Source organism: Thermobia domestica, chromosome 1 (genome assembly GCF_964235325.1).
Source record: "Thermobia domestica chromosome 1, izTheDome1.hap1.1, whole genome shotgun sequence".
NCBI lineage: Eukaryota > Metazoa > Arthropoda > Insecta > Zygentoma > Lepismatidae > Thermobia > Thermobia domestica.
The window spans coordinates 295,496,044-295,568,132 of record NC_137454.1 but is presented as its reverse complement, the minus strand read 5'-3'; the positions used below and the strand labels follow the sequence as shown (position 1 = coordinate 295,568,132).

Sequence of the window (72,089 nt, the reverse complement as noted above, 5' to 3'; positions counted from 1 at the left end):
AGTTGTATGAATTTGGTTGGTCGGCATGACGTCAGCAACTGTGATGAAATCATGAATTCAAACGTCAGCACATTCCTTACCAATGACGTCAGCAATAACTATAAACCAGCAAATACAGTGTCATCCCACGAAATCATTTGAGCAAGTGCTTTTCAGGAGGAAAGATGTGTACTTCTAACGATAAAGAGTTCATCTTCGCAAGCTATTATCCAATAAATATATTTCAAACAAAACATGTGATGATTGGTATCAGTGCTAGAACATTTGAACCTGTGATTCGATTGGGCAAAGCAGAACAATTTGGTGTACAACTGACCTGTGAAGAATGGCAAATATTATGTTCACGAATCGACCAAATGAACGATTATTTTCATGATGAACTAAATGTGACCATAGTCAAATCATTAGGCTCAAATCATGAAGTGGTGCTGCGTACAGTCCTCGAAGAGAAGATGGTGCTGTTACGTAAAAAAGAGTACATTCCATGTCCCTCGCAACATGGTGTATCTAACGCAAACTGAATGGAACAAATTCATCAGCGTATTTCAGTGTGTGAAACATGCAGTGGAAGTGTGCAACAAAACTAGTATATTCCTGAAAAAGTACTATTTTGAAAAATGTGTTATGCATATTGTACAACATGTATCTAGATATTGTGATGGTTGTCAACATCGTTCGTGGGTGCATACCTGTATTGATAAACAGTTTATTTGTGATCAAATGGACATTGAGTTTCCACCAATTGATATCGCAATAGACCTTAAAAGACTTCAATTGGAATTAAAATTATACGCTAAAGACAAACTAGTGCAAGAAGTTCAAAATACATTGTATCGACAATATCCAGATAATTTATCTGGTATGGATGTATGTGGAGTGTAATAAAATGATCCATTTCAATGAATTGTGTTTTTTTTCATTTCAAGTACAACCCCAGGTTCTGACGTGTACTATTGCACCACATGTTGTCAAAGGTTTTTGCTCTAAACAGTTCCGGTTCTTTACTAATGAGTGCACAAACTTTTAAAAATGTCAAACCAAACTTTGAAACAAAAATTTAGAACAAAAAATCTTTGAAACAAAATTTTGAAACGAAAAAAAATTCAAACAAAAAATTTCAAACGAAAAAATTTTGAAACAAAAAATTTCAAACAAAAAATTTGGAAACGAAAAATTTTAAACAAAAAAAATTTGAAACAAAATTTTCGAACAAAAATTTTCAAACAAAAAATTTCAAACGAGAAAAAATTTCAAACAAAAATTTTAAACAAAATTTTCAAGCAAAAAATTTCAAACTAAAAAAATTTTACGTTTCACGGTTAACCGTCAAACTTTATCCGGTTTTTAACTATTCGATTAACAAATAAACGGTTTTGATCATATTTATCAGTGAGTGTAAAATGTTGAACGAAACCAAGATTTTTAAATGTTAAACAAAACTTAAAACTGAATACAGCAAAGATTTGAAAATCATCAACCAATCAGATTGCACGAAAGATAGTGATCAACCAATCAGATTGCACGACAGATAGTGATCAACCAATCAAATTGCATTAACAATAACTTTGCCAGTGTTGTAGCATGTATTGCCTTTCGTCTATGAGTCATAAGATTCAATAAGGTTAGCTATCAGATTTCAAATCAATCACCACCAATGATCTTAGACTATGAGCTGTGACTAAAGTTCAATGTATTGTTTCAAATTTCGCACCTTATGTTAAAATTCTGTTTATCACCATTCCCAAATTTAAAGAATACTTCTCTTGATATACCTAAGTCTTAGAGTTAATCATATCATTATATGTTCAATAATGTCAATAATGTCCGTCAATTGTTTACCTGAGTAAAACCAACTGTTTTCTAGAAGTGTGTGTGTACTCAAACTTAAGAAGTACCACAACAAAGGAAATGAATCCCTGTACACTACCTCATCAAGGACAATCACGTGGTACAACGTCTTGCTTACGTTTATATTTGACGGGAATAATCAAAACCAATGACGCATTATCAAATTATCCTACAAAGTTTCAATGTACCAATGTCCTGAACTCCTAATCCCATCATAGGTCAATAACCGATCACGTGATCATAATGATTTAACCAATGAATGAGATACTATCCAATTACCAATTATTGATACGACAATAAGAAATGTATCCCTTCCAAAATTTAAGATTGGTACACAAATACACCTGTGTCTTATGAAAAAAGTAATAAATCCTGTACTTATTCAATAATAAAGCCGGTCAATAACATTTAAATTTTGAATATTTGGCCATAAGAGGAACATCAACATCTACCATGGGCCCTAAAAAACGTTTACCGAATTTTGTTATTTGATAATTCCCAAATTTAAAAGGGAACATAAACATATAAAGGTAATAAACCATATAACATGCTAAATTGGGGTCAATAACCTCCGAAATTTGATTTTTGGTAGTTCTTTACCTATGAAAAGGGAACGATGTGGACCATCCAAATTTATAGTGGTGCATATTGGAGACCTGTACTATGATACCAAATGCTTACATTAAACAATTTCTAAAACCGAGTGGATGAGCCAAGATACCCCTCCCAAATTTTTAAAGGATGCATCAATGTACTCATGTCTTATGATATGAAATGAACCTATATACATGACCATATAAGGTAATAAAACCTCATCAAAGGGAAGAAATTGGGCCAAAAACCAAACACATGGTACAACATATTGCTTATGTTTATATTTTAGCAATTTTGTACTCCTAAAAGAGAACGATGTGGACCACCCAAATTTATCATGATACATGTTGAGTCATGTACTATGATACCGAATCCCCTCCCGGGGTGCATCAATGTACCTATGTCTTATGATAGGGAATAAACACCTATACATTACCATATAAGGTAATAGGACCTCATCCAAAGGAATAAATTAGGTCAAAAACCAAACACGTGGTACAACGTAATGCTTACGTTTATATTTTTGGCAATTTTGTACCCTAAAAGGGAACGATGTGAACCACCCAAATTTATCATAATACATATTAGGGTCTTGTACTATAATACCAAATGTTTAAATTGGGCAATTTCCAAAATTTAAGGGGTGGGCCAAAGTACCCTTCCCAAATTTTTAAAGGAGTGCACAAATATACCCATGTCTTATGAAAGGTAATGGACCCCTATACATGACCATATAACTAAATAGGATAATAACACCTCATCAAAGGGGATAAAATCGACCAAAAACCAAACACATGGTATAACGTATTGCTTACGTTTATATTTTGGCAATTTTGTACCCCTAGAAGGAAATGAGGTGGACCACCCAAATTTATCATAATACATGTTAGGGTCCAGTACTATAATACCAAATATATAAAATGATCAATTTCCAAAATTTAAGGGGTGGGCCAAGGTACCCCTCCCGGGGTGCACAAATGTACCTATGTCTTATGATAGGGAATAGACCCCTATACATAACCATATAAGGTAATAGGACTTCATCCAAGGAAATAAATTGGGCCAAAATACCAAACACGTGGTACAACGTATTGCTTACGTTTATATTTTTGACAATTTTGTATCCCTAGAAGGGAACAAGGTGGACCACCCAAATTTATCATAATACATGTTAGGGTGCAGTACTATAATACCAAATGTTTAAATTGGTCAATTTCCAAAATTTAAGGGGTGGGCCAAAGTACCCCTCCCAAATTTTTAAAGGAGTGTACAAATATACCGATATCTTATGAAAGGTAATGGACCCCTATACATGACCATATAACCATATAAGGTAATAACATCTCATCAAAGGGGATAAAATCGACCAAAAATCAAACACGTGGTATAACGTATTGCTTACGTTTATATTTGGCAATTTTGTGCCCCTGGAAGGAAACGAGGTGGACCGCCCAAATTTATCATGATACATATTAGGGTCCTGTACTATAATACCCAATGTTTAAATTGGTCAATTTCCAAAATTTAAGGGGTGGGCCAAGGTACCCCTCCCAAATTTTTCAAGGGGTGCATTAATATACCCATATGTTATGAAAAGTAATGGACCCCTGTATACGTCCATATAACTATATAGGGTAATAATACCTCATCAAAAGGGGATAAATTAGGTCAAAAAACCCCGAAATTTAAATTTTTGGCAATTTTTTACCCATGAAAGGGAACGACATAGACACCCAATACTGATAGAGGTACATACTATGGTCCTAGGCTACCACACCAAATTTTTAGATTTGGCAATTTCCAAAATTTAAGGGGGGTGGTCCTATGTACCCCTAAAAAGGGAATGAGGTGGACCACCCAAATTTATCATAGTACATATTAGGGTCCTGTACTATAATACCCAATGTTGAAATTGGGCAATTTCCAAAATTGAAGGGGTGGGCCAAGGTACCCCTCCCAAAAATTTCAAGGGGTGCATTAATATACCCATGTCTTATAAAAGGTAATGGACCCCTGTATACGCCCATATAACTATATAGGGTAATAACACCTCATCCAAGGGGATAAATTAGGTCAAAAACCTCCGAAATTTGAATTTTTGGCAATTTTTTACCCATGAAAGGGAACGACATAGACACCCAATACTAATAGAGGTACATACTATGGTCCTAGGCTACCATACCAAATTTTTAGATTTGGCAATTTCCAAAATTTAAGGGGTGTGGTCCTATGTACCCCTGCCAAAATTTAGGGGGTGGGCCAAGGTACCCCTGCCAAAATTTAGAGGGGGTGGTCCTATGTACCCCTAGGTCATTGACCCAGGCCAGGGACCATGGGTCCTGAGGCAGGGACCCAGGGGCCAAAAAGTGAGGCCAAGTCATGCGATTACTACTGACTCAGATTTCTAAAAATACGCTTTCTTTTTCGAAAACTGTATCCAACCTTTCACTAAGAACGAAGATCACTAAATAACGAACGAACAAACAAATGTCTTACTTTTAGCTTTGCTGTTTTAACCAAAACCAGTGCATATTATTCCAATCACACAGCTTGCGATACGTCGAAGTCAAAACACAGCTGTTGAACAAAGTGTTGTTCTGTCATTCACGTGCGAATGAGTGTTCTACGAACGTTCACTTGACGCGTACCGTACAAGTGCTTCCATTTCTCGGTGTTAGTATGACTCAATTGAAACGTAATATAGCAGCTAACCGTGGAAATGTGTACGAGCCGAAATACTGTCTGCTACACAGTAATAGATGTAGAATAATATATTACAATTACAGTATTTTTTTCCATGGTAGAAATTCATAGTAATGTGAAATACAAAAATATACATTTTTTTCCTATGTCTTGCAATTTGATTGCTATAGAATTAATAGTTTTGTTTCGATTTCCTCGCGGCACACCGGTTGGGAAACGCTGATTTAGAGCAATGGAACAAAAACAATAAGTGATAGCGAGTAATGGCTTTCTGATATGGATTCAGTGACCAAGGAACAGATTCTATCTCTCATCTTATTAATCTGTTACAACCATTATTTATAAATATTCATGCTGTAAGCGTAGTGGACCACCAATGGGCAACTAGCGACATTTTGCCAAAAATTGGCGGCCCCGCAGCAACGATCCGCGGTGGCCCCACTTCCGTTTTGAAAATTATACCACTAGCGGCCCACCAGCGGCAGAGACGCGACGAAACGCCGATCAACCACAAGATTATTTCGTGAAAATATGTTCAATCGCCTGAATGCGTGATTTTGTTATATGAAGGTGAGTCTAAAAACACTAAAGGAGAAACAAACACTACCCTTGGGTGGGGGCGAACAACAAACTTTATGGTTACTAGTCGTGAGTTCTTCCGATTTGGCACGTAGGCGATGCAGAAAACCTGGCTTGTAGAAGGATAAATTATTGAGGTCATTTAATTTTGCTAATAAGTGTGCTTCCTTCACCTTGAATATTCGACGATAATTGTTTAGGATCATATAAAATGCGTTCGTCATGTAATTTTATAACAAAATGACGCTCGTACATTTACTTTATTTCAGAGCTCTCCCATGTGCATTTTCTAATGATCGGGAAGAGATTCATTTGAGAAATATGTGGAAGACTTATTTAAACCTCCTTCCTCCCCGTAGAAAGGGGTATTTCAATTCAAGTGAACTGATGAAGACTAATAAGGGGAAAGCAGATTTTGGTGAACGAACTTCGAGGCCATCTTTCGCGAGGTAGTAGTGCTCATTTAAAGTGTTAATATTACAACCTAGGAGAGCGCAATAGCCAGTGATAGCAGATAAAAAGCGTCTTTAAGTTTTGACTCGCAGCATATACAATACAACGTGTTAAGTTATCAAGTGACTCCGAGAACCCCGAGAAAACCTACACACGCCGTGTCCACCACAAAGTTCACTTGGCGCGAGGTAGGATCAAACCAGGGACTCTATGCATCAAAGGTGACCGCTATAAATTTTTAACTTCCTGACTTATTCTCTATTTCAATTACATTTCAGGACTCCTAGAATGAATTGAGAAACATCTAGGACAATTAAAATTCTTCCATTCCTGCTACACAGGGACTCGAAAACCTCACGATTGTCAGTCTATTAATGATGTCAACCCGCTCAGCTCGGTTCTACAGAGCCTACACCTCGAGCCGAATCGGTTGGGCTCAGCTTAAGTGAGCCTCCAGCTCGAGACGGGTCTGTGACTACGAGCCACCGGCTCTGTTCGGCTCGACTCAGGTGAACCATTGGCTCTGTTCGGCTCGGCTCAGGTGAGCGATTGGCTTGAGCCGGCTCGATTGGAATAAGCTATCGGCACGATTCTGTTCGGCTCAGGTGAGCCGTTGGCTCGAGGCAGCTACGTTCGGGTGAATCATTGGTTCGGCTCGGTTTGGTCCAACTGAGTCGAGGACTCAAGCCAGCTCGGTAGGGTGAGGTGTAGGATCGGCTCATTTCTCGGTTCGGATCGGTAGTGACTGAGCTGTGAGCCAAGGCTCTCGAGCCGTTGAGAACACTACAGTCTAACACCTCAGGCTGTTCAGCTACACCCACTGGCTTGCACTGGGCCACTGCGGCCCCTAGCTTTGTAACAGTTTGTAGTAATATTCATTATCATCATCCTCGTAATCAGATATCGAGTCACGGTGATTAAATTATTCATAATATGTATTTTATTTATTATTTAAAAGATTTACGATACAGCCAAAAGATCATTATTTTTGTAAAATGTTTATTATTTTTATGAAGCAAAGAGTGAATATTCTACTTGGGATTAGAGCTATCGTTACTACACTTTTGTTTGACAACTAATAGTTTATGTTCATTATTACTGTCCATTTTCTAGAAATTACTTGCAGAGACTATTCGGAGTAAATGTTTTATTTTAGAAATGCTTTATTAAAGTTTACTCATATGTTAATTACTATTTCAAATATTTATAAATTTCCCCTTCCGGTTAGGATAATGATTAGGAATGAAGTTTCCTCTTTTTATGAAATTCTTCATAATCGTAATACTTTATTTAAAGAACGTAATTCTGAACTATTTGAAAATATTCAAATAAACTAGAATAAAGACGATAATATAAGCAACATTATTAGAACAAAACATTGCTGTTCAAGAAATTGACAGAATCAAGCTTTTCTTTTTTAAAAAAAGGACAGCGTAGGGAATGGGGTTCAAATTGACGATCATGGATAAAAACAAAATATTCGGAGAGCGTGCGATAACCGTCTACTCTACGAAGGTATGTTAAGGTTCATTCTCTTAGTAAACGCATATTAGAAAATCACTACCACAAACTGCCGGATCGCTTCGCATATTTTGTGGCTTATTTCCTTTTGTTGTTTGTTTACTTATAAAATATTTATATCTAATATTATTATTAGAGCTGTGTAATATGTATAGTAACTAACATTATGAAAGATTTACGTTGTATTTCTAATAAAGCATAAAATTCCCTCTCTCTCTCTGTAAATTTCGCCGCGCGTTTGCCACACATACGAAAATGGAACTTAGAATTTGCCGACGAGTTTCGGAGATTTCTTTTATTAATTATAACTTCTTTATTACTTAATTTTTTACAGAACACTTTTTTTGGAAGTGGTTTCCTTTTTCTGCATATTTTTAAGACATTTAAGACATTTAACATTTTCTATCATAAGAAAGAGAGTAATTTCTATTTATATAATTTCGAAAGAAATGCGACAGAAATTCTGGGCAGAAGTGTAGTTTCTTCTTTTGTTCATACTCCATTCCTAGACACAGAAAAAACAACTTTCCTCCATTTTATTGTTCTTAACCTTTGTCCGGGTAAGCTAGTTTTGTAACGTGAAGCTATGTGATATGAAGCTACTGGGCCTGGGAGGCCCCGTTTGCCCGGATAAGGGTTAAACAAATCACGTAATGACCCTTACCTTTAGTACGGTCTTACTTGTTAGCTCCAAATTTCATGCGTCTCGATTCGTTTGTTTTTTTCTTTTTTGCCTTTTCTACTTGTGCTTAAGAATTAAAAAGGGTACTGTGTGGGAATCGATCCGTGGATTACAAGTTCTTCAGACCACCTTGCTATCGAATACCCTACGAGGGAGAATGGCCAGAGCAGAGAAACTGATTTCTTTGTTCAAGAGAATACGCACATTACTCTGGCTTCGTTACCTTGTTCTGTGTGCGAATTTGCACAACTAACTCGGTCTTCGAATTTTACACGTGATTTTGCCAACAAGTTATTATTAAATTTAACACTACATGCAACGTTGATAAAGTATTAAAGGAATAACACAAATTACAAATAGTGATCGAACTTACAACTCTGATCACAAGAACGATTCTATTCAAGGTGTCACCTCAACTTCCTATCTGGAAAAAGACCCGTAATTTCTTAGGAGCCAAAACTTTTCTGTTCCTGAAAAAAGAGAAAAGCACCTGTCAAAAGCAAGTGCTTCGAACTTTGACCTAGAATTTATCATAAGAAAGTTCATGTGTCTCAGATTCCATGTTAAACAGTAGGTCCCGTCTCATATAGCTTTGCTGCTGAAAGGGACGTTAAACTCAAAATCAACTCAACCTATCTAGAAGAAGGGCGAAACAAAATTCATTTCTGTTTCAGCTAACAAATATTTATTCTCCATTTCTTGATCTCATAAAATAATAATTCTATCTGTCAATCCATAAATGTAATAATAAGATATTATTACGTTCATGTGTTAACCTAAAAAGAATCTGACACAAAGTATATCTCTTCTGTTCCTATCAATAGCTTCGACTCTGTCTTTTTCTTTCCTTCTTCTGTCATAATAATAATAATAATAATAATAATAATAATAATAATAATAATAATAATAATAATAATAATAATAATAATAATAATAATAATAAATGGACACTGTTTTTCTCAGAAACTTGCGACTTTAAGGTCTACAATGTAGAGTTCTGGCGACGACAACACATTGGACATTGTTTATAAAAAGAGCGGAAAACATTATTTACTAACTTATTGTCTACGGTTTGAACTACAAGAAATGATCATATTTCTTAGCAATAATGTGAATACAAAAGTGAAATGTGTTTCTACACAATTTCCTTTTCTGGTATGACTGGATATTTAAAAAAAAAAAACTTCTATTGTTGTAAAGAAAATAAGAAGTATGCCTTCAGGGGAATCGATCTTAGGACCACATGAACTTGAGCCCACGGTGTTACTGGTTGCATCATCAGGACCTGCGTACAAGGAAAGCACTACACTAAGTGATTTGTCGAAAGAGTCCAAGCACTTTACATCGCATTATATTTTTTCCCTTGTTTCGTTTTTATTGCCTTCACTATGTGTTTTTCGTACAATCCACGAAAAAGCAAATACATTTTTCGCCACGATGCTCAGGAATACTGTTTTAACTGATCAGCAAATAGAAAGCTACTGGCGAAATGATATGGGATAATGTTAGTATTTTATTTTCATAGCAGCAAGGGGAAGATACTATCCTGCATGCATTTATTTGTTTGACAGACAATACAGTCGCAGATTTCTAATGACAGTCAGAAACAGAGGTAAAAGATAAATTACAGTAATAATTTTCTATTGAGGGGAAGTATAGCTACTTTTATTTTAACAAACTTTTTTGGCTTAATATGTTTGTTCGGTCTCACCCCCTTCCCCCTCAACCTTAGGTACGGAAATGGAAGAACATATTTAGATTTTGATTGTTGATTCCAGTATATTCCATATCCTAAATTTTCAATATCGATCTTCGTTGGAGGAGGGTTGAGCGAGGTATAGGGGGACCATAAGACTTTCGATAGATCAAGTAATAAAACTTTATTTTGCAACAATGTATTCTAATGACAATTTCTTTATTACCACAAATTGCAATGTAATAGGCCCACTTTCAAATTTTCAATATTATATACTGTAATTTCTTAGGAGCCAAAACTTTTCTGTTCCTGAAAAAAAGAGAAAAGCACCTGTCAAAAGCAAGGGCTTCGAACTTTGACCTAGAATTTATCATAAGAAAGTTCATTGTTTCTCTCTCTCGGAGATTTCCATCCCTTTTGGCCTTTGGGACCACTCATTGAAAAAAAATCTGCACAGATGACAGCTATATGCAAACATGCTCTTGGGCAGTGTCAGAGATTTTCAAAGGGAACTAGTTTTCAATAATAATAATAATAATAATAATAATAATAATAATAATAATAATAATAATAATAATAATAATAATAATAATAGGGCTTACAACTAGGGTCCCATCTCTTCATCTTGCATGCGAGGCCCGAAAGTCTGCTACGCCAATGATGTCCCTTAGTCTGTGTTTGTCTGTCTTTCTGTTCTTTGAATTAGTTATAACTAACCAAGTAATATCTTAAGTTATTTTGCAGAGGGCAGAGCCCATCCGGAAATTTCCGGGCATCCGGGCGGGCCAGTTCACCTCTGAAAGAAGAGTATGATTTATTAGGGCTGGAATGTGGGTCTGTTCTTTCTATCTGCACAAAATTGAAAATTAATTCGTAAATACAGATTCCAATACAACTCCCAGTTACTTTTACAATGTTTCGAGAACATATGTTTCTATGCTCTTGGGTAGTATAGGAGAGGTTCTACTAAGGAATCTTTCATCTGCTCGTAACCGATTGAAGAAAGGCAATTCATCAACTTCGTTGTACATGTTTTAGTTACGTCAATATCTTGTTCAATATGTTGAATACGAAATTAGACGCTATGATTGTTTTGATGCTGAGGCTCTGTTTGACATAAGACAAAAGTGCGTTAAATGAGATTGAAATACTCATAATTGAGTTCAGTGTATTCCAACTAATTTTCTTATAATATGCAGATATAACTTATGCTTATAAATGTTTATTTTACTTTATTGTAAGGTATCTAACAGTCAATATTTTAAACTATTAATGATCTATTTTTCTGTCACTCAATATATACCACTTATATAGATATCACTTCGAATGAACTCAGAATTAAATTGTGACGTTTCGAGCGTGTATATTTCCATAATCTTGGTTAGAATTGGACAGACTCCAGAATAAGATACGTTATGTATATAAATGGAAAGCAATTTCGGTTTCTACGTTTGAATGTTGTTTAGAAATGCATTTTACTTATGGAAGAGAATTTGAAATTCAATTATTAAGTTTTTTTTTTTTTTTTTTTTTTTTTTTTTTTTTTTTTTTTACCTCGTAAATTTTGAGTCTAAATTTTACAAAGGTCTCTAGACATCTCAACTTTGGAAACTGTACCGCATATAAGAATTCTGATATGGAAAAGCTCAATATATTATGAAATGAATATATTATATTGTTCCCGTTTTGTTCACTTAAGAACTGAAATTCATGCATTTCAAATCAAATCATTATAAATGATGAGTGGAAAGAGTGATTCCATTGATTACCTCTGTAAGATTTTTACTGGATGGTTTCGGTCACTTAAGCTGTGGCCTTGTTCACTAAGGTAAGTTACTCACTTAAAGATCGAACCATTTTGTAAATACATTTTGGAACGAGATCTTTGTTAAACTGGTTGTTTATGAAGATAATCCTTTTGCTACAATATCATTGTGACAGAAATGATAATTTAACACTAATACCATGAGAGACTTGTAGACACTAACCAAACATGAGAATCTGTCTTGGATTATGCATCTTTTTTTTCGTTTAACCAATTCACATTACATTAAACTTACTTGAAAATATTTAATAATAACTGGCAATATAACAAGTTATTGAAACTTCTGTCGTGGATATATGGTTAGCGCACGTGTTTTTGGTGCAAGAGACCCAGGTTTAATTCCCGGTATAAATTAATGTAATTCGGATTTCACTTCAAGTTATAGGTATACCTCTCATATAACCTCTCTGTTGAAAAGAATGCTAAACTCAAATTCAACAATCATCGGTCAAAAAATAGTTGACTGTGATCAGTAGGAAACATTAAAATTCAAGTTCTCTTACTATTAACCTAAACAGTTTAAATGTGGCAGCTGAACTATTGAAAAGAATATTTTGTCGTATTCGTTTATTTATTTTTTCTAATCAGTTCGCCACGATCAGCAAACGTAGGGCGCTAATTAACTCTAAAGTAGACCTCATTTGGGATTCAACGTGAAGTAATCGATTATAGCTCCTGCGCCTTCAGTTTGTTCAATTACAAAGTCATCGTCATTAAGTGTTGAACGTAACAACAACTCATCTTTAAAAAAAAAAAAAAAAAAAATCAAAAATCACATTCTAAAACTTACTTTGCATTCTCTAGGAAACTCTCAATGATGATAAAATGAATTATATATAGGAAGTGAAAGTTTTCCAAACCTTATTGAACATAACCGCAACATTAAGTTTGACTAAGACGATTACAAGCCTACAATGGCATAAATTTTTGATAAGGGCGCCAAGTCAAGCAATCATGGTTCCCTAATATTTCACTGAACGCCAAATCGCACTTAGACTGTGAAAAAAAAAGTTACTACACGGCTCCAAACCAATTACTATAAAGAATTAATAAGAGCAATGAGTTAGATAAAAGTATTGTATGTACTCAAATCCGCTAACTAAGGTTTTAGACTATAACAGTGATACTACCATCAGGGCTAAAAAAAAAAAAAAAAAAAAAAAAAAAAATCTTCCTTCCCGTATACCCTTTCATAGCAGACAAAATTACACAAAAGGAAAGAGGTGTCTATAATACTGATTTTTAAAAAAAGAAAACTTCTGTAAACTCTCAAAAAAACTACCTGAAAAATTCAACAAAATTTTCACAAAAGGTTTCAAATTTAGTTTATTTAACAAGATATTGATTTTGCCCAATTTAATCTTTTCCATTAAGAAAGCAGACTCTTATGCTTAAAAAAAAGAAAAGAAAAAGATCTTCAAGATTATAAACATATTATAGATAATTTGCGCACCAGAAAAAGAATGAAATCACACCAACTGAAACTTGGGAATTAGTTACATAATTCAAACTATTTAAATATTATCAATGTTGGTGCCTAAAATGTAACAAAAAATCAAAGATAGGTATGATCACAGAAATAAAATAAATTCAAAAACATATAATACAACTATTCTCCGGTTAATGGTAATTCTTTAAATGTGGTTTAAGAAAAGTAAAAGGATTGTTAGAAGAATCGTGGATAATTGACGACAAGGTAGTCAAAATCTTGAAGAAGAAGTTCCTTCTCTCTCGATCATCTTTTGCTCGTCAAGTTTTGTTACAAAAAAAGTCAGTCATATTTCTCTGAAAAGCCCTGCACCATTATCTATAGTTCGAATTAAATCAAACAAACATGGGTTTTCTTTGGTCAATTGTGACTTTTATTTAGATATGAAGTTTTTGGATTTTCTATTTACGGTTTAAAGCAAGGTGGATGACTAAGAGTTTTTTAAACAAGATTTTATGCAAAGAAGGTACTCCATTAAGACACATAGCTCCAGGCAAGAACTTCTCCACTTATAAAATAGCCAAGTGGTTGACAAATTATATCACCAATTACACCAGTAAATTCAAATGTAATATGAATAATGCTTTCTATTTTAAATCAAAATTGAGTTCTTTAGTAAATACAGACAACTTAAAGTTAGTTTCCTTTGATATAGTTGACATTTACAATTCCTTTCCTATTGATTTACCTATGGACAACACTATACATAAAACAAATTCAACGATCTAGAGATTTATGTGATCGTTAAGACCCTGGAGATTTGCCTTGTTACTAAGATAGACAATTCTCTCCTCTATTAGCCTAAGGTTAAGAGCAGATTTGAGGAAAATTCTTAGTAAGGATTGATACAAATTATCAGATATTTTCTCTGCGTAAACGATTGTTTAATCGTATACAAAAGAGGCGAAGACTTCTCCAATTTATTATAAGAATTAAACAACATATGTACCAACATTAAGTTCGTTTCAGAACTTTTAAATTAAATGGTTGCACTTTCTTTCTTTTCTTTTCTTTTCGTTCTTTCTTTCTTTCGTTTTTTTAATCTTGACATCTTAAAATACAACAACAACTTTTCCACTTCTCTATTCAGGAATATTCTCTTGTGATTATTTCATACATAAAAAAGTCAGACAATATTTGGCTCGACGTTTTCCTCAGAGCATCAGCGTACATATTTTTATCTTTAACTCAAAACTTTTAACAAAAGTTACAAATCATTATAAAGATAAGTCTAAAGAATGAATACAACCAAAATACGTCGACAATAAAAAATAATAAAATATAGAAAAAACAGACTCATTGTATCTTTTAAAACAACAGAACACAGAATAAAATAAAGACTGATAAAAGATAGATGACCAAGCTTAAGGCATAAGATACAAAACTTGGCTCAAAGATAAGAACTCAACGTCTCCACAAAATTGTCCAGCAATCTAGAAAAATCCTTATTAGGTTGAAGATACTTCGTAGACAAATTTATTGCCGTTTACCAGGTGGAATGTGAGTATTTGGAAGCATACATTCCTATGACAAAACGGAACATTGAAACCAGGATAGAGGAACACAGCAGACTCCAGGAATGAAGAAACAGACTGTATCATTTCTGTTAAAACACATAAATTAAACCAACCACAAGATTAGAAGTAAATGTTTTGCTCAAATCATCTTCCTTCATAGAAATACATGTCTTCGAATCTTTTCACATCAGGTAAAAAATCCAACCTTAAACTTAGATAAAGATTGCTTAGATAAAAGAGGGAACAGCATCATAAACTATCACAATAAATTTTAATTGACCTTAATTTGCCAAAATCAAGCTGTTTACACTTCTGTACAATTTTCATTTCTACAACCTTTCTTGCAACTTCATATACAATTCAGGGCTCAAAAGTACAAAATTCAAACATTTTACGTTTTTGTTAAGATTTGATGATTCCCCAAATCGTCTTATATCTACAACTTGATCTGGCAAAAAGCAATGTATAAACGATTACGAAAAGATTGTTCAGATTAATTATCAAAGAACTTGAATTTTAGTTTCCTAATGATTACATAACCAACAAGTTGGTATATCACTAATAATAATAATAATAATAATAATAATAATAATAATAATAATAATAATAATAATAATAATAATAATAATAATAATAATAATAATAATAATAATAATAATAATAATAATAATAAAATGTTAAATCTTTATTAGGGACAAACAGCTACAGCCACAAAGTGCCCCCAAGAAAGATTATACAAATATAGGGCGCTTACATTTAATCATAACATAAAAATGAAACATGCAAAAAATCATGCAATGGGTATTACAGATAAACATACAATGAAAATCATAATGAAAAAATAATTAAACATAATTATCATCCCAAATACATCTCAAAGTACACCCAGTCATGAGACTAAAATAATAACATATTGATATGATTATACAATAGGGAAAAAGTATATAACATATTAAAAAGGAACATACATATAATCATAAAGTTACAAATGAAAATACATGAAAATCATAAAAGAATGTAAGCATAATTTTCAAATCAATTAACACCTTAATTAAAATATACTCACTCAAAAGACAAAGAATATAAAATAAGCATATGGCATGTAAAACTCATAACCAAGATAAAAAAAAAGAAAAAAAGAAGTGTAGTATCCAAAAAAGAAGCAAGGATAAAAGAGAAAAAAGATTATAGGAAAAGAGAAAGAAAGTTGAAAGAGAGAGCAAGGAAAACAATCTAAAAAACCTTAAACAAAAAAAACTAAAAAAACTAAAAAAACTAAAAAAATTCTCAAATGGCACCTTACAAGTTAAGGAGAAAAAAATGTATACATCCTTTAGAATTTTAATTAATTGTGAACGGATTTTAAAAAAAATACTTTGAAAGATATCTATTGCATAGTAATACTTATTGGCTGTATCTATAGTTTTATAAATTGAACATTTCAGGGTAGGGACATTCGAAACAAAAGGTACAAAATTTCTAACATTGCGATATGGAATTCTTATGGACCAGAGACCATCAATAGAAAAGACACCTTGAAGAATATTATGAAAGAAACTCAAATCAAAAATACACCGCCTATCAGTTAGAGGTAACAAATAAAGTTCTTTAGATATAGAAGACAGACTCATATCTTTGAAGTTTTTAAACTTCCATCGTAACCAAACCAAAAAAATGTTTTGAACAGATTCTATAGCATTTACAAAATACTTAGTTTCACTATTCCAAATAACAGTGCCGTATTCCAAATGGGATCGCACGTTGCAAATGTACAAAGTCTTACAGGTGTTGACATTCGAAAAATTGCGGCATAGACATTTTAACATAGCTAAGTTCTTCCTAGCCTTAGAAGTTATTACCTGTAAATACTTGTTGAATACTGTATAAATACCTGTAAAAACTCGTTATCTAAAATTATTCCTAAATCCTTGGCATAGGCTCCAAAATCGATTCTCTGTTTAGCGACTGTGTAATTATACAAAAGAAGATCAGTTTTCCTTGAGAAAGTTATACCTTTAGTTTTGGTAATATTCAAAGGCAAAAAATTGTTTTCAGACCACTTGTCCACTAATTCAATATTATCTTGTAGGGTTACTTGATCTTGAAAGGTTTTAATTTCTTTAAAAAATTTTATGTCATCGGTATACATCAGATATCTACAATTTAACTTCTCGGTAGGTCATTTACATATAACAAAAACAACAACGGACCAAGATTAGAGCCTTGAGGCACACCAGACGTTATATTATGAATAGAAGATATACAGCCGTTATACCTTACTTTGAATTTCCTATTATTTAAGTACGAATTATTTGATTCGATAATTTGTACTTATACAACTTACTTATGAATAAGTGATGAGGTAATTTGTCAAAAGCTTTGGCAAAATCAAAGTAAATAACATCTGTCTGACCACCCGATCGAATAACAGAAAACAAACTGTGAACAAAGCATGCCAAATTTGTAATAACTGATTTACCATTTTTAAACCCATGTTGATTTATGTCCAACTGATCACGTACAGCATTATACAAATAGTTGTACATTATTTTTTAAAAAAATTTAGGAATAACATTCATTATAGAAATTGGTCTATAATCATTTATTTTGTCACTTTTAGTCTTAGGTATTGGTGTTACGGCTATAATTTTCCAGGTTTCAGGATAAATATTTTCATTTAAATTCCAATTGAACAAAGATGCTAACACTGGTGAGATTATCTCAGCTACACCTTTTATAATAAACACAGGTATTCCATCTATACCTGACGCAGATTTAGTCTTTAAGGATTTAATACCATCTCTTACATTTCTAGTTGTAATAGGATGTATTTTCGTTTCACAGAAAGTTTGTGATGATGTTGAATAATTATTTGTATTGCTAATATTTGAAAATGTCTGGTAGACTGATGCGAAGTACTCTGCAAATAAGTTTGCCAACGACTCGCAGTCGGTAACCAAAGAATCATTTACTACAATTCCAGTTGCAGTCTTATTTTTACCCTTAGATACATATCTCCAACATTTCTCAGGATTGCTTTTTAATTGATTTTCCATTTTAATATAGTGAATACTTTTGTCATCTTTTAATTGAATCTTAAAAGCCTTGCGGTAATTAGCAAATAATAAATAGTCTTTATGCTTTAGTGTAATTTTATACTTTTTGTGTGCTAAATTCTTTGCTTTTAATAAAGAAAAAGATTTTTTGGAGTACCAACAAGGATATTTAGATATTCTTGGCCTAGATTTCGGAATATTTGTTTGCATAGCTGATATAATTGCTTTTTCAAAATCGAAAACAGCTTCGTTTATATCTGGTTTTAACAAGATATTATACCAATCTATTTTAGCCAGTTGCTGATATAATGCATAATAATCACCTCTAACAAATTGAAAACGTTCAGAAAACTTATTTATTTTACAACTTTTAGGTAAAAACACAATGATTTCAATCGGATAATGAAAAGTATCAGGGTACACCATGTACTGATTAGTTTTTCTTGACATAGAAGTAGCATTTGTAATAACAAGATCAAGAGCAGAAACTGAAGGTTCAACACACAAGTTAGTATTAAAAAAAACAAAAAAAAAAAAAAAAAAAATTGCTGAAACTTCAATTTGGAGTAATAATGTATTCCTGGAAGTTGTTCATTATTTAACCGATCAACTTTGGATATATTGAAATCTCCAAGAATCAGTATTTTATCATTTTCCAAAGGATTCAGCCTACTAGAAATATGGTTCAAATAATTTTCAAAATTCACAGGGGAAAAAGTTGGTTGAAAATAAACACACGATATTAAGAGATTCTTTCCAGTATTACATTTTAATTCAATCCACACACATTCACTTATAAGTTCAAGATCAGGCCTGCGATTCACCATGAAGTTTTTCCTTATTGCTATCAAAGATCCACCACCTCTTTGACATGACTCTTCACTATATAGTCTGTCGGCTCTAAAACATGTATAGGTATCTGGGAAATAATCGTAGTCTCTATGAATATCGGATAACCATGTTTCTGTTACTGCGATTATATCATATTTACAGAAATTGAAGAGACAAAATCACTACTTTTAGTTCTAAGTCCACGAACATTTTGATACCAAATTTTAAGGTTTAGGTTCATCATGCTTAGTAGGAGAATTATGATTAGTAACTTCGCCATAATTTCGCAATCTACCATAGAAAGGACCTATGAGAATACCTGTAGGCTACACTTTAGGATCGTTAATTCGGGAAAAATCTGATTCATTCACCTCTATATGAAAGGAAGAGTAAGAATTATGTTTAGTCTTCAATCTGGTACAAACCACTTCTTTCACATTGAGTTCCTTAACAATTCCTTCAACTTCTTCACTAGTAACTAACGGGTTAAGTCTTGTTACAAACAGTGATTTTTTTCTTGATTTAGATACCCGGTTTGAATTACCTGAGCCACAGCCAACGGTGAGTTTCCTTGGTTCTCTCCGAGAATCTGAAATCGGCAAATTGTTAGCTCTCAGAGCTTGAAATGGTTTATTTTTGGATATTACTTGAGACCAGAGTGAAGGTGTTAGAGGATATTTGCTCATCTTTTCCAGTTTCACTATTATCCGTTAAATGTAGGAAATGATTTTTATCATTGATATTAGGAGTCAGTGTAAATTCTTGTTCAAAGTCCTGGTTAGAAGTTGAAATCTTACGGGTGTACACTTGTTCTCCAATTAACAAACCTCTCAACAAAGAGTTTTCTTTCCTCAAACTTACAATTTCATTTTTAAGTTCAAAAAGTTAATGTAAAAGTTCACTCTTGATCTTGCTTACACTAAATTCAAGTAATTTTGATATCATTTCAAGTCCATAGAAGAACCCTTACAGCAAGATAACTGGTCATCTTGTCTCTTTTCATTTTCAGAGATACGTAGTTGCCTACCACTAGTTGAACTACCACAAACAAAAAAATTATCTTTTTGAGCACAACCACTACATTTAAATTCACTTAATTGGATATGTTCCTTTTTACTAATTTGTTCAAAACAAGCTGAGTGACATTTTCTCTGACAAGTATTACATTTAACAGTTTTCTGCTTTCCATATATACATTGATTACATTTTGGACAATCATCTGCTAGAGGTGCCATTTAATATAAACATAATAACACTAAGAAAAGGAAAAGAGAAAAATAAATAAAAGACAATGAACGCACACACAGACATACAAAAGACTCCAAACGGCTAAAAAGGAATATGTTAAAAAAAAAAAAAAAAACAGCTTCTCGACCTGCCAAAGGATCTAAAATCACTGAAGACCACACGACCCAACCATTATTGTGAAGCTTAGGAACAGAGAAGATGGAAAGGACCCTGCTTAGCCACCATAGAGCCCTGCTGCGAGATACTAATGCACATCGACTTACTGTTCACGGTGTTTCCAGCCCCACCTCGTGGAGGAAGGGACAGTTGCTCATTGATGATAATTGGCCAGAAAAAAGGAAAAGACCTTAAAAGAAATGAGCAACCACGGGGCCAAATAATAATAATAATAATAATAATAATAATAATAATAATAATAATAATAATAATAATAATAATAATAATAATAATAATAATAATAATAATAATAATAATAATAATAATAAAATTTATAAAATTTATAATTTATAATAATAATTTATTAAATGATAATTTATTATTATTATTATTATTATTATTATTATTATTATTATTATTATTATTATTATTATTATTATTATTATTATTATTATTATTATTATTATTATTATTATTTTGCAAACAAGTTTAATGTGAAGTGAGTTAGTTACATGGAAAAAGGAAAAGCATAGCTCAAGAGAGATTATCATGTTGTGTTAGTGCCTATAGGTCTTTCATGATGGTAGTGTTAAAATGCCACTTCTTTCACTTAGAAAATGCCGTATTTTTATTCTGCATAAGCAACGAGTTTAACAACAAGCCTCTTTCCAACCATGAATCTTTGCACTAAAAGTTCAAAATGTTTTTATTCAGTGTTTCGATATTCATGTAAATATTTTAACCTGGTGAACAAGGCCACAACTTAGATGGTCGAAATCTTCCAGTAAAAATCTTACAGACGGAATTAGTTTTTCACAAGCAGTCATGAACAAATGTCATTTATTGTGATCATTGAAAATATTTTCCATTTTACGATTGCTTCTTCTTTATTCTTCTTCTTACCAGAAATGCAAATCACATTGTTCGCTGCTATCGTGGAGCGCAGATCAGTAGTGATATATGGAATTTAACGTTTCTTACGGAAGGGACTGTATCAATAGATGTTGATATCATTTGTACACCTCACATTCATCTTAAAGACAAGCAATATAACTTGTGTAAGACAACTTAAAGAAAATACTTGTGATAGCCTATATCAGAAGTAACCTATATGTTAAATGACATCGCTTGTTTTTCAAGTGCCGATGTACGTAATGTAGGATTTACCTAATGAGAACTGAGTTTTTTTAAATAGTTTTTCGTCACGGTATTTATTAGCATATTTTCTCTATAGTTTTATATTTATGATACTAATATTTTTGTGATTTGTAATTTTATTTTTTCTTTGATTTGATTTTTTTCTGGTTATTGATACTTCAATGGTATTAATTAGTGCTCTTTACAATTCTATTTAGGTTAATACAGTCAATGTTGAGTTTTTTCGTAAATTAATGACGTAAAAATACATTTTTGCAATATAAACTTCCATTTTGAAATTTATTTTGCCATTTTACCTGTCATTTTGGGTGTTTTATTTTGCCACAACTGCCGGTTATAACTCCACATTAATACTTCCTTTTATAACGGAGGAATATTCATAATCTAAATTAACATTCGACATATTCTTTTATTTTATTATCTCCGAAATTTTGATTCATATTTTACTTGTCTAAAGTACTCAACAAACAAAGTTTGAATTATACTAACAATGAGTTATATAAACCATCATTCAATATATTCTAATATTCTAATATACCATGGATAGTATCACATATAGTTACTTATCATAAATTCATAATTTCAGGAAGGAACGCAACTGTATCTGATATCTCTTAAAAAAGCTATTGCAATAGAGTTGAATAGATTCTAATAATTTAGTTAGATATGGTAGGAACTCGAACAATGTAATTTATTAGGAACATCTCTTGCTAAAGTACGTAATATATTAAAACATTAACACGAAAGAAATATAATTTGTGGCTTTATCTGAAAACTTGTTCATTTCATCGTCACATCTAGGTGTAATTATTCTGTTACAAATTTAAACATTAGAATAATTCATATAATGATCTCTTAACGAGTGATCATTACTTTTGATTTTACCTTCATTACGTTGTCTGAGAGTTTGCGATACTATGTATACATAACGCTAACTATATATACTGTCTCTCCTTTTTAATATTCTATTGAAGGAAATCGAAAACACAGATATTTCCACACTTTGTTTTCTTTTGAAGGTACAAATAGAACGCAATAGATATTTACATGCAAAGGGGAATACTCAAAATTATGTGGTTGCTCCTTTGTATCACGATGTGATAACTTACACAGTAATTAGAAAAAAAGCAATATAATATATTATAGCTAGCATATGGGTCTATTCCCTGTTATCTGTATAGGTAAATTCTTTATTTCCTTTTTAGTAAGTCTTCTCGGGCTATAATCCAGATGAAGATATTGACATCCGACGTTTCGAATGCGAAAATTTCAATAATTTTCAGGGATTCTAATGAAGAGACCTGAGACGTTGGCATGTATGTATGGTGACTATTTAGTGGCGGAGGGGGTCATACGTACGCCTCTAAAATCATCATATATACACATGACAACATCTCAGGTCTCTTCATCACAATCCCTGAAAATTATTGAAATGTTTGCATTCGAAACGTCAGATGTCAATATCTTCACCTGGTTGATAATCCGAGCACGTCACAGGAAAAATTCAATTCTTTCTTCTTTATCTCCTATATGATATTGAAAGGTATGTTTTAATTGTGTTCCAAATGAACTCTGAACTCAGTTTGTGACGTTGCGAGAACATGCTTTTCACTCTCTTCGGTAATATAGTATAGTTTGTAGCGTATCATGTACGAGCATATTTCTGTATCTGTATCTTGGACCTTTTGCAAATTTGAAGAAGAGATGGATGCATTGATATGGGTGGCAGTTTTTACTGGGATACAGCATACGTTAGCTACGTTAATGGACAAAACAAAAAGAAATATTTCCTATAATTGAAGAAAGGCAATTCATCAACCTCATTATACATGATTTGCCTTACGTTAATATCCATAAACTAATCTACAATTCTAAGCAAAGGAAGAAGAAGCTAACACTAATATTTCGCGTCTAATTTTATTAAACGCCCACGTGTTATACTTGAAGGAGTTTCCAGTTAATCAGTGATGTGGATTTTCCAGGAAGCTGAAGACAGCAGATACAGTACCTATATATACGCACACTGAAGCTTCTCAATTCTAGTTGTAATTATCAGGTTATTTAGTTGTGCAGTCGTCACTAGGTTTCTCGTAATTCTTTTGTACGATAACTGTTAGTGATTTTATAATTGTAGGTTTTCTATTCGTTTGCTTTGTACAATAGATTCCTGATTAAGGTTCATACACATCCCGAATCTTACGAGATTGTCCTTTATTACGAGCTTATGTCCCGGCGTCCTGATAAATTCAAGAAATCGATAGCTTTAGTCATAAAAATGTCACACCAATTAGCAATATTGTTGTTGCAAGAATAGTGTCACTAGCGGACACAGTATAACTAAGCACGCTTTACTTGATGATATTAATCCCTTAGCAAACGAAATTAGTTTTATGATTTCACGTGCCTTCAAAATGCCGAGGAGAAAGTGTCTTCTCACAAAAAGCTAAGGACTGAGTAGATTCTTTTATTACGTGTAATTTTGATGGAAAAGTCGACTAAAAAAAGCAATAAAAATGTTAATTTCTTCAAACCAAAAGTGCCGAGTATTTGTTTCTTTCTTTCAAACATATGAGCTCTACTCTTGATGCACCACCTACTGAAGAATTTGAATCAAAATACTTGACCACTTTGATTAGTTATTGTTCCAATATGACACATTTCTATGCAGCGTAAATCATATAAGAGGAATGACATGACTGTTGTCTTTGTTTCCGAGTGGTGGGTGGGTGCTATTCCAAGTTTGGATTTCGTAACTGTAAATTAATAATTTTTCAAACGGAATATAAAAACAATAAAATTGTTCCTTTCACGTACAAAATGTCGAGAAATACCGAAAGAATACTTACACCTAAAATGCATATATGAAATATGTAGTTCATTTTCAGATACTGTGATTTTAGTTGGAAACAAAAAGATTTTGAACTCGTACATCAGAATTCCCTTTAGGTTCAGTTCACTTGATATCATTTTTGCATGAAATAAATCATGACTGTTTTTATGTCATTTCTAAGTCTATTGTAAAGCAAAAGTACACTCAGTAAGGATTCAAATCTTATTTCTGACTTTAGAGTTTTGTAATTGTTTGACAATATAGAGCTATTACTCATATTCAACAGTGCTTATTTTTAATATCGAAAGTATATTAAAAAATGTGAGGTATTTTATTGGTGTTGAAATTTTATTATCTGAGATTTTTATGCATTCTTCTTTCATCTCATGTAATTATAATGCGGTATTTTAAGCTATTTGTCATTTCTAGTAACTATCTCTCAATATATTCTTTTAAAGAAATTTTACATGATATATTGAGTCAATTACAATTAATAGTATGAGCAAGAAAGTACGAATATTAGAGAAGAACGCAATTCTATACATTACTATTTTATATGCAGCACTTATAATTCTAAAATTAAAGAAGAAAACTTTCAAAATACCAACATTTTTGAAATGAAAAAATGATCTAACTGGAGACTGGTTTGAAATGTTGAAAAACTAATAGAAATTTTCCTTGTTAAATTTTCCATTATGTTGCATTTATATTTAAGACGCTTTAGAAAGAAACTTATACGAAACCTTATTCATTAACGAAGAAACCAATATTAAATTCCGATATGCACATTCTGAACAAAAGTTCATCGACACCTTCATCGTCGTTACAAGCTATAAACGAACAAGCACAAGGACTTAAGATTTGCATACTACAGAAACACTATATGGAAATCGTAAGAAACTCTTAGTGTTTACGAATATAGATACGCTAATGTATATAGTTATAACCTTTTTAATCAATTCCCATCCATCCTATCCCACTAAACTTTTTTTTCGTTATATATGTCTTCACAATGTTGGTAGCAGTTACCAAAAATTCGACGTTTAATATGATATTTGAACAAATTCTTAACAGGATATAAACGAGTATTTTTAGTTTTCGTAAATACAGCTCTTCAGACGGTTTACAATTCGGAACTATACTATAAAATAATTCAAAATTGAGTTTTCAACATTTCGAAAAATTTCAAATTGTAACTTTTTCAATTGAAAAAATTTTTTTAATTTCCATGATGTACCAAATCATTTGCAGTTATGCAGAGTGTTCAAAAAGTCACTTAGCATTATAGGGAATTTCATTAATTGTTTTTGTTTTGTTATAGATGCTGAACAACTGGGCAGCTATGAGATACACGTTTCAACAACGTACAGTATATTCATTATAACAGAGTATATTGGTACCAGCAGTTATATTTTGATCCAGAAACCTATACAGAGAAGTAGGAACATATTCCAAAGAAATCCTCCATCAAACGGCTGTACGACAATTTCCTGGAGACAGATAGTTCTGTGGACGCAACAAGAATCAGTCGACCATCGACCAAGGTTGTTAACGGAAGAATAGTTAATTGATGTCCAAGCTGAATATGTTGAAACAAAAAGTGCGATGAGTTTCGAACCAGTCCGAGATATCTCTATTTATTTATTTTGCGTTCAAGAGACCACTGTGTTGTGGATGAATAACAAAGATCATCTTATACATCTAATACATCTAATACATCTTATACATCATATACCGTACATCTTATTACTAGTACACATACATCTTCTGTAAGGTGAGTTTTTGTAAAATAACCAGAGGGTTTGATACACAGTACACAAATTATATGCATACACAGTTAACTTATATATTGCTAATTCATATCACTATACATACATATTACTATTCTTATGTACATATCTACTTGTTGTATTATTTACAGTTGTCTACTTTATTATGATAACTATAGTTACTAGCTTTTCATTTAATTGTGGCTTTACAAGTTTCTTGTGTACGCTCAAAGTATTCAGAAAGAGAATAAAAGCAATGTGGCAATAGGTATCGTGTTAGTCTTTGAATATTTTATCTGATTTGGAGTCTTTTATATTGTTAGGTAATTTGTTGTAGATTAATATTCCTGTATACTTAAGGCATTTTTGGTAAAATGTTATACTGTGTGTAAGAATAGCAAAATCTCTTTTCTTTCTTGTATTGTAAGTATGTACGTCACTATTGCACTTAAGTGTCGATTTAAGATGTTTGTTTATGAAAATTGCAATCCGTAACATGTAGACGTAGAGACAAGGTAGGGGAAGAATTGTTAGTTCTCTGAATATTTTTCTACATGAAGCTCTTGATTTAATACCTTTTATTGTTCGTATTACTCTTTTTTGTATTTTGAATATTATCTCACTTTGCGCTGAGGTTCCCCAGTGTACTATCCCCTATGAAAGTAGCGTTTCAAATTGACTATAATAAATTATTTTAAGTGTTGGTATGTTGAATGCAATTCTCACTCTTTTCAATGTATAGTGTACTTTACAAAGTTTCTTTTGCAGTGTGTTAATGTGCTTATCCCACGTCAGTGTGTCATTTACCCAAAGTCCTAAAAATTTAGTTTCATTTACAGTTTTTATATTTTTATTTTTAATGTAAATGACTGGATTATTTACGTTAGTGTTTCGGGAATGATGGAAGTGCATTACTGTCGTTTTATCAATGTTTAATTTTAATTTGTTATCCTCAATCCACGAGTTCAGTTCCTCTAAGGTTTGTCTGATACTGGCTTCCATTTCCCTATCAGTGAGCTCAGTAAGCGCTAAACTTGTGTCATCAGCGAACATTGTTGGTTTTACAGTTTTAACATATGCTGGAAGGTCGTTTATAAAAATAATGAAGAGAACTGGCCCTAGAATAGAGCCTTGTGGCACTCTGCATCTTTCTCGTTTCACATCCGATGTATAATTGGTGACTGCACCCTGCTGATTAGTATAGTCAATTACCACTGATGGACTTCTATCTTCTAAATAGCTTTGGAACCACTTATTCACAATTCCCCTTATACCAATATTATTTAATTTTTCAAGCATTATTTGATGTGAAACTAGATCAAACGCTTTCGTTAAGTCTAGGAATATTCCCTATTATCTAAACCTTCACGAATGTAATCAAGATAGTTGTATATTGCTGTGTCAGTTGATTTATTACGTTGGAACCCGTTTTGCGCAATATCTATTATATTATTTTTTTCAAGGTACAGTAACAAATGGTGCTGCATTGCTGATTCAATAATTTTTGAGAAAGGTGATAGTAAGGCTATAGGCCTATAGTTATCTACCTTATGCTTGTCATCTTTTTTATGGATTGGCTTAACTTTAGCTAACTTCAACTTTTCGGAGAATTTCCCTGAAGTAAAGGAAAGATTTATAAGGTGCGTAAGTGGTACTTCCATATAAGCCGAACTGTTTTTCAATATAACCATTGGGATATCGTCAAAATCTACTGATTATTTATTCTTTTGCTTAGAAATTAGTTTTGCTAATTCACTAGGTGTTACTGGTTGAAGGAACACTGTATTCTGCACTATTTTATGTGTATTCCTCATTTTCTTCTATTGCCAGCGCATACATAGATTTGCGCAATTGTACTTCTATAATGTTAGAGAGGTCCATCAACTGTTGTTTGAAGACGTAGATACCTGAAGAGACTATTGTTGTTTGGTTCATAGAATCTTCTTGTGAGGTTATCTTAAAAACTCCATTTACATTACGTACCCATACATTATTTCGAAATCGAAAGACAATATTTGTTGATGTGTTGCTGCGTTGCGTGACTGTGTTGCTGTGTTCATACCTCACAGATACTGAAAAGAGTTTCCAAAATCATAGTTTGTCGTGTCCACTTGTGAAAGGAACAAAACGACAGTCACTTCTAGCACTTAATGTAGAAAATGCACAATATAATTATAAGAAATCTTTTCTCATAAGGTTGCGTAACTTACTTTGACATTAAAAATAAACTAAACTTTTTTTTAACAAAACAAAGATTTAAGCATTTCGGGAACAGCATGAAACATCGAAATTGAAAACTCCTCGAACATGTATTTCACGATCCTGCAGATGACATTTTATTAAGATTACAGGCATGGATGCAGATAAAAGTATTCATGACGTTTTACACAGCTACAGCATTCAATGTACTATGAAATATAACACAACAACTTATAACAGCGAAGATACATTCTCGTAACATACATTTTACTTCTGTCAATTAGTCACAGATCCTGTTGATTCGTGCCGAGCAAAATATATGTTCTAAACATCAATTATACTTGGTTGATGAAATCTATAATAACTCAATACATATTCTTAGCTATGCATTTTCTTAAATTCGGTTTCGTTACATTAAAATTATATGTCGCAAGAAAAACTGCTAATACGAACAACACAGTCAACATTAAATCAGTACAGGGGCCGCGGTGGCTCAGTGGTAGAGCGTTCACCTCTAGTGCTTGGGGTCCCAGGTTCGATGCCAGCCTTCGCCAAGTAAACTTTGTGGTGGACAAACACCGTGTGCATGGGTTTCCTCGGGATTCTCCCCTTTCCTCCCACTTTCTTCATTCCACCATTTCATTCATTGCTCATCATAACCATCTCCCTTAGCCTAACCGGCATAACCGTGGGACGTAAAACTCAAAGATTTCATTTCATTTTTTTTTTTTTCATTAAATCAGTACAGAATTCAACATTGCAAGTGGAAGTTAGAGTAAGATCAGTTATGCTATACAATGAAAAAATAGAAAGTCGGATATTTCTCTGCATGTAATACATGCAATAAACTGCAGGGTACAGAACATAAATTTGTTTAGCTTTTAACTAAGGCAAATGCAATTGCATTCTCGGTGTCAGGGTCTATACATATTTGCTCACACAATTTGATTATGCCACAGTACTTAGTATAAAAATTAACATAACATGCAAAGGAAATCTTCAGGCTTTTTAAAAGAGTTATTATTATTTACTAATAAAGCGTATAATCGAAATTAATGTCGTTAAAATAGAATTCTGAAGCTTGAAAATAACGACGATAATCAGTAAATTTTAAAACAGAACATTTTTAGTAAAAAGAAGAAGAAATAAGGCACCAACATCTATGCCATTTTCGTTAACTTGAACATTTACGTTGGTGCTTTATAATGAATCATTCGGCTATGAAACATTAGCATCTACTAAGACATACAAGAATACGAAGTAACACTAGAAATACAAGCAGGAAAAATATAGATAAACCGATTAGATTAATGGCTGGAATTACAGAAATAAAATCATGGTGCAGATAAGAAATAAATAAACACAAAGAATAAATTACTTAGGACAAAGAACCGAAATAATAAAACTTAAATAAGCTTAAAATGGGCTTGAAAAAAGAAATGCAAAACACTAAATCAGGTTGAAATATGTATAATGGTTTTGAAACCGTTATATCTTACAGGAGACTTCACCAATATAGCATACACCCAAGCCATTCTGTTGCTGTTCGTGAGTCAATCTTAGCCAATCATGGATTCTTTCTGTTGTAGCCGAAAGACAACCTCACTTGCTTAGGCCTAACTACATATCCACAAGTACCTACTATAAACTTACTCACCAGTTCGATTGATTTTTACTTATTTTAATCGTAGTATATACTTATTAGAATTTGTTCCTATTTGCTATGATGATGATTCAAATAATTAGACACTATTTTGATCACTTAGAAACACTATATTTCAAAATAATTGAAAGTTGCTTCTCAGCAATTCTATACATTTCTAACTTATGTGGGGTCTTTCTGAATTATATAAGTAATTTATGAACAAAACCTTAGTAATGGGAACGGTCACCATAGCAACCGGATTACAACGTTTATACAAACATTTACCTCTAGTGGCGGCAACATAAAACATTTACAAGTCCAGATAATCATGACACTTTTTATAATATTTCTTCTTCTTCTAACTCGTAGCTATTCTAGATAAAATAACATTTTTGCCCAACATATTAAATAAAATAAAAGTAGTAAATATGTGTTATCGTTGTACTACAAAATAGTGTAAACACGTTATTAAAAATAGAACGTTATTAAGACGTTATAAAATGACTCCTAAAATGCAAATGCAAAGGTAATGTAAAAAAACTATTAATATAAAATCCACAAACTAATACTAATACTATATATATCCAAGACAATTCATCAAATTAGTGCATACAAAAACTATTTCAATTTTAAACATAAACAGAATATTGCACATTATTTTTTTCTTTTTAAATTTAATCTTTACTTTGCCATTAACAGTCATTCATCAACGCATTGTTCTCAACACTTTCTTACTATTCTTTCTTTTGTTCGAGGCAATTACCTCAACAGAACTTCCCTTTCAATTTGTTTTAATTTATTTATTTGTTACGAAGTCTTTGAAGACTTTTCCAAGGAAAAGAAGTAGAAGGGTAACGTAACTTCGTAGATTGTATAAACAAGCACAAAGCATAACCTCTTATCAGTGATGAGAGTAACGTATTGTGCGAAGGAACTTAGGGAGTGTCTAAGCAACGAAAAGATATACATGACTGTTCCCAAAATATGTAAGTATGTCTCTTACAAATAGGGAGTAGTAGTAGAAAATGTCATATTAGACTCCAATTCTGTTTCTGAAATCAAATGCTAAACAAACAAACAAACAAAAATCAGAGTGAAAAGTCAAGTTCTGAAGAATTGAATCCTGTTGGAGATGCGTATGTCAGTAATTATCATTAAAATAAACCAATCGTTTTACCAAGAAATGGAACATTTGTTACATTTTTATAAACTTTGAAAAATGTGTTATACATGTATCTTGCTTCTTTCTGTATTATTTCCTTGTTTCATAAAAAATTTCTGTTCCAGATAACATGAAACGATGGGATAGGCATGCAATTGTTCAGTTTGTTCTGAAAAGTGTTCTTAGCTGGATATAAATTCACTGAGACAATGATGTTGCAGAAATTCGCAGAATGGTTATTTCCTTGACCTCTTATATGTTCCATTTTACATAACAAAACGATAAGACAGATCTAAATTATTAAGATAGTAGAACCGAGCGAAGTAGCTCAAGTGGTAGAGCGTTGGCTTAACATTCGGGAAGTCATGGGTTCGATTCCCGCTGCCGACCATGCTGACTGGGGTTTTCCAGGGTTTTCCTCAGTCCTACCAGGCAAATGTCAGGATGGTACCTACTAAACAGACCCTGGCCAATACCTTTCCAAATCCTTTCCATTGTTATTGTTGTTGTTAGATATCCAGTATAAAATGGCCTCTCAGCTGTATCTGGTAATTGTTAAATAAATAAAAAATAAATATGAGCCTACCAAGATATGAGCGTTACCAGAAATTTTCACAGAGGGTCACTTATTTGTTTATTCATAATTTTCGTTCCACGCAACACAAACAAAAGCTGGATGCCAACTTGTTCAGGTACTTCCAGTAAACGATCTTAGTTAGATACTAACCTTCTGAAACATTAGTGTTGCTAGAAATTTTGGAACTCAGGTTATTACACAAGTATTTTCAAACACTGAAATTTATTAGCTCACACACAGCGATGTCAGTTAACTGAAGAGAGGAGCAAATCTTTTTAGTCTGATTCACCATGATAGTTTCAAAACTATTAAATAGCAACATATATGTAAGCACGTTTCTTGCAAATGGAGGGTGATATTGAAAAACGTCATACTAGATTGGAATTGCTTTTTGAAATCAGGTTCAGGAAAAAATGCATCAGAGTAAAAAAAAAAAAAAAAAAAATCAAGCTCTGAGGAATTCAACACTTTCGAAAATGAATATTCACGACTAGTGGCATTTGCACTCGACTAAGGGATTTTGACTTCTAAGAGCGGATAAGGTATTTATTTCAAAAGAAACACTGTATCTGCTTATCTGTTTCTTTGTTAGAATTATTCAAAATTTTCTTCAGATAAGAAGCATGGAAATATCCTATTTATAGATGAAATTTCAAACTTTCATTTATGTGAAATTAACTGACGATTGTTTGTAGGCCATAATGACTTGATAATTTTATTATTCTTAAGACTAAAATGAAATAATTGTTTATTCCAATTTTTCATTCTTTATTTAACATTTCCGAATATTTATATACAATATGAAAATATAACAAGAATGTAATTTCCAAATATATCCATCTATCCCCTTACCTTCACTTGTTTCAAAACTATAATTTGTATGTATTTTCCCCATAATTAATTACAATAATTCATTCCTCTCTAGTCTCCAAGTGTAAAAACATTAAATACTTTAATTTGAGTATGTAATGTCAAATCTAACTACCTTCTCAATAGGAAAATATCATAAATATGTACAATTGTTTCAGACATTCATCAAAGGATTCACAATATGAAATCAGAAAAAGAAATATTAAAAGAGTTCAATAAATTAACTGCACACTTGATAGCAAAAGCTTCATACAGCTTTTATTAACTTTTTCGATAATATTTATTACTGTTATCGAAATAAACAGTTAGTTCTCCATCTCATTTGACTCCAGGCTTAAGTTGAAAACCTTTGCTCTAGATACTCAGTGAACTAATTTGAAGAGCAAACTCACAAATTATGATGACGATTGTGACGATTCACCTTTCAAATCCATAATCTTTCTTTTCGATGTACATATGCTTTTTTTCTTGTTTATCAACCGAAGGGCTTGTAATGGTTGTCTTGACCTACAAAATAAATAAATAATTAATACAAATGTAAACGATTATCTTGAACGTAAGCATTTAGTGAATACCAAAATAAACATTAATAGTTATTAATGCTCTAAGTAAATGTTATTATAGTTCTAAATCTATTAATATTATTTCAACATAGTTGATAGGCAGTAGAAATTCAATCTTATATTATTTTGTAATATTCCATTGCACAATTCCTACTTTTCAGTCATTAGTAGTAGTCTTATTAGCGAACCTATAGTAAAATTAATGAATAGAAATAATATATTAAAATTTTATAGGAATTTGTTATTAGATTAGTTACTGGTTAGATATTTTAAAGATTAAGTGATGAAGGTTTATAACGAAACTTATTATGATTCCCATAAATGTTTCTAAAGGAATATAAGTTTTTTTCCTACTATAAATTTAAGTTTGGGATTTATGTAGTTGAATCTATTACGTAAGTTATCTAATTCTTACTCTTCTTTCCTGTACAGAAAAGGGTGTCAACAAGATCGGTAATTATCTAGTTTTCCCAAGTTGATTTTTCGAAGTATTTAAAGTGATTGAGTACATTTGCAAGTGTCGGGAAATTTTTCATTGCAATATTATTACGTTGTTTGTTGTTGATAGTATTATGAGGAGATGAGAAAATGATAGTCTTCTCTTTTGGCAAGTGCCTCCACCCTCTTCCCCCAGCATGCTACGACTGAAGATGAATGTTTATGAAGACGATAAAGGGTTTTTCGTACTTTTCCCCAAGTATTCATATTTAGTCACAGTATATTAAGGTGAGTGCAGCAGGTGAATTCACCATATCTTAAAAACATGTTTAACGATAACTTTCCTATAAAATCGGCTTTTCATGAATCATGGCGTACTCATGTATGCTTCCTTCTGCTTCTAGGCTTCTGGAACCTATTCCTTGAGACTGAAATCCCTCAAGGGCAAGGAAAAGAATTAATCCTATACTTTAAAAACATGTTTACCGACATTTCTTAAAAATAAAAACAAAATATCATTAAATATGGTATGTACTTTCTTCGATCTTTATGTTTGAACAAAAGAACATATTACTTGAGGTTGTAATTAGGCAGAGACAAGGAAGTAATTCACCCCAGCTTTAAGAAATTGTTTCATTATGAGTTAAAAAGAAAGAAAAATGAATTTCGTGAAGAATCGTGCGTTTCTCTTGAGCCTTAAAAATAAATTCTGATGGTCGGAGTTGAAATTGGTCGAAGATAAAGTGGTGAAGCTCCTCTAACTTGATAAAGATCCACTCGTTTCTACTGTGTACAGCGCATCTAGTTCAAAACATAAATTTAAGTGAGCTTCAAGTATTCAAAAGGATGAGCATTTGAGTACTTGCATGATTGTTTGTTTCACAGTAACTTATAAAAGTTGTCCTACTTTGATTAAATTTGGTGTGTATATTGTCTTTATTTTTTTCGAATTAGACCTACTATTTAGATTTAAAATTCATCAAGTACAGAAAGAGAAGGGAAGAAAATGAACCGAAACTTGAAAGTTTTCCTATACGTGTACAAGACGTGATAAGTAAACTGTTTTTCACGATTAATATCGTAAAATTTATTTGATTTTGATAGAAGAGGGTTCAGGAATCAATCTTACTACTCTACTTAAGATAAGAGGCGAATTTGCCCACTTCCAATTAAAAGCATTTTCCGTGCTGTCAATGGCAGATTTTCCGATTTCTTTTTTTAACTTTTTTTTAAACCTTAAGAATTATTCGTATTGTTTAGAATTGACATCGGACAAGACTAAGGGATGGATTTTTCCCTCAACGAAAAAAAAAGTAACTTTCGTGAAAATATTCGGACTTTTCGTGGATTATGACATGTGTTTTCTATGTGTCTTGTGAATCGATTTCCTTATGGTATAACTTTACTCACTGCCTTTCACTAACTGAAAGAAACATCACATCTGTTCCGAAATGACTACCTGTACTTGTTACCGCCATCAGGCACGTAGCCAGGGCGGGGGTCCGGGAGGTCCGGACCCTCCCCCCCTTCGAGACCAGAAATGAAAAAAATAAGGAAGGATGAAACGAAATGAAATGAGAAAAAGAAGAATCAGAGTTAAAAATAAACTACAGGAAGCTTTTGGTTACTCTTTTTATGAGGAGATTTGTATTGCTTGCAATACATGGTGGCGAAGTGAGCGAGATATCCTGGAAGAGTCAGGGAATTTGAAATTTCTAAAAAAGTTAACGATTTTTCAGAATCTCTAGTCAGGTAGATTTCAAGCTTCGGAAAGCATAGTGCCGTTCTGTAACAGCGTGGACATTTTTTATCACAATTTTTCGTCATCGCATCCTTGCAGTATCAAACACATTATTTTAAAAACAATTTTCTACTGCTCCTTTAACCTGTCATTTGGAACAGACAGTAGTTGAGGGAATAATAAAAACAAAAATTTATGGGGAAAGAAAGTTCTATTAACATTTGATTCAACAGAGAAAGGAACGCAGATATTGTAAAATATTTTACAAGACATTATTGAGTATATACTTTTTATAATAGTGAATATGTACTTTTTATAATAGTTGAGGTCATAATGAAAGGAAAATTGTTATATTTGAATAAACAGAGGAAGGGCGTAAATATTGTATAATCTTTTTCAATATTTTTTAAATTATTATTTTACTCGAGATTTCTTCATAGTTTGTTATTGAAATACTTGCCAACATATCCTCATTTTGTTGTCCTAACAAACCAATATATGTTGATAGTAAATTAGTTTAGATTAATCGAGCTCCTGGGCCTTCAGAATTTCATGTTACTGCCCCCCCCCCCTCGTTACGAAATCCTTGCTAAACGAACCAATACCGGTATATATTCCAGTAACATAGTTTAGAATGATCGAGCCCCTGGTATGATGACCACAGTATTTCATGTCACGGATCTCCTCCCTCCTTCACGAAAACCTGGCTACGTGCCTGCCACCATGATTTTTAAAAATAAAATGTTTGCTCTCGTATATAAATTAGAGTTTGACTTGTACTCTTTAGTAACCAACAAATTGGATGGAAAATGTGAAAAATAAGTGTTAGGACAGTTTACTGATTAAAGGTCATCTGTTAGCTGTTACCCTTTGAATCTATTTCGTTTCTGATGCCTATTTTACTGTGGACCAGTCCTTCTACTCTGTAAAACTCAGAATGTACCTAGAAAAAATAGGGGAAGGAATATATATATATATATATATTTTTAAAAACAACAACTTGAACATAACTTGGACTGATTATTTAATTCAGTGCAAACTTGAACATTTTGAATGGATAGTATTATTTATCCTACTCAGTACCTCCTTGATCTGTAATTACTTTACTTTGTCATCTAAAATATATGACTTTTTGTCTGCATGACTTTCTATTGGTTAGGTTTTTTTATATATATACCACGAGTAAGTCTCTGTCATCTTACAGTACTTGATTTCCGACTTATAGCCCATTTGGCAGCTCACACCGGTGCACATACACAAATGGTGCATAAGAAATTCCTATTGTCGCCTTTATAGGCTCGCTCATTGAATACTGAATCCCTAAAGAATCGGATCCTTCAACAAATTCCACAGTTTAAATATGTACTTCCTTCTAACCTAATTATACTATTCAACTCTTTGATTTTAAGTTGCACCATGGAAGCAGTTATAAAATTTAATAAATACACTTTCGTTTGCTGTCAATCGACAATAGCGAGACCATGCTGCTGACTCGCAAATATTCCGCCATAGATTGCGGAAATGAGTTACCGCTTCGCACCATCGTGTCAAGGTAAGAATACATGCGGAATACACGGAGGCACTGTCGGTGTTACTTCGATTCTATATAAGATATGTAGTGACAAACACACACATATATGATTAATGCATATAAACACATACACACACAACATGGCGTCACGGATATATAAAAATGAATCTAAGGAGGATTTGGTGCTGTAGGCCTCTCTTGAGTTTCAAATTGACACTGAATAAAACTACAACTATGGCACTTGATTGTACTTTACAATGAGAAAGTTACACATGGACGTGTATAGATAGTCTTCCTTACTCCTCTCCCTTGAGGTACATTAAGCTATCATTATACATTGAACAGACGAAAGAGAAAAACAACTAATGTAAAGCAGTACATTATGAATAATAGAAAAAGAATACTTTACCTTCCCTAATAGACTTTTGGAGGTCCCTGATATATTCATCTACTTCTCCTTTTGCTTCATCCCGAACTGGGTGACGGGATTGTTCACGTTCGGAAGCTCTTCCATCGTCATCATAGTCATAATCTCTTTGTCTTTCTTGATCGCTGTACTCGGGATAATCTTCGTATTTTCTTCTGCTTTGTGAGACAGGAGGAGGAGATGGTTTCTTTTTGTGTCTACGGCGTGGGGGAGGTCTTGTAACCGTCTCATAATCGTAATCCTCTTCATAGTCTTGTGGAGGTGGAGGTGGGGGTCGGCGCCTAGATTCGTTTTTCCTTGGTACTGGCAAATCAGTAGTAGATGTGGTTCTGTCTTTACGATCCATCCGCCGCTTTTCAATTGGTTTTGTTGGAAGAGCTCTCCTAAGAGGTTTATTTAAATGCTTTCTGTCTACATGATTTTCCTTTCTTCTCTGTTCATCATATGCAGAATCATTATTATCATCATAATAATAATCGTAATCTTCATTTTTATCTTCAATATCATTATCATTGCTCCTTTGGTTATGTTGATTATTGTACTGTTTAGGTATTGGCACTTGGTCCTTTTCCCTATATGTCTTTATATCATCTTCTTGTTCTTCATTAGGTTCTTGAACTTTATGTATTTTCTTATTGTTTGTCCTTCTATTATTGATAATATTGATGTTCTCTTTTCCTCTCTTGTTGGTGTTGGTATTTTTCTTTGGTCCTCTCTGTTTTCCACGAGTTTGCTGCTTGTGCTTTGTTATTTGATTTTGCTTCTTTGCACTTTCAGCAATTCTTTGGTTTCTGCTATTTCTAGACCTTCCTCTGTTGCTCAAGTTTTGTCTGTTCGTAGATTTTGACTGTCTGTTAGCTGCTGAATTTCTTCCACGAGTACTTATACGAGCAGACTTTTGTTTTTCATTTCTTTTGAAATTTTGATTGGTGGTAAGATCCTCTTTTCCTCTTCTTTCTTTTGAATTCACACGTCTGTTTCTTATTGGTGATATACTTGTCTCTACTATGTGTTCTTCTCTATCTGGGTTCTCTGTTTGTCTAAACCGAGATGGTGCTATTCGTTGATTTCTTTGAGGTCTTTCTACAGGAGCAGGTAACGGATTATCCAGCGTTTCTTCATATTCATCATATTCATCTTCGTAATATCGTGGAGTGGATAATCTTCTGGAATTCCTGTTTTTGCTTCTGTCTTCTTCCGCATATGGTTCAGTTACCTCGTATGTTGTGTAAGGTGATTTGTAATAGTAGTCTTTGGTAGGTCCAAAGTCATGATAGTGATCATGATAATAATGATCATCTATGGGAGCTTTTCCCTTTGATAGGGTTGTTCCACTAGTTGAGTATGGGGAGTGGTAGACATATGAATTCCTATATCCGTAATCATATGGAGTTATAATGTTTGTGAAAAATTCTGTAAAATTTGCGATTGTCACTGGAACTTGCGTTGTAGTAGTTGTAGTAGTAGTGGTGGTTGTAGTTGTAGATGTTTTAGATCCTCCTCTTCCACGATTGCGAGTGTTTCGAGTGCGTTGTCTGTTCCTGCTAGCAGCTGTAGAAGTGACAATGGGAGCTGCTGTGCTTGTATGAGCACGATTGATGCTTGAACCCATAGTCGGAGAAGGATCTTTTGGTGTCACAGTTGATGAGGGGTAAACATTTGTCTTAACCGCTGATTGTTCGTTTTCAGGGTGCATATTTTTAATAGTTACAGTAGAAACTGGTATACTAGAAATTGTAGTTAGAGGAGTAACACTTTCGGAGGTTACTGTCTCAGATTTTAAACTATTGGCATTGGAGGGAAACTGAACCGGAGATACATCATGAACAGGGGAAGGATAAGTAACCCATGATTCAGTGTACGTTTGTGTAGTTGTAGTATCTTGATGAGTATTTTCTGTGTCCATTGATGAAGCTGATTTCAGTGGTTGATTGTAATCGCATCTGTGATTTGTATTACAGGGGTTCTCGTTGCTGTTGTTTGTTTCCTGGTAGTCCAAAGGGATTTCACTGTTTCTCAGATATCCTCCTATCTTAAATATTTTCATCTCCAGATCTTTTTTCTCTGCCTCGGAAATATTTCCATTCGTTAGGTTAGATTTTCTGGTAGACCATGCCGATTCTCCTTGTAAGTTTATAACTGAGGAAGTGACAGATTCTTCGGTGTATTTGTTTTTCCCGGTTAGAGATGGATCTGTGTCTGTGTTTTCATTGACATTCCACCTAGATGGGAAGTCTTCATTCGACTTTAAGGTAGTTTCATAATTTCTACCAAACTGAAATTCTTTATCATTCACTGATGCACTATCATATGGCACAGTAACTTCATCTGTATTACCGTGGCTGCCTGAAGCATTTCTACTTAGATAAACATAGTTTCTTGGATGTCGTATTGTATTATTATCATTATTATTGTTTGTTGGTCGAAATACCAAATCATTTTTTATTCCAATGCCAGATGCTGTTTTCTTAAGGTAATTCATTGTAGTCTCTGATTCTGTTCCTTCAGAATCGACAATCGTATTTTCTGTTGGAAGTTCAGCATAAACAGCATATACTTCTGAGCCCTGAAGATTTATTTCGGAATTCGATGTAAACATAGGTTCTTCTTTTTTTAATGCTGGAGTTATCTTTTGCTTCAGGATAAGTGACAGTTTTTTCAAATTTTCTTGTGAATTTGGCGTATCAGCAGGTAATGTAACATTACAACCTATAATAATAATAATAATAATAATAATAATAATAATAATAATAATAATAATAATAATAATAATAATAATAATAATAATAATAATAATAATAATAATAATAATAATAATAATAAACTTAATTTTAAGTGCTGAGAACAATAGAAATGCAGCAAAAATACAGCACTTTGTCATATTCTACAACATTATTTCAACACTATAATATAGTAAAAGAGATAAATAATGATTAACTTATAAACATAAATTAATACTAAGATAAACTCTGACAGTGTAGTTTTTGTCAACTCCTAAAACACTAAGACGTCAAAAATTGAAAGTAAAGATAAAAACAACTGCTAAGATACATTAAAAATTCTAAAATAAAGTCACAGTTTAAGATATGCCTCTATTATAGTTTGTTAAAAGCCTAGAGATTAAAAAGAGAGATTAAAAGATAATAATAATACTAATGTTAAACTTTATTTTTACGTGCTGAGAATAGTTGAAATGCAGCACTTTATCATATTCTACATTATTTTAACACTTAATATAGTAAAATAGATAAATAATAATTGACTTTCTAACATGACTTAATATTAATATGTTTGGAGGAAGTATTGATCACTCTCCACTTACCTCTCTAAACATTGGTGTGCAAGTACTAAATCATTCTTAAACATGGATATTTAAATAGTTCACATACCAGTTCGTCAGTGATGTCTTGACCCGACTACGATAGGTTTCATAGTAGTGGAGCTATGAACTTTTCAAGTTCACTTATATCACTTGTTCGGCACCCTATAACTCCGAAATTATCCACTTTTGAGCACAGGTCTATATGAACATTTTTCTTATTTTGATGTGAGAAATCTGTCCCCAAAATATTGTCACATTTATGTAACACCTGTATATATAATATATAGCAGGGGTGCCCACAAAGGGGGGCTATGACGCAAACTGCGTCATTGAAATATTTGGGGGGGAGGTAAAATATAAATATGCTTGAGGGGGTGTAAAAATTAATCGAAAAGATTTTTTCATGGAAGAACACCTACGGATAGACAATTGAGGGGGGGTGCGTCATGGACATGAGGGGGCACCACTGTATATAGATAGATATATATAGATATAGATATAGATATAGATATAGATATAGATATAGATATAGATATAGATATAGATATAGATATAGATATAGATATAGATATACCTATGCTGAAATAATGACATAGCGGAAATTGTCTTGTGGGAGACCTCGAAAAAAATATCTAGTAAACATAGGGCGGAAAATGCCTTCTTCAAAGGCTATAAGTTCCCGAAAACGGCGGAAAATAAACTTTAAAGCTCCATATCTCGAGAACTGTGGGATTTATCGTAATCAGGCCAAGGGATTACACAGGAACTAATATACCCCCTACCTAAATACCCATGTTTTAGAGCGCTCCGGTAAAGGCGCAACGAATTGTATAGAGCAAGTTGGGGTACAAAGAGATCCATTAAAGTACTAATTAAGTATAAATGACAATATTCATGTAGAAGATGGCATTTCTCTGTTAGTAATCGAAAATGACTAACATCATCCTTCGATTTCATCTATAAACCAAGATTATTTTCAGGAGCTTTGCAACTACACACAACATAGTTTAACTTCAAAGAATAGTTTTTCATAATAAAGTTAAATCAAATTTTGATATTAAAATATAATTTAGTAATACGTGAAGGATGTGTTTACTAATTTGCTATTGTTTTAAGGATAAAAATGACCAAAATATTTCATAACTCAAAGTTGGACAATATAATTTGGTAGTGTGTGGAGTATGTATTTACTAACTTAAACTTGTTCAAGAATAAAAATACCAAAATATGTCCTAATTCAGAATTTGACAGTCACTCCTATCTGGAAATTTGTGGTTGTTTCATAAGAACTAACGATTGTAACCTGGTTGGACATTAGACGGTAGAAATGAATTGGAAAAAAGTGTTATCGTTCAATTAGCAGAGAATCGGAACCAAGGTCTCTTGTTTGACGACGGTTACTTGATCGCTTAGACATTCAGAACATCAGTTTATTTTTTTTAATCTGTTGAATGTCTTTACGAGGAAACATAACCAACTACAATGCAAATTATTGTTTTTCACTTTTTTAACTGCAGATACAAAACAATGGTGAGGAGGCACAGTGGATCAGTGGTAGAATGCTCATCTTTGGTACTCGGGGAACATTGCTTAATACCAAGTCAAATGAGCTTGTGGTGGACAACATCACATCCATGGGTTTTTTGGGGTTCTTCCGTTCTCCCTACATCCTCGTTCCATCAATTCATTATTCACTTTCATTAATCATTTGTCCTTTAGCCTAAAGGGCACAGCCGTAGGACATCGAACTTAAAGATTTCACTTCACAAAACAATAGTGGAATAACAAGCACTTCTAGATGCTAGTATGTACAGGAACTTGAATTTCGCACTTTTCAGGGACCTTCCTTTTCTTACTCCTTCTTTAAAACTTCAAAGATACTTAATTCGAAATATCTACAGAATAGTTGGTTCACTCGATAAAATAATTATCAGAATCCATCTGGTTATTTAAAGGGTAGTTGAGAAATCCTTTGTTCGCTGACCAAAGACTGATACGTGGAAGACAACGATTCGATTCGTCCCCACTCTGCCTATCAGATTTTGTTGCATTTCCATTTGGGTATCAGTGTTAAAATGAAATGTTCCGAATAATTGATACATATTCTAATTTAGATCTAACCATCAGTTTGTATAAAATATACATGCATCTGGTTGACGAAATGAAGGACATTGATTTTACAGATAGTCAATCATTCTCTTCGCTTTGTTAGATATATGTTCAGTATGTGATCATTAAAACATAAATAACTGTGATACATTACTTTCAGAAACCTCAAGATATCAACTTTCTGCAATATTTTTCTGTCGAACATTACTCCTAGATACATTATGATATCAACGTCTTGCAATATTTTATCTTCTATCTCATACTGATTAAAATAGTATTAAAGTTTGTTGCTATAAGTCATACACTTAGTTTTTAAATAATTGATGTTCATTCCATTATCTTTACACCATACAATAATTCTATTTAAGTTATTTTAACATATTATTATCCTGATTACTATTTACTATTCTGAGAAGCTTGATGTTATCAGCACAGAGTAAAATATTAGAATGACTTAAAGCTATTGGTATGTCGTTAATAAAAATTGAAAAAAAAGTAATTGTTACAATGGATAACCTTGAGGAATTCCATTGATGATAGTGGATGAGTCTGTCAAGTGGGTTTCAATTGTAATTTGGTATGTTCTACGAGCCATTATGTTTGATTATTTCTTGGTAGTCTACGATCTCCTAATTCAAAGGCTTTACTTGTGTCAATGTATATAACATCTGTTGGCGACACATGTTCAAAGCGTAGTAGATATAATCAGTTATTTTACAATGGATTATTTACAGATTATTTAATGGATTAACCTTTATAAAAAGCCATGGTATGGTTCATGCAAAACACTTTTTACATTAAAAAGTAAATGTTTATGAATAATAATTTCAGAGACTTGGAGAATACACTCAGTGAGGATGTTGGCTTGTAATTGTTTGGATTCAATGCATCCTTATTTTTATAAACTGGTACCACATGAACATACTCCCATATATAAATGGAAAAATTCCAGTTTTTAATGAGATGTAATACATTTTCGTCAAAATTGGAGCTAGTTCTTTAGAACATGCTTTAATTATGTAGTTAGCAACGTTGTATAATCCTGAACATGCTAAAGATACTTGCATATTGTTTCAATAATGCCACTTACATATGTTACTGAAATTGTAAATTATTGGTATTAGGATTACTAATTACAGCATCTTCCAATGATTTAACGCTTATATAAAAGCTATAATAATGATAACTAGAAACGTCTGCAGGATATTTTCCTGAAGGGGGTAGGAAGACGAACCCACAAATGAAATCGCAAATACAGACCTTGATGCACATAATACTTCATGTAAAACAATTATTATTTGTGCACATTGAATAACTATTAACTACAGAAAATGTATTAAATGCTGTAGTAGGTGAATAAGCAAATCTAACATATTTTGACATGTATTTCGAAGAAATAAATTCCTTTCGAAAATTCGGAGGGAGGCAATGCCTCCTTTGTCCCCAGCCTCGGGTGCCCATGATAATAACTCTTTTCCTTCGCTGCAGAAAATGCGATAGAAAAATAATAAATTGTATGCAAATTTAAAATTATTTCGCGGTTTGCTACGCAAAAAGTAAAATCTCAAAAGTATTATATATACTGTAGGTCGATGTACATATTATCGTTTTTTAGATATCTAAACTATGATGTGCATATGTATTGAACAGAATCTGTGTAAATTAACCGGAAGCGATGGAAATTAACGATTTCTGGTTTCAAGGTTGTTCATAGAACACAAACGGTAACAGATAACGACAAGCGAATCGACTTAGCGTCTGAAGAAAAGATACCTGGAGGTGGCAGAAATTTACGAATACTTTCGGTTCAGTATGATCTCCATGGAGCAAAAGACGGTAAAAGATAGCATTTTTTTAAAAATCGATTCAGGCTCCCAGCTTATATTTCATCTTCTCTATTATCTCTTTATCCAAACTACAAGTGGAGAAATTAAACATTTTCAGATTCAATATTGATCTTCATTGGGCAAAAACAGTAAGGGATAGATAGTAATCCCTTTTTAATATGGATTCAGCGTTCGAGGAAGAGGTTCTATCTTTGATCTTATTCCTCTATTGAAACCAGAAGTTACAGATGTAATATATAGTTTGAAAGTCTACCGTAGTTTCACACTATAAAACGAAACTCACTTGTTATATTATTTTACTCATAACAAATGAAGTCCCATTTACGAATTGTATGTTTCGTAAATAGCCATTCCATTCCAGAGAATTACTGCCCAAGTAGATCGTGACATCTCAGTAGTTTACTTGTGATGTGTGTACACCAGAATCGGAGAAAAAGAGCTTCTGTGGCAAACGTGCCCGCATCACACCGGAGAGCACCTGAATAAAATGATCATTCGAATGCCCAAACTGACAGAATGGTGACTTCCAGTGCAGTCAGGGTCACCATGGTGAGTGCACGGACACTAAACAATTAATTGTTTGTAGCAGATCTAGATTTTCGCCTTCCTTTCACAATTAGCCCTATCTCCTGCTCATCGCCAATATCTTCGGTGGTGTCTGTAGAGACTACAGTGGTGAGGTTACTGTACGGGGTTGTTCACGAATACTCTAATGGTTGCGTGCATGTCCGAAGGCATAAAAGTAAATGGGAATATTTTCCTCTGATCCTGTCTAAACAATTTGTGGATTCCAATCTTTCAGCAGAGTAACGCTCATCTCCATACCGCCAAGGCAACCCAGCATGCTCTACTCGGCATATTTTTTTGTAACTTGGCCTGCCAGGTCTCGGATCTAACCGTATTGAGCACATGTGGATATTGTGGGACAGCCAGGTTCTGTCAACGACAATCGCCCAGATACGCCAAGATCTATCGTGAATGTTATGCCATGCTCCAGCCAGACGTTCAAAATCGTCACGACTTTGTTTTCCCGAGTGGTTGCTTGTGTTTTTCCTCACTGATTAAACTTGCTATTAAGGAGAGTGCTACATGTGTGTAACATTCGTGATGACCCCCGGCACTATGTTGGAATCACTACCTCACTCTTCTACTATCATTTCTTTTTCTTGAGTACCAACTTTGGGCAGATTCGTTAGTTGCTACTGCAGTTCTTCAATATTGGGATATATGAAAAACATTTAAAAATAACCAGTAGGAATTTACGGAGCTGGTTCAACATTAGTGCACAACAAGGAGAGATAGTTGGTAGTAATCATGGGCGACCGAAGGGGGCTGGTCTCACGAAAATAACTTAAATTTCTTCAGATTTTTAAAATACAAATAAAAATACCAAACGTAATATAACAACAAGGGAGATGTTCTCCTGTAGAAAATTTTCTTCGGGCACCCATGGTTGTAATCCAAAATTGTGCCCATGAAATCTCGAACAAATTATGCAGGTTGTTCAAAAAACATACAGTGCTCACCTTAATAGCCTTATAATTACACTGAATGGTCACACAAACTATTGTTCTTCCGTAGATAGCTAGTCGTATCAGATATTATTAATGGACTTTTTTGTGTGAATTCTTAAATTTCCAATACTTAAATTTAAGATACAAGTGATTTATCTCATAGTAATTCATTTCCGATTAGAAAAAAAAAAAAAAAAAACTACTTGTATCCGATCCTACCATGTCTGCATTCCTATTGGGACAGTAGTTTCTTTATAATATAAATTTCACTAATAGTATATATATTTCTGCAGCTTTTGTACCAATATTTAAAGGTAACTTGGTTCTATAGAACATTAAAATTTTCTTATTATATTTGCAATAGTAATATTTTATCTAAAATTTTGGTAACTCAAATTTTGTAACCGCAGAAACAGTCAATTTTATCATCATTGTTACTGTATAAGTTCCTGAGATCTTGCTTGTTCATATATTGTTTTCCTATCTTCTGGGTCTTCCTAATAGTTTCGTTCCCATAGGCTTTTTAACCAATTCTGCATTACATAATAATTTGTATTTCTTTTTCGAATGCTGTTCGCTATCTATCTTAGACTTCTCAATTTAATTATTTGAAATACGAGGATAGTTCCAAAAGTACCCGATCTAACAAAGAAAACACACACACACAAAGGGAAAAGCTATTTTTATTTCTCAACATAGTCTTTTTTTTTTTTTTTTAAGCTCGATACACTTTTTCCATCGGTGTTCAATAGCTTTGATATCCTGTTTATAGTGTGAACCGTCGAGCTCCTCAAAATACCCATTAACCGCAGACTCCGTCTCTTTATTGTTGGCAAATATTTTATCACCGAGCCATTTCTTCAAATTTGGAAAGAAAATAATCCTAAGGGGCTAAATTTGGCGAATAGAATGCGTGAGGAAGCAATTCAAAATTTAACTCATTGATTGTGGCCATCGCAATAACGGATGTGTGAACTGGTGCATTCTCTTCATGAAACAACACTTTCTTTTTCACCAAAGGCTGCCGTTTTTTCTTGATTTCATCACTCAAACGCTGCAATAAGTTTAAGCTTGCATAATACTAGCCGTTGATTGTTTTCCCAATAATCAATGAAAATTACCCCATGCGCTTGCCAGCAGATGAAACTGGCTTCACCTTCTTTGGACGCGATTCTTCTCTTTCAGTCCATTGTTTTGACTGATCTTTCGTCTCAGGTGTGGTCATGTATCGGTTCGAACCATTGTTATGTATCGACTCAAAAACTTGGCTTTATTGCTGTGAAACATCGCAAAGCTCTCGATTGAAACATCCTCACGACGCTGTTTTTGTTCCATTGTGAACAAATGTTGCACCCATCTCGCGCACAGCTTTCTCATATTCACATTTTCAGTCAATATGCGATGTACAGCACTTTTTGAAATGCCCACCGTGTTTCTTAGCTCGCGTACTTTTGGCCGACGGTCATCCAATACTATATTGTGGGTTTTCTTCACCATATTTGGCTTGGTCACCTCTTGGTCTTCCACAGTAATGCTGCAACTCGTACGGCCTCGTTTGGACATTGGAAGTAGCTTGAAAATTTGCAGTGGAATCTCTATAATTGAGAAGACTGATTGTATTTATTTTGTTTGAGTGTAATACGCCTTCCCTCAGGTTAAGCTGTTAAATTGCCTCGTCAAAATTCCACTGTATGGAAATGAATCAGAGCACAATGTTCATCCCTAAAATAGTCGCGTCTATTCAGTAATTACAATATGCAAAATTACATTTTTATATATTTTCTGTATTAGTCACGATGATGAAATATTGCATGGAACACTAGCATGTTTTTCCTGCTACTCTTGTGCTTTTACTTTCCTCATGAGCTTTGTTGAAATTGTGATAACACAACATCTTTACTCTATTCAACTCTATTAGATTGTTCTTAAAGAAAGTACTTTGTTTTTTCTTTTTAAAAATAAAGTAATATTATCAAGTAAATAATACTAACCTTTGATCACTGAATTAGTCAAGGATCGTCGTTTGAGCGCTGCATCAGACTTCAATTCTCCACTGGTGATTATTACTAGAGTCACTGTGAGCACTATCTTAATCTGAAAGAAGAAGAACGCATTTTGTTACGTTCTAACACTAAGAAATGTATTAAGTAAACTACTCTTTCTGGAATCTTGAGAAAGAATTGGTTTATGCTTAGTTATGAAATATGAACAAAATCGTTGTAGACGCTTTACAAAATCTGGTTCAAAGAGAACTCACCTCTCCAGTTCTTTTATTTAAACGTTGAATTCAATCTAGAAGAGCTTTTCCATAAACAGTTGAAGTCAGTGCTGATAAGAGAATTAAAGGTCTGGAGGCTGAAACTTCAATAGCACATCTCCCTTGGTTATCATCAATGTAGGAAATTTAATATAGGGCCTATTACATTATATTTGAAACACTGTTTTGTTTAATTATTGCTAGAGCTTCTATTTTTTAATAACAATAACTCAATCTTTATTTTATTTACCCTATTTATGTTTGTTTTTCTAGTACTCAATTTCATAAGAAAAAGGTATATAATTTCTAGCTCATGTTTCAGAGAATCCGTTTTCTGAAATGTTTGCTTTACAAAGTGTGAACTATTGTCAAAGTTCTAATCAAATGAAACATTTAACTTGGCTAAGTAAGTTGTTCTATAAGACATGAATAATGTTCCTAAATGTGTTCCTTCCTTAAATCTAATATATTTCTTTAATTTATTAAGGATATTTGAGACAAACACCGGGTGCGTGGGTTTTCTCGGAGTTTTCCCGTTTCCTCCCACTTTCTTCATTCTACCATTTCATTCATTATTTAATCATCACCGTCTTCTTTAGCCTAGACGGCATAACAGTGGGAAGTAAAACTCAAAGATTCCATTTCATTTCATTTAAGGATATTTGTCAGTATAATTTTTACCTGATACCTATTTCATGAAATAGTAATAATAATAAAATACAAAATTAATAATAGTAATACTAGAAGAATCAGTTACTACATCAATCATAATAAAATTGAAAAAAATTATAATAGTTGTTTCTTTGAATGAATGCAACTGTTTCCTGTGTGTAGCTACAAACATGTAGGAGGAAAACTTTGTTGGGGGAAGAAAAGTTTAAGGATGGTTTTACAAATTTCTATTTCATGCGTGTATTATCAGTACACACATATATGGAAAATATATAGAAGTAGACAAAATAATGTGAACACTCAGGAAAAGAGGGAATATCATATCTAATATCTTCTAGAACCGCAAGGGTTCAAAGTAGTTTGGATTAATCTAAAAATGGAAGCTTACTGATCCTGGATTGTGTTTAGTTGGATGTTGTACACTTGTCGTGCAAAACTTGCTGTAGTTCCTTCAGAGGTGATGGTGGAGGAAATTTATTATGTTTTCCAAAACGGACCACAAGTCTTACTCATGTTCAAAGCCGGTAATTGTGGAAACCAAGGAAGATATTTTAGTTCGTGTTGATGCTCTTCAAACTAAGTTTGAACTTTCGGAGCCATGTCATACAAGTAAGTTCCATCATCTGTAGGAAACAAGATCTACACCATCGGATGGACGGGATCCCCCGAAGAAGACTCAAGGCCTTGGCAGTAAGTGCATGGGAACAGTGGGACCTGCAAATACTAGGATATGATCACCCACACTGCGATAGAACTGCCTCCGTGCTTGACAGCTGGGAGGACTATGGGCTTCAGTTGTGTTTACGAAATGTAACCTGTTCTTCTGTTGGAAATAAAGTAAAGATTTAGGCTGATTATTTCACATGTTTTCAACTCAGCAATCCAGTTCTTGTGGCCTCTCTGTACACTGTTTGTGCAATTCACCGTTGTTACAAGAGCTTTGCAATAGCAGCCCTGCCATGAATATTCATTTTGTGCAATTCCTGCTGGAAATTTTCTTGGAAGCGTGGTTCTTTAGGTAGAAATTGAGTTTTCCGGTTATTTCTATAGCAGCTGTCTTTGTGATAGGAATCCGTTTCAATGATCTCTTGTCTCTATTAGAGGATTTAGTTTTTCGCCCACTATTATACATATGTTTCGCGGAAGAGGTGCTCGCACGCCGTTGACACAAACTCGTGAACTAAGTGAGCACCAAAATCTTTAAAAGCTTATAAGGTAATAATATATAATGATGCTCCAATAATACAATACTAGAGCACTCACAGATGAACTTGTAACAGATAATGTTTGACGAAGGTTCTCACAAGAACAGTAAAAAGTTGGCTATTTACATTTATGCATGTCAGGAACGCCGTATTTGTAATCCTCTTTAAGTCTCAACTTATTTTATTTTATTTTCAGGCAAATCCACTCAAGGTACGTTCTTTTGTATAATGCCATGTTTGAAACCAATTATGCTAATGAGGATTAAGAGTGAAAAGAAAATAAATAATTAAAGAGGTCTTGTCTTGTTATTAAAAAAAAAACTTGTAGCTGTCATAAAAAAATCTTGAAACCCAATCTTTCTATTTACTGTGTACATATTACAACTTGAAAGCAAGGAAGGCATTTCCACCTATGCAGCACTGCATTCTAGTGGACAAACAGTGAACCTCCTAATTAAAAACGTGTAATTTGGCCCACTCCCCCTCCCTGTCCAAAAGAATCCGTTGTTTCGGAAGCGCCGAAACTAGTTTTTCCTTTATGTCAGTGGGAAGGCGATAGGAGGTAGCAAGCAAGAGGTCTCAGAAAGTTGTACACTGTTCAACTCCTTGCAAAATGGAAAAAAATGTTTTATGACCCTTTCAAGACTATGTGTACATGGTGAAATATGGTAGGGTTTCAAGATTTTTTTTTATGACAGCTCAAGTTCTTCTAACGTGGCAACCCCCTTTAAAGTAAATAACTGAAATTATATTATCTGTAATAATTACAATATATCATAGAACGATCTACAGCAGTGGTCACCAAACCATTGATCGCGAGCTAGTAGTAGCTCGTGGGGACATTTTCGATAGATGACGTTAATGCTCCAATTGGCTAACCTTGATTCCTCTACTGGGCTGACGTTAACGACAGGGGACGCTGACGACAACTGTTTGTTTCTCTCGCGCAACTGCCATTGTCAGCCTCATCTCACAGTGGGATTGTGCACTTTATGATTTTCGTATGTATATTAGACATTTTCTAACTTGGATAGTTTGATTTCGTATTTACTAGAAATGTAAGTTTGTAGGCAACAAACAAAAGTAAGATTTAAAAAAAAAAAAAAAAAAACTTGGTAGTTCTTTTGTTGGTAGCTCACGCCTCATGGTAGGATTTAAAAACGTATTGTAGCTCAGATGCTTCCTAACTTTTTCGACCGCTAATCTACTACAGCATCAAGAAGTACACACATCACGTATCATCTTAGAGCGATAAATTAGAGTTGTGTACAGAAGTGGCTACTACTTTTGATTATTGTCTTTTACAAAAGCAGAAACTTTATTTTCTTTTGCTTTTCTCAAGCAAATTAAGATGAATAATAAAATAAAAAATAAATAAATAAGTCTTTAGCTTTACATTTCACGATTATATCCTTTAGCATAAAGGAGACTAATTATTAATGAAATGTGAATTACTATAGAAGAAGTAGAGAAATGAGGATATAGGAAGAAATGGAAGAACTCCGAAAGAACCCACAAATACAATAGTGTTCCCTACTAACTCACATGGATTGGGCTAGAACTAAAGATCCTTTACACAAGAGGTGAGCACCCTACCACTGAACACCGTGCCAAGTAAACTTTGTGGTAGACAAACACCGTGTGCGTGGGTTTCCTCCGGGTTCTCCCGTTTACTCCCACTTTCTTCATTCCATCATTTAATTCATTTCTCATCACCACCGTCTCCTTTAGCCTTACTGGCATAACCGTGGGACGTAAAACTCAAAGATTTCATTTCATTTCTACCACCGAACAGTCAAATTCCAAGGATGAGTAAAGTTTAAAGAAATCATATTCATGGTGAAGATTTTGCATGTAGACCTGATTAATTAGGAAAGGTCATTTAGGAAGAAACGCTTAAAGATAAATTAGCGGAATGGGAAGCAAGACAAAACCTTATTGATGTTTGGGATTCCATTGAAAGGGCCAGGCCATTGAAGTTACAGAGGTTGTTCAGCCTACGTTTGGCCGATTTCGTTCCTTCCCCTTCCCGGGTAGAATGGACTCACCCGACCTGGCTCGTGGCGTGCTGCAGTGTTATGCAGTGGCTTCCTGCAAACGGAGTTGTTTTCCCGCACGGACGACAATAACGCACAAAATAGGACCATTGTTGTGAGTGTTGTGTTAAATTTGTTTCCAAGTGTGTGGGTTTCCGCTCTGTGACCAAAATGGCGCCCAAACTAAGCCGGTTTTGTGAAGGCTGTGTTGTGGATCTTTATGACGCCCACTTTAGTGTTCCTGTCATTAGAAAACAGTGCAAGAAGAATGGTTGCAATAAGTGGAATAAAAAAATGTTATTAAAAAGTACAAGGGCAACGAAGCTCCACCATTTGGATCACCAACGAAGTTGCTTAGGAAGCGGAAATGCACCAAGGCCACCTCCACCATGCAGAGGAAACTTCGCAAAATGGCAATGCAAGAAAATCCGCCAACACAAAGGTGGATGGTTAATCGTCTTGACGTGTCTTTGAGGACTGTGAGCCGGACGTTACACCATCAACTCAAGCTGGAAAAAGTCATGAAAGCTCGCGGCCTCTTCTCACGGATCCCCACCAAAAGGAACGAAAGTGTAACGCGCGGAAGCTGTATGAACAGCATCTGGCAAAACAAAGGTGGATGTACGTCGTAACGCTCGATGAAGCATGGATTTACCTTTCCGACTGCGGCAAACCGAGAGCCATCATGTACCGAGAGAAAGACACCAAGAACTTCAGAAGGTGGTTCTCCTTCTGTGTAAGAATCTGTAAAGAATCCTTCCCAAAAGGGTTCATGGTCGTTACTGGCTGCTGTTATCGAGGTAAACTGAAGATTCGTAGAGTGGCGAAGAACTGCAAAATAAATTCGCATTGTTTTCAGGAGCAGATCATGCGGCCGATCTACGAGCATGAGATTCCAACAATGTACGGAAATGACGCCAATCTGGTGCGCATTCACATGGACAAGGCCTCATTACATACCTCACGATCGTTCCTTGCATTCTACAGGGAGATGGAAGAGGCAAGTCATATACATGTGATACCTTTCAATGAGGTACCTGTTAAATCTCCAGATGCAAGTCCTATGGACTATTGTGGGTTTCGATTGCTGAAGCGGGTTTTGGGATAAGGGCGTGTGACAACTTTGGAAGAACTTTGGAAAGCTGTGCAAAGGGAATGGGACAATATTCCCCTCCCAGTTCTTCAGAGAAGCCTATTACAGTGGAAACTACGCTGTCAGGCTATTGTTAGGAACCAAGGGAAATACATTGAGCACTTACGGACCTGGCGCCATGGATTCTTCTAAATGTTTAGGTAAGTCGAAATTGGCCAAATGTAGACTGAACAACCTCTGTATTTAAGATCCTACATATATGGGAAAGAACTTGATCAACGTTCAGAATGTTTCAATTATTACAAACACTGACAAGACAAACTAAACATATCCAGACTGTTCTTGTTTTGATGGACGTAAGAGTTTCTGCGATTGTCAAAACAAGAGATCCCAACGAATTTTAAACTTCATTTTTCTAACTTAAAAAACCAAGGGTTACTAAAAATTGTCAAGTTGACCATGGAAGCGCTACCTACTAGCATAGCGTTGCCTGCTAAGAACAACATCTAAAAGAATTATGGTATATGTAATTACTTATTGGAACAAACAATCTACAGAGCAATGTTTTTGCTTTTAACGTTCACATTAATATTGAGAAGAAAATATTGCTTTCACTTTTAATCATAGCTCGTATCTATGACGAAATCCTGGTATAGATAACGCCAATTTTTTGTAACGTAAGGTCCGCAGTTTGTATATTTATATAATCAAGGTTACTGATTTACCGAAATACATCTAAACACTGCATTATAATATAACCTTTTTTTGTTGTAGTATGTAACAGTTAAACATTTACACACTTTTTAAAAATTGTACATACAGTTTTCACGAGATGGATTCTTCGTTTTTATATTTATTTACTTTTGTTGCTATGACAACTAAACTCACATCGTCAAAACACTATCATAACAAAATATCATCGCATAACAACAGAAAAGAAATTACTTCTATTTCTCTTTCCATATTCTTCTTCTTCCCTTCTTGAACAGCTTGTGTATATTTTAAAAGTACATTTTGCCCATAAATACAAATAAAGATGTTAAAAAAAAATACAAGTATCGTTGTATATCTACCAGTGTATACTAAACAAAAATGTTATTTGTCGCAATTCTTATATCTATATCTATATCTATATCTATATCTATATCTATATATATATATATATATATATATATATATATATATATATATATATATATAATCATAGGTATTCTGCCCTTATTGGCAGCTCTCTTGTTGCAGCTGAGAAGCTTCACGGTTCTAGCCTCTTCGTCTTCACATATGACCTTTCTCTTTTATATCGTCCATTAATTGTAGTCTCATTCGTCATATCCCTCTTTTTCCTACCACCAAACCCTCTAGCACGTCCCTCATGATACAATTCTTCTTAAACAATGTCCCAACCAGTTTCTCTTTCTCTTTTCAATAATATCTAAAAGCGTTCTTTCTCCCCCTCATTCGTTTTCCGCTAGATATAACAAATTCTCTCCATTTTTCTTCACACCCTACATTTCGAAAGCTTCCAGTCTTTTTTCTTTACTTTTGCGTAATGTTTGCGTAATGTAATATACATGCGATATGTCATATATTAGTTATAATGGTTGTTCTTTAATTTCTTTAATAATTCTTCCTTCTTTAATTTCTTTCTTTAATGTTTTCTTTAACAGACAACATTTTCTTTCATATCTATTCCATCTATCAAAACGAAACTTGGTATACATTTTCTATCAGATATAGTATTTTTCGAGATACATTTGGATTATGTGTTTTTACCCGGGGCCACTCCAGAGGAGGCCGAATTTAATGGGAGGGATTTTTGGAGGGAATTTTCCCGACATTTTCCCAATTTTCCTTGTTCAAGTATGGGCCCCAATACATAGTACTTCTGGAAAGCTTGTTTCATGTTGAAGAGAATGAATTATAAACAATGACTTTTCAATGAACAGTGTTGATGCAATAGCTATTTCACTGTGAGTCTACGATTTTCTTTATAATAAGAGGGTTAATGGGCCCAGGGATTTACTCTGTTGTCCATGGCACCTAATTTTTTGTGCATAAACATATCTTTGTTATGCTTATCGAATGAACTACGTTTGATTCGGACGTCCGGATGACACGTTCATGTCCGTTCTTTGTCAGTATCCTTGTTCGGAAAGCTGGTAACATTGGTCAAACAGATGTAGGTATCGTTAACATGGTTTCCCGGTACAGGTCAGATTACTGGTATGCTAAATACTCACTCTTTTACCTTTCAACTAATAGCAAACTACACAAATGTTACATTATTTGTATCCATTACTTTTAGTCCTGACTTGATGGATACTTTTTGTTTCTCACTTTGTCTTGTGTATTTAATTTAGCTTACACTTTTTTCTGTACCAAAACCAGTGTTATCGTGCAAGATATTGTTAACTACCGGAGAGAGAGATTAATTTCCCTTTCTTTCTTTGCAAATTTTAGAACGAAGCTGTAGAGATTGTTGATAAACTTCACAGAAAATAAACGCAATAGTGCATAAAAATGGAATAATTTTGGTGAAAGTTATAGAGAAAAATAATTTTCTTATAAAATTTAAATAACGAAACTTCGAAATTTGGATGAATTTACTCTCTTGTACTCGACTGTCCTTGAACGATTTCAACCGCAGCCAACGAGCTCCTAATATTGTAAGTTGGTATTATACAGCAAAAAATTCTTTATTAATGAGTTTAACTATAATTAGTTCCTGCAACAGTAATTAAACTCTGATTTGAAATATGTTTCTCATGCCTATATGAATATGTTGCATTAGGTAGATTGTAAATACGACACTACTTGTTTCTAAATAATATTAGCATGGAGGAGTTACACCCTTTGTTTGGAATATTTATTCATGAGCTATATACAATATTTCAACACCGACAACGAAAGGACAACAAATGATTATGATTTCACTCGGTGGCGGCGATTGGACGTTAAAAGTGTAGGGGGGGGGGGGGAGCAAGACATGATCTGAATATTTGTATATAAATGTTAGTTTTCCTGGTTGTTTCTAACACTTCGTTTGACAAAAGATTATAGGATACTATCTTTTTCAGTTAAAATACCGTATATCGTATTTCATATTTTATTAAGTAAATTGATAAGAGCAACGTAAGTACTCTTAAACAACAAAAGTGTAAGAAGAGATTTGATTCCTTGCTCATGAACACCTTAAAATTCTGTTTGGAAAAAAAATTGCAAAACAAATAAATAGAAAGGATAATATTTATGATAGTAAGGAATAATGAGGCTTGTTTTGTAGAAGTTACGTTGAATCTGGGGATTATATTTATATTTTTAATTCCACACATGCCATATGTTATAACTTAAAAAAATGAAAGGCAGTAAATACTACAAGCATATGCTACGGCATTTAAAGATATACGCAATTGCAATATTAATTGCTTTAAATTGCAATTAAAACGCAATTCCTGTAGCTTTCTTAACTCCACGGAAGATAAAGAACCAACACGTACTCACGCAACGACAAATATTATATTGCACCATTTTCTTCTATGAACTAGTAATACATAGAAAAACTTTACATTTCCAAATGAAACTATAAGGGTCACTTCAAAAAAGTGGGAAACAACTGCCCCCTCTTGCCCCTAATCGCCGCCACTGATTTCACTTCATGATTTGGCAATTTCGTAGTGATGAGTTGAGTTGAATTCCAGGTTTAGCGTGTCATTTATTGACACTATGTGAGATGTGAACCTACAGCTTAACGTGGGATATAAACCACATGAAATCACGCCAAGAATGAATCCTGGTCATCCACGCCGAAATCACGCACGTTAACTATATAGCCACAAAGGAGCTCTGTTCTATAGTGCTGATGGTTAATAATCTAGTACTGAATTTCCCCTCTTTGGTACAGAAATTCTCTCAAGATGGGAATTCCTATCTCGCCTAAAATGGCGGAAATGCTTATCTTGGAGAAATCAGTGGCTGATAAGACGTTAAACGAGATGGAATGGTATCTTTTCTACGACATATTTTCTTACTATGTGTATTATAATTATTATAATTATTACAGAAAAGTATCTCGCTATCCCAAAGATAAGCAAATGCGTTTACTGGCGTTCCTACTCCAGATTTACCAATATCTGTGACAAGTTTTTCTTCCAGGCATACGTCCTCCCTGGAGTTAGCTGCCCCCTTCTCTCGAGCTAAGATAAATGGCTATTAAATGTCAGTATTGTGCTGGGTATGTCCGTGTCTCATTATACCCTTCTCATATTTTGATTCTCCAGCCTACCCACACCTGGACAAATTTTTCTGGAATAAAACCTGTACGATGTATATACCATCACCCATATTTTGACATATTTATAATGAACAGCAGTGTCTTCGCAAAACTACCTGTGCAGTGGAAAGCAAAAATGAATTCCCTTCTCCCTCCCTTGCCCACAGAGAAAAGTCTATATACGAGTAGCATAATTGAGAAATTATATATTATCTGCTGATGGCTCTTCTCGCTTCTAATTCAGAAATCAACCAATCTTCTTATCTCCATTACTGATGTGATCATTGATTAACAAATGATTTCATGTTCAAAATCCAAATAATAATAATAATAATAATAATAATAATAATAATAATAATAATAATAATAATAATAATAATAATAATAATAATAATAATAATAATAACAATAATAATAATAATATAGTGAGGTTCATAGTTCACAAATTACGTAAGAATAAAAAAAAATCCGCAAAAGACAAAAAAAGTCCAGATTTATTTTTAAGCATATCGGAAGATGATTAAATCCATCCGTTGCACTTTCTGCGAATATTTGTTTAGTCAGAATTCAGAAATTATTTCCTGTCATTTCCGAAAGTTAGTTGTCTTCTATTACTTCCACATTTGAAGTGCATGACACAATAGGATTTCTTGATGGAAAAGTGAAAATGTTTTGTTACAAAATTTCAATAAGTATATTTCCACTTGATTGCCTGCATTCTGGTGACTTTGTCAAACGCCATTACGGTTGCTGGCTCTGAAACCGAGTGAAGCATATCACACCTCTACTCTCCTTTAACATAATCATTCGATTTCACAATCTTCATTCCTCAGTGAACAAACAGCAGGCACGCTTCCTGACAGTATTTAACGAACCACGACGGCGGATAACTCAGCTTATTTGTAAGACAAATTTTGTTGAAACAATAAAAAAATAAAATAAAATAAAAAAAAAACAACGATATTTTCAACACATTTACGAATCCCTCTTGACTCCCCAAATTGGAAGAACATTCTTCAATGTCCATCTCAGTACATAAAATAAATCATTATATTAATCATACGTATTAAACCATGTAATAAGTAATGGTGGTTGGTATAAGTGTCTTCGTTACAAGATAGCCGGGTTCGACTGCCGGTGGGAGATCACGTGGATCGGAACCTACTACGTTAAGCTGTAGGTCCACGTCTCATATAGGTTTGGTACTGAACGTGACACTAAATTCCAAATCAAATCACTTTCTGAAATAAAATAAATAGTGTTGTAAATAGAAAAAAAAAACAGTTCGTTTTTTTCAGAAATGTATGTTTTTTTTAAGAAAAAAACATTGCCTCTCGTTTTTTTTCTAAATTTCGTTTTTTTTTTCAAATAGCCATTTGTAATGCATCTTACGTCTATTTAAATATGAAATATTTTTTTTGTAGGTGTAATCACCGTAAAATGCAATATAAATTAAACGCTAGACACTGATACGCTACAAATATTTTACAATTTACATGAATACCATACCTATTAACAATTCGGATTTCAGCAGTTTTCATCAATATCAACTAAGAAATAAAAGTAGAAATGAAATTTTGTTTTTTCTTGAAAGCAGGCCTTTAATATGTACGAAAATAATGTCACGAACAGTATAAAATTCAAACAACTTGTCTAAAGGTAAAAGCTAATACTAATTTGCTTAATAGCATTTTTCTAAATATCATATATAAATAATTTGTCGACTAGATATATATGATATGCAAAGCCGGCTCTACCATATCTGTAACACATGCATTTGCATGGAGCGGCAAGTTTGGAGGGTCCGGCAAAATCTGTTATAAGTAGAAACCGGATGTTTAGGGATTAAAAACTTGGAAAATGGGCAGGCAAATAGGCACTTAAAATTCTAAAAAAAAAGCAGTAAAATAGGCACTAAAATGTAACTCGAAATAATGAAGATAAATCTATATATATAAAAGAGAACGCACAAAATCCTTTGTCCGCTCATCACGCTAATACGGCTGAACCGATTTCTTTCATTTTTGGGGGGTTGTTAGGATTTGGACCCTAGATGGCTTTTATCATATCACTTTAATTTTCAATTACCAGTGTCTTGAGATAATTGACCAATCAGGTGTCAATACGTACAAAAAATCCTTTGTCCGCTCATCACGCTAATACGGCTGAACCGATTTCTTTCATTTTTGGGGGGTTGTTAGGATGTGGACCCTAGATGATTTTTATCATATCACTTTAATTTTCAATTACCAGTGTCTTGAGATAATTGATCATTCAGGTGTCCATACGTAGAAATCCTTTGTTATTAGTTCATCATAGGTATAAAAATAAACGTATTTATATGCAACCCGCATGACCCTGTGACTCGGCGGGTTAACATAACTAACAGGCGCTATAAATCACTTGAAAGCGAAAAAGTAAAAATTATCTAAGTAACAAAGTTTATTGCGTTCCGGGGTGACCGCAGCGAAGCGGGGTGAACGCTGCTAGTACTCAATACAATTTAAAAAATAGATTCGTCATAAATAGTGTTCAAAGAATATAGCAACACACCTGTTTGTTAATGTCTTCTTTCATTCTATATGTAAAAAACGAAGCTGTATGTATTTCATATATATATATATATATATATATATATATATATATATATATATATATATATATATATATATATATATATATATATATATTTGGTCTAGGAATTAATTCGTGCGGGTGGACAAGAGATGGCGCAACGAACGGAGCGTCCCACAGTTCCGTGTATCCACACATGTGTTGCAAACCCCTGTCATCGCGTATCGTTCGTAGTATAGGGCAGTGGATTAAAGCGTCAACAACATCAGTTTGTAGTTAAGTGAACATGGCGCAATTTGTGCCTGATAAAGTGTTTTTGCGGGGTGTCCTGCTGCATTACTTTAACATGCAGAATAGTGCGACTGAAAGTCATCGTATTTTGGTGGAAGTGTATGGTGACCATGCTCTAGCTGAGCGAACGTGTCAGAAGTGGTTTGCACGGTTTAGAAGTGGTGATTTCGGCTTGGCAGACCAAGAGCGAGCTGGACAGCCAAAAAAATTTCAAGACGAAGAATTGACAGCATTGCTCGAGCAGGATTCGTGTCAAACGCAGGAACAACTTGCAGCAGCATTAGGCGTTGATCAAACAACAGTTTCCAAACGCTTGAAAGCCATGGGAATGATTCAAAAGATGTCACATTGGGTTCCACATGAATTGAAAGACAGAGACGTTGAAAGACGAAAAACCATTTGCGAATTGCTGCTTCAACGACAGAGCAGAAAGGGGTTTCTGCATCGAATTATTACGGGTGATGAGAAGTGGATCCATTACGAGAACCCTAAACGAAAAAAGGCCTGGGTGAAACCAGGTGAACCAGGTCCATCACAACCAAAACGAGATATTCACTGTGCAAAGGTTATGCTGTGCATATGGTGGGATATGAAAGGTGTGGTGTACTATGAGCTGCTGCAACCGGGTGAAACTATGAATGGAGAACGTTATCGACGACAATTAATGCGTTTGAAGCAAGCTCTGGCCAGAACACAACCAGAATGGGAGAACAGACATGATAAACTTATTGTTCAACATGATAACGCTCGCCCACATGTCGCAAAACCGGTCAAAACCTATTTAGAAAATGTCGGATGGGAAGTTTTACCCCACCCGCCGTATTCACCAGACGTTGCTCCTTCGGACTACTACTTGTTCGATTGCATGAACAACGATTTGATTGGACAGCGGTTTACTTCTTCAGAAGATATCGAAACATGGGTCTCTGACTGGATCGCTTCCAAGGATGAGGACTTCTTTCGCCACGGAATCCGTACATTGCCTGACAGATGGGCGAAAGTGGTGGCTAGCGATGGACAATATTTTTCTTAAGGTATTTATGTATTTTGTATTTGTACTACAGCTTCAATGTGTGCGTACCAACCGCACGAATTAATTCCTAGACCAAATATATATATATATATATATATATATATATATATATATATATATATATATATATATATATATATATATATAGAGAGAGAGAGAGAGAGAGATTGTAATGTACCATGTGCTTGTGTTATTTACAGTATATAAATTATATATATTTCCCAATTAAGTCTTATTTCAAAGAAAATGCATAGAATACGCAACATTAGGCACTAAAGCAATTATTTAGGCAGTGAGGGCCGAAATAGGCAAAATAAGCAAAATGAAGTTGGCTTAAATCGAAACTATAATTCCCGATATAAAGTTTAAAATGTTATTTTTGATCATATCTTTAGCATTAAAGAACATTAAAGAACATTTTGCCTAACATCCGGTCTCTAGTTATAAGTATATTATTTAAATTAAATATTTCTTGTTGGAAACAGACTTCATGATGATGATAGTTACACTTACTAAGTTGTCTTATTTGAATACTACCTTCATTTGTTTAGGTTGCATTAGTTTAAGGTCACATGGACAATGTTAAAGCAAATAGTCGAATCAATCCGAGCACAATTGCTTGATTGTTTTCAAATGCAAGAATCCAATTCTCGAATAGTAGCGAATATCTGTTCCACTTAGTAAGTTATCACAGTTTTGATATGACAACTAGTCTTGTTTTTGTCAGAAACAAGTTCCTTATCATTGAAGATAGAAACAAGCTTTTTAAAAAATATTAACAGATGTAGAAGAAAAATCAAGAAATAAAGATAAAAGAGCTAGTTGCACTGAAATTGCAAACTGATACATTGAGATTGAAGCTCGATATTGAATTCTATAAAATGGATTACTATCTTTCCTCTTCAGGTGTGTTTGCTTTATCTTTCACTAACATAATAGATTTATATTTAAAAGAAAAAAACAGACAAAACGGGATTGCATTTTTAGTAAGTATTTAAGCCTTTCTGAGTGTAACTGCACTTACCCTCCCCTTCATTGTTCATGCTGAAGTAGCATACTCAAAATGATGACTTTTAAGATTCTTTTCTGGAGAAAGGGGGAGGCGGCAAATTATGTCAAGCACGGGGCGACAAATTGCCTAGGGCCGACCGTGTGTATGATGATGAAAGTTGGTAGTTGATAATAATGGCACTTCTTGTATATGTATATACAAGACGTGAATGTATGATGACACAATTTGAAGTAATGCAGGGTGTTTCAAAATAATATTAGGGTTTTGAAACTTTGTAGTATCTATTACAATTAACTTACAATTATAAATATTATATCAAATGAAAGAGCAACTCAAACAGTTTGGTACGCACGCATGTACATACATTGTTTCTTCTGTCTGCCGTTAGAAGGAGCAAGTAGCAAAGATGGAGACTAGAGAGCAGAAAGCTTTTTGTGTTTTAATAAAGATTGAATCTGTACAGTGCAACCGTCTGTGTGAAGAATGTTAAGGAGACGCTTGCAACTACGTCCTTATCGTTTGTAGTTGCTACAGGTCTAAAGCCTACAGACTACGGTTTACGTGCCAATTTCGCAACTGAAATATTGCTGCATAACAATAAAGATTTTCTGGATCGTGTCGTCTTCAGTGATAAATCGATATTTCACCTAGGAGCTAATGTGAACACTCATAATGTTTGCATCTGGCCGTCAGCAAATCCTCAGGAGATGGTACAGTTGAAACGAGACTCCCCTAAATTGAATGTGTTTTGTACCATATGGCGGAAAGTTTATGGACCTTTCTCGCCTATCGACTAGATGTGTACCGTGTGACGAATGAATCTCACATCGAACACTTGTAGCAAAGACTGTTTGAGGTGCTCTTTTACTAGATGCATTGCTTATAATTGTACGTAAAATGTAATAAGTACTACGAAGACTTAAAACCCCGATATTCCTTTTGAAACACCCTGCATTCCTCACCAACAGTGTTAGAACTAAGATGCAAAAGGAGAAAAAATTTTCCTTATAAATTAATTGTTTACAACAACAATATTATTATTAGTCGAGACTATAACTACAACAACAACACGGTTTAGTAATGTAATCAAATGTACACCAGGTGGCCAAAGTGGCACACACGGGTGTGTCATGTTTTTAATCCGCTCCTGTGTGGACACTATTTAAGATATCGGGATATTATTCTTGCCAAATATGGTTGGACCATAGTTTATTATATTAATTTATTTTTCTTCTAGTGTCGAATTTCCTTCTCAAATTTCACGCAAGTCAAAAATTCGAGAATTTTCTAATTTCAAATTTCCTTTACTTCTTTTTTCCCTGTAGCTTCCTTCGTTGTAGAAAGACCTCTTTAATTCTTGCCAGATAGATACCTCGGATAGATACCTAACTGTTGACATCAATTGGACGGGCCTGCGCGTAGTGTTGCCAATTAGGGAAATTAAAACTTACCTAATTTTGGGAAAAATTCGAGATTTTTGTTTATAAATCCGTACCTATACGTCCGAGTGCAAGTCAACTTACGCCAACCGAACATTTGTCCGTACTTAACAAATGCAAGTACAGATCTTTACAATGGGTAATTAGAGGGCGCACGAAAAATTCGTATTTAGGTTCTAACCCTTGATTTTTCTAGTTTTTCCCTTTTATGTTTACCATAATATATTTTTGGTAATTAGAAGCTTTGTTCCTTATATATCGCCCTAATACTTGTAGGATATATTAGTGGTGTACCAATGTCTAATTTAAGATAGTTTGCGTCTGTCTGGTAGCAGTGTTGCCAGATACAGAAAATTTTAATTCCAGATTTTAGAGGGAAACTTTGGGAAAATTATCTGTTTTGTCTCTATTATTTCCCTCTTGTTGGCTACATCGAAACAAACGTACTAGTATCTGGAAGTCTCGTCTTTGCCCTACACAACGCATTATAGAAATTTTAGTAGGATAATTAGGGGAAGTACACTTGAGGTTTACACTAGACCTTGTTCTCTAATTGGAACGATAACTGATTTTTTTTAGGTAGAATGAGATTTTTTATTGACATGCTTACTTTATTATATATCGTCACAATACTTGTAGGATATATTACAGGGATACCAAAGCTTATTTTAAGATAATTTGTGTGTGTCTGATAGCAGTGTTACAAGCTACAGAAAATTTTAATTCCAGACTTTGGGGGCAAAGTTTAAAAAAAAATCCCTTTTTTGTTTCTATTATTTCCCTCTTGTTGGCTACACTCGAACAAACGTACCAGTGTCTAAAAGCTTCGTACTTAACCTACACAGCGCACCATAAAAAGTTTCACTAGAATAATTAGGAGAAGTACAGTTGAGGTTTATAATAAACCATTTTCTGGAAATGGTAAGAAAGTGGCGAATTTCTGAGATAGAAAGAGATATTTTTTAAAATTTCATGCTTATTTTGTTAGATATCGCCATGATACTTGTAGGATATGTTTTTGGAGTACCAAGGTTTATTCTCAGATAGTTTCCGTCTGTCTGATAGCAGTGTTTCTAGCCAAAACAATTAATTCCCGATTTTAGGTGAGAAATTCGGAAAATTTCCCCTTTCCCCTTTATTTTTACCCTCTTGCTGGCTACATTGAATCAAATGTACCACTACCTGAAAGCTTCCTCTTTGGCCAACAGAACGCACCATAAAAAGTTTCAATAGGATAATTAGAGAAGCTGTAGCCCCGGGATATCTCTTGATTTTTGCTTCTGAGGCGTAAAAAGTGTCAAAATTTCATGTGTATGATGACAGAGAATTTTTTCTTTCCCTCTTTGAATTGAAGCCAGCAACTTCAGGATTTCACTGGGCCTTGTCAACACACCAAAGAATTTTTTTTAAGTGACTTGAACCCATATAGCAGCAGTGGTGCTAGATACAAAAAAATGAAATTCGGTTAGGGATTTTTTTGTAAATTTTTACTCCTACATTTCCCTCAATAATTTCCCACCCGTTGGCAAGACTGCAATGTAACTTACACCAAACATAGCCACATCCATTTTCTAAAAAACAAGGCCTTAACTATATCAATCGAATGAATGGTTTTTGAGCAATAAGTCACTAACTGAAAATGTAGGAAAACACCAAAAATGACCTGGGTCCGGAAGGAATAATCACACAATTTTGCTCGTATAGGTACAAAGAAACAAACGATTTTTAAGTTACGAGGGCTCTGACTCAAGATCTGTTGATTATTTCAATAATCTGCAACATAAATCAATAAATAATAGTTGCCAGAAAAAAAAAACAGACATTTGAAAAAAACATGAAAAAGAACGATGTTTTTTATTGAAAAAAAAAACTTCACAGAAAAAAAACGTTTTTTTACAACACTAAAAATAAAACACTAATAAATTATACAGGTACGTTCAGTAACCTTACCATGAGTACCTGTACCCAGAGCCTAATTATCAATTAACAATGGTAAGAAACCAGTGACATTCATGTATTTACATCCCTTATACATCATTTTGATTCAGCTGTCAGGTCATCGTATTATTGCATACTTTGATAGTAAACTACGACTTAAAACAACCATCTGAAGCATGATAGTGTTTCAGAACCAGTCCTCTCCATATATCAAGGTTTTGAGTGCGGAGACAGACAGGTTTTGATGACAATCGGTATCATTGAGATATATTATACTACCACTAGTTCCGTACACTTGGAGTTACTATTATATTTACACATAGTTAACTCAAGTTTAACGCAACATACAGTAGAACACAAACATAGCGAAAAAATACACAAGAACATCACCTCCAGAACATAGAATCAACATATCATATCAAAAATATTAACTTGAAACTGCATTGTCCATATATACCGTTACTATCCGTTTAAGCACACAACGCATCAAGCAAATAGGTTCTTTGGTTGATTGAGATTGAGTGTCCATATCAGTATCGAGGTCATATGCGACGCGGACTTACAGCTTAACGTGGAATCCCAACCACATGAGACCCCATCGGGAATCAAACTCGGATCTCCAACGCCGAAGACGGGTATGCCAATATCAAGCATATATTGTGTTAGCCAAATCATATTCGAGAAGAATGCTACTACAATCAATCAACTTCTTCGCTCCACATCTGAACGGATATGTTATAGCTACTAATGTTACACGGATATGTTACCTAAAATCATGTAAGAATGTTTTTCTAAAACGAGATGTGATGAACGGATACATCACAGTAACGTAAGTGTAAATATTTGTTTTAAAAGCAGATGAGAATTGTTTTCCTGGTTCGGTACATGCTGGACACTTTACGTGTCTGAACGGATAAATCAAACCTTGATTTCACTAGATAGTGCAATTTAGTCCCCAATTTACTAACACGTATTCTTTCTGTGCGCGTGATCCCGCGTTTAGTCCTGGTATGAGTACCTTCTCATAAAATGTGAATAGTGATTTCAATCCCGCTTTAAACAGCGTAAGAGTAAGATTCTCTTACATAGTATTAGAGTTGAAAAGAGATGTTAACCTAATATCAGTCAATCTTTATAAAATAGGAGTTTCTAGTAAAATTACAACCACACATTGACAAACATATTGTCATTTCACCATAATTGAGATATATGTGTAACAGAAGAATATGGTTAATGTTAAAGTAATACTGTAATGATTGATCTAAAAATAACCATCATTGACTAATTGACTGATCTATATTTACATTTGTCAGCGGCGATACAATATATACATGAGGGCTGTTGGACGAAAGTTACTTGTCCAACAGTTAAAAGTTCGACTTGAACAGCTGTGGTGAGTTCCGATGCTCTCCCACAGGGAATGGAACTTGGGATCTCGAGCAACAGAAGCACATGTACTAGATCTGTGATGGCACAATAGCCATTCATACCAATAATAATAATAATAATAATAATAATAATAATAATAATAATAATAATAATACGCAATTATTGACTTTTTAAACCAACAATATTCTTCACTGGTCGATGTGACGCATTTTTTTCCAGTGATTCGCTGTATTGTTACTCATGAAAATCTTACACAGGGTACCTAACTATTAGTACTTTTAGTAAGTCCTATAGATTACTGTAAATTTATTGGATACTTCCGTTTAAGCCATGAAAGAATATGAACGAATGTCTTACTTAGAAGGAAATCAGGCTATATGTAGGAACTTTCGTGCTCAGGATTTGCCTATAAGTAAGCTTTCATATTTTGTCATAGGATAGGTCTGGCTATGTCTAAATTTATACATATTCGCCGCGATTTCTCCACATAGTTACCTAAGGTCAGTTTCGAATGCGAATAGGAGGGCACTGTAACATACTAAGAACTCAGCACTTTTTAGAAAGCTATTTTTGTGCCGGCTTCCAAACGTCATGAAGCTAATATATATCAGAATCAGCGGCGCAAATCTGGCTTCAACATTGGGGGGGGGGGAGGTAAGAACGTCCCATAATCATTTTTTTAAAGCGATGTTCAAAATATCTATGAAGTTGAAAAACAATACTGTAGAAGATCAGGAGAGTAGAGTTATCTTCAACATTAGGAAGCGGACAGATTTCAGGCTTATTCTGGGAGGACATACATTTCATCTCACTTTCCTTTGTGGCAATCGGTTCCAAGGTTGGAGGGGACATGTCCCCCTCATCCCCCTGGGGTTTGCGCCAGTGATCAGAAGTGACTAGCTATCGGTAAAAAGGACGCAGAATAGTTTACTATGGAGCAAGGTCGATGTAGATTTTGCCATTAAGAATGGTTGCGTTTCTCGTATCTATCTTCAAGACATATGACTACTTTTTGTTGAGCAACTAAATGACCATAAAATGCTCAAGGGTGCCCATTTCTCCTTGTTCTTGATGCACTCTCCTAAATTAGACAGGCTTATTTTCCCCCTAAAAGCATTACTCTTTTAAATGTACCCAATAATTTTGTCCCTCCAATGCCCCTCTTTAAATTTTGGGTGTGGCCTTGGTTAAAAATTTTGTTCTTGATTGAATTACACATTTGTTACACGAGCTCACTTTCATTTCTAGCTAGTGTGAACTAATTTGTTCTCGACTTGTTTCCTAAACTATCAATGACACTTCGCGCCATTACCTCCTTCTAACTACCTCTACATAATAATAATAATAATAATAATAATAATAATAATAATAATTATTATTATTATTATTATTATTATTATTATTATTATTATTATTATTATTATTATTATTATTATTATTATTATTATTATTATTATTATTATTATATTGAATCCCTCGTGGCTATATGGTTAGCGCGAGAGACCCGAGTTTCATTCACGGTTAGAGCTCATGTGGTTCGGGTCCCACGTTGAACTGTAGGCCCACGTCTCATAACTTCGATTTTGAATCAAAATTCTAAACTCCGAACTATTATTTTTATTATTATTATTATTATTATTATTATTATTATTATTATTATTATTATTATTATTATTATTATTATTATTATTATTATTATTCAGTTACTTCCATTTAATTTTGTGTCTCTTAAGATAGCATAACTGAAGAATAGCATAAAATTGCATAACTTAAAAAGCTAAACTCGATCTAACGGACAATATACCAGATCCAGATGGCGAACGTTGCAAACGAAAGAATCTTTCTCATACTTCAGAATTAAGTAGTCTCTTTAGTAAAAATGCAACATAGAACGAAACATGCAAATCGGTTCAGGCTATAGGCCTCGGCGATTTAGGATTTCCAGTTAATTCAGTTCTCAAATTTACTTGTTCATCATTCGTGACTTGCAACAGAATAAATTGTTGAGTAGCTTGAAGATCACCATACCAGCTACGAATAACATCTAGTGGTTTTGGAAAACAGATCCTGAACTTTGATCATGATCCTATTATTTTCCTGACCGTTTATGACTATCTTATTAGATTCATTTTTAATCAGAAGTGACAATCCGATGCAGGGAACCTTCCCGGTTATTCCTTACAGACAAAGAACTATAAATCTCCAGACGGTGATTCTTATTTGCCAGTGTCAACTCATGTAGCAACCATGAGTCAAACTTTACACCTTGCCGATCACGAAGCTGCTGAATGAAGGTGATATAGTATATACCTAACCCTTCTACAATGGCACTACCACTTTTCCACGGGTCTGCTTCCACGATATCCCTGAGAAGCTTATTAGAACATGATGCTGGTCGGTGCACATGCAATTTATTTTGAAATGATATGTCACCGAAATTAAATATGACAAACCAACAGTGAATGGTACATTCATTCGCCATTTCTGATCCAAATGCACTATTAATGATTTTGCAGGTTGTTGTGCAATATGTCCCAGTTTGAATTCGCAAGCGCAAGGAAAAATTACTCATAAGTATGATCTCCATGGTACTCTGTTCAACATTGATCTTAATTCATCCCTGTGTTGTGTTGCTGAGATGAATTACTCATCAGACGTCTATACGGACATTTCATTCACACGAAGCTAATAATAATTACTTAACTCTTTATAGCTTCTCAATTGTTCCTATTGCATAGAGTGGAAAGCGGTAAATAATAAGACAAATGGGAGTAAAGTCATTCTTACTTGATAATTTATACTTATACATAATGTGGTACCAAAAACTGTGCTCTTGCACTGTTACGTGATTAGGATACAAACCTTCAGCGCAAGAAACCCTCTTCGATTTTCAATGGAGTTCAATGTTTTTCGAATCCCAAAATAAGTTGTGAGTTCACATCTCGTGTAACATTTGTGTTTGAAAGGGATGCACAGCTCAAATTCAACCAACATGAAAAGAATCCTCAACAATTTGCGTAAAATTTATTTGATTTGGCGGCATATGATCACATAATTTTTGTTTAAGCCTTCCCAAACATCATCTCCTCCCTGGTAAAAACCACCTTAGGATTTTAGGATTTAGATTTCTGGGCTCTCGGCATCTAAGGCCATTTAGCCCGATTACGGAAATTTATGTGTCGGATGGGAGGATTACGTGATACAGTGAAATTTAAAAATATGTCGGCAAAGTTCACTAGCAGAAGGGCCACGTCTGTCGAATTAGTCTAAATAGAGTACCCAGACGTAGACTTTTTTGGGAGAAGGCAGCAGTTCTACAGTAGCCAAGATGGTGGAAATCATAGTGATTGATATGGCAACTTGATCATTAATCCTAGACGTAGTTAGAGTGACTTTAACAGCTGAGATACTGCAGGGCGGAAGGCAACAGGAAACCACCACTTTATTTTCCCTAATTTGCTGAAGCAGAAAGAGAATATACGTACAATGCTCTTTCGCAGATCAAAATATAGTTTCTGATGTAAAATATTCCCCATTTGGATGTCGGGGAAGGGGGTGTCTTTTGAAGGACTATTGGACAAGAAAGTACAATGTGAGGAAGATAGATAGGGAAAGAAAGACATGGGAGAGCAAAAGGTTTAGGATAGGGACATGGAACGTACGTATCATGTTACAGGGAGGGAAGTTAGGAAATCTTAAAGAAGAAGTTATACAAAATAGTCTAGTTTTGGTAAGAGTTTGTGAAGTTAGATGGGGAAGTAATGGAGTGTTGAACAACGAAGAATATAGACTTTTTTTTTTTTTTTTACTCACAAGTAAACCTTACGTTTGGGTGAATCGAGTTGCTGACTGAGACACATATGAGAAAGTAGTACTAAATGTGGTCAGTATTTCAGTGAAGTTTTAGGTGCGAAGCTCCAGGGGTTTAGGAGATACAGCTACCAGAACATCACATGGAAGTACAGAATAGTCTTCATACAGTTGGAGATAAAAGCTCTGTAAGACCTCCTGTAACGACAAAAGGTGAATAACAAATATATGGGTACATATTAGGACTAGGGGGAAGTCATATAGTAAGGGTATACCTGACGGCGGCCATCTTGAAATCCGCCATTTTGAATTAAGGTTAAGTTTTTAAAATAGGAATAGGGTCATGTGATACATGATTTAAGGCGCACATTTAATCAGAAGAACAATGGTGACGTTAATTTTGATTTACGCGCAATTGGTAAAAAGTTACAGGGAAATTAAATATTGTTGCTGCATATGTATTAGTCCTTTACCCCACCTTGTAAATATTATGTTAATGATAATAATTAAATAAAAAGCAGATGGATAAATATTAGGTCTATGGTAAGAGTTACCTTGATGGCGGCCATGTTCAAATCCGCCATTTTGAATCAGACAAAAGTTTTAAACAAAACGCATAACAGTGACACCTTATTAATAGCAAATTTTACCATAAATCCAACGGTATAACCATTTTTGCTTTATCATTAACCAGCATTTTTTATCGCATAAACAAGTTGCTAATTTAAGGAAAAATGACCAATCTGGAATTGAGTCACAATTTGCTATTAATAAGGTGCCACTGTTATGCGTTTTGTTTAAAATTTTTGTCTGATTCAAAATGGCGGATTTGAACATGGCCGCCATCAAGGTAACTCTTACCATAGACCTAATATTTATCCATCTGCTTTTTATTTAATTATTATCATTAACACAATATTTACAAGGTGGGGTAAAGGACTAATACATATACAGCAACAATATTTAATTTTCCTGTAACTTTTTACCAATTACGCGTAAATCAAAATTAACGTCACCATTGTTCTTCTGATTAAATGTGCGCCTTAAATCATGTATCACATGACCCTATTCCTATTTTAAAAACTTAACCTTAATTCAAAATGGCGGATTTCAAGATGGCCGCCGTCAGGTATACCCTTACTATATGACTTCCCCCTAGTCCTAATATGT

General features: G+C 33.9%; 1 protein-coding gene across 1 annotated transcript; it reads right to left on the bottom strand.

Moving 5' to 3' along the window:
• Positions 1-32,297: 32,297 nt before the first annotated feature.
• On the bottom strand, positions 32,298-67,208 carry LOC145680352 (uncharacterized). Its single transcript, XM_081750758.1, has 4 exons — positions 67,077-67,208; positions 47,892-47,994; positions 37,091-39,817; positions 32,298-32,915 (listed from the first exon to the last, which is right to left on the bottom strand). The coding sequence occupies exons 1-4, from the start codon at positions 67,206-67,208 to the stop codon at positions 32,884-32,886; spliced, it is 2,994 nt and encodes a 997-aa protein (XP_081606884.1). The 3' UTR covers positions 32,298-32,883.
• Between the last annotated feature and the right edge of the window lie 4,881 nt (positions 67,209-72,089).

Excerpts from the sequence above, each read along its gene's own strand:
- LOC145680352 (XM_081750758.1), bottom strand. The coding sequence starts at position 67,208 with ATGAATGGCTATTGTGCCATCACAGATCTAGTACATGTGCTTCTGTTG. Across the intron at positions 47,995-67,076 it reads AACTTTTAACTGTTGGACAA|ATTAAGATAGTGCTCACAGT; the intron begins GTAACTTTCGTC and ends TTCTTCTTTCAG. Across the intron at positions 39,818-47,891 it reads GACTAATTCAGTGATCAAAG|GTTGTAATGTTACATTACCT; the intron begins GTTAGTATTATT and ends TTATTATTATAG.